The sequence below is a fragment of the Sminthopsis crassicaudata genome, chromosome 5 (genome assembly GCF_048593235.1).
Source record: "Sminthopsis crassicaudata isolate SCR6 chromosome 5, ASM4859323v1, whole genome shotgun sequence".
Lineage (NCBI taxonomy): Eukaryota > Metazoa > Chordata > Mammalia > Dasyuromorphia > Dasyuridae > Sminthopsis > Sminthopsis crassicaudata.
In genome coordinates this window covers 99,183,912-99,256,000 of record NC_133621.1, presented here as the reverse complement: position 1 = coordinate 99,256,000, position 72,089 = coordinate 99,183,912, and the positions used below count along the sequence as shown (strand labels likewise).

At 35.6% G+C, this 72,089-nt stretch overlaps 3 protein-coding genes across 3 annotated transcripts; 2 read left to right on the top strand and 1 right to left on the bottom strand.

Moving 5' to 3' along the window:
* The first annotated feature begins 8,301 nt into the window (after positions 1 to 8,301).
* LOC141542555 (olfactory receptor 6V1-like) lies at positions 8,302 to 9,243 on the top strand. The gene has a single exon (XM_074267045.1). It carries the CDS (start codon positions 8,302 to 8,304, stop codon positions 9,241 to 9,243), a length of 942 nt encoding a protein of 313 aa, XP_074123146.1.
* Positions 9,244 to 19,076: 9,833 nt separating this feature from the next.
* Positions 19,077 to 20,027, bottom strand: LOC141542495 (olfactory receptor 6V1-like). The gene has a single exon (XM_074266923.1). The coding sequence runs from the start codon at positions 20,025 to 20,027 to the stop codon at positions 19,077 to 19,079; it is 951 nt and encodes a 316-aa protein (XP_074123024.1).
* Positions 20,028 to 28,552: 8,525 nt separating this feature from the next.
* Positions 28,553 to 67,227, top strand: PIP (prolactin induced protein). Its single transcript, XM_074272270.1, has 5 exons — positions 28,553 to 28,876; positions 54,996 to 55,082; positions 57,064 to 57,169; positions 66,586 to 66,703; positions 66,972 to 67,227. The coding sequence occupies exons 2-5, from the start codon at positions 54,997 to 54,999 to the stop codon at positions 67,100 to 67,102; spliced, it is 441 nt and encodes a 146-aa protein (XP_074128371.1). The 5' UTR covers positions 28,553 to 28,876; position 54,996; the 3' UTR covers positions 67,103 to 67,227.
* Positions 67,228 to 72,089: the final 4,862 nt, after the last annotated feature.

Sequence of the window (72,089 nt, the reverse complement as noted above, 5' to 3'; positions counted from 1 at the left end):
GAAATCCAGTAAGACACTATAGAAAGAGACAGGAGGCAGCATATATTGGATAGGGTGGCTCACCATCACCACCCTGCCAACTCTCCCTTCTTAAATCTTGGAGAAAGGTAGAGCCCAGATGGTAGCGTAAATGCAGGAGGGATTCACCTGAGCTCTCCCAAATTCGATTCCAAGCAATTTTAAAGTTATGCCTCAAAATGAATTCTGGAGCAGCAAAAATAACTGTGAGTTGAAACAATTTTCTAGCAAAAGACAACTTAGAAGGTCATTAAGAAAAGTTTGTATCACTGGAGTGAGAAAAGTCTGTAAGAATAGAGCACAGATTAACTCAGGCTGTGCCCAGCAAGCCAGCAGCAGGCTTTTGGGGCAACTAAATCAGCAGCAGCAGCAGCAGCAGCAGCAGTTTCAGAGCTCTCAGCCCACGGATTGTAAGAGGGGTGGACAATTGGTGGCTTTTTGCGATCCACTTCTTTTTCTGAGTGTTCATTAGCCACTTCCTGGAATTTTCCCAGAAATCAAATTTGCCTATAATTTTCAGTCTTTATTATCTCCTTCTCCCTTAAAAAAATTCAAGACATTTAGTAGTTCTCTAATCTTGTGGTCTCTTATCAATTTTCCCTGATCTCTCAAATAACATTTGCCAGTAGTTCAGTAATCATATAATGGTGTTCTTTCAGTGCTAGAAATGCAGCTCAATAGGACCAGGTGATTTGAATTTATTGAGGGCTGCTTAATGTTCTCCTAACTTATCTTGGATATCAAAGCTCTGAATGTCATTTCCTGGTTGTCCTTTACACTATTTTTCCTTGGTCTAGAAAACAAAGGCAAAATATGTATCAATCAGATCGTTGTTCAGCATGATGTCAGATCTTTGATTCTCCTCTTCATGTCAATATTGCCAGAATTAAACATCTTTTGGTTGTCCTTGGTTTTGCTCACCAATTTATCAGTTATTTTTCTAAATGTCATCTTCTCACTCCAAATCTACAAAGTCAGTACTATTTTCTCACTTTGCTTCCTTAATATATAGTAACTTTTGCTACTGATGAACATTCTCTCCTACTGGATATACTCTCCTTTCTTTTGTGATGTACCCATTTCAGTCTTTTCTTAGTATGGGATGTGAGATGTTGGCTTTGGCTAGTTTCCCAGCAATTTTTGCCATGTGCTAAACACTTTTTCAAATATTTTATTTGATCCTCACAACAACTGTGCAATAAAGATGCTATCGACCATATTTTACAGTTAAGGAAACTGAAGGCAAACAAAAGTTTACTGATTTGCCCAGGGTTATATAGCTAATAAAGTGATACATTTGAACTTAAATCTTCCTGACTCTAAGCCTAGTATTCTGTTCACTCTATTACCATTAGGGAGAAATCTGAGAAAATTTAAAACACTTTCTTCATCATATCCTATCCTAATGAACTAACTATTTCCATCTGGAGATGAGGGAAGCCTCATTGAGAGAAGCTAAGTACTATTGTATCCTTATTCTATATCCTTGCTGCATTAGGGGAAACTATATTTCATTTTGCTAACTAGGCAGCTAAGTAGTATGGTAGATAAAACATTGAGTCTTTAGGAAGATTTGAGTTCAAATTCAGCCTCAGAAACTGCTTAGCTGTGTGACCTTGGATAAGTCAAATTCAGCCTCAGAAACTTACAAGGCTGTTGTGAGGATTAAATGAGATAATATTTATAGCTGTGTGACCTTGGATAAGTGTCACTTATTTATTGCCTACTTTTTTTTTTTTTTGCAGAAGACTTAGAGGGCCTTAAGAAGTTTGGCTTTCATCCCAAAAACTATATCAACTTCCAACTGCTATTGACTCTCTGGTTAAAAGTAAATTATACTTTATATATATTTTCTATCTACTTCTAGGTATGCTTGTTATTCCCACCCATACTCCCAATGTAAGTTTTTTGACCCCAGGGATGCATTCATTTTTATCTTTATATGTCAAAGACTTAGCACAGTGACTAGATAGCAAGGCATTTGTCGATTGATTGATTAACCATAGGGATCATTTTATAGCTGAAATATACTTGAGCAATCATCTTGCCCAATTTTTAATTTTTCATTTGAGGAAATAGGCCTGCAGGAGTTAAAAAGATTTGCCACAAATCACAAAATTAGTCAGAAGCAGAGAATGAAAGTAATTCTCCTAATGGAATACAGAGTGATTTTCACTATACAATAATGACAATTTAATTCAGTTGACCAGAACTAAGAATCAGCAACCAGCACTTCATGTCTAGGTCTAATCAAGAAGACTTTTTGCCTTGATTGTCAAAGAACTAAATTTTCCCCATTTTCTCCCCATTTAATAGTACTTTATTTTTTTTCCAATTACATGAAACAATAGTTTTCAACATTCATTTTTATAAGATTTTGAGTTCCAGCTATTTCTTCCTCCCTTTACTTTCCCTAAGATAGCAAGCAATCTAATAAAGGTTTTATATATACACACATATTTGTATATATATCATATAATCATGTTAAACATATTTCCACAATAGTCATGTTGTGAAAGAAAAATCAGAACAAAAGGAAAAAATCACAAGAAAGAAAAAAAAAGTGAAAATAGTGTGCTTTGATCTGCATTAAGACTCCATAGTTTGTTTTCTGGATGTGGACATCTTCCCATCACAAATCTTTTGGAGTCTTGGATCATTGTATTGCTGAAAAATACTAAGTCTTAAAATGTTACTGTTACCATCTGCAAAGTTCTGGTTCTGCTCACTTCACTCAGCATCAGTTCATATAAGTCCTTGAATCTGAAATCTGCCTGCTCATCATTTCTTATAGTCCAATAGTATTCCATTACATTGATATACTAAAACTTGTTTAATCATTCCCCAATTGGTGAGATCTCCTCAATTTCCAATTCTTTGTCACCACTAAAAAGCTGCCATAAATATTTTTGTACATGTGAGTCCTTTTCCCTTTTTATGATCTCTTTGTGATACAGACCTAGTAGTGGTATTGCTGAAATAAAGATCATATACAGTTATAGCCCTTTGGGCATAGTTCCAAATTGCTCTTGGAATGGTTGGATCTGTTCACAACTCTAGCAATGCATTAGTGTCCTTATTTTTCCATACCCCTGCTAGCATTTGCTTTTTTTCCTATTCTGACATATTAGCCAATCCAATAGCTATAGAGTTGTTTTGATTTGCATTTCTCTTATAGATAGTGATTTAGAGTGTTTTTATATGACTACAGATAGCGTTAATTCCTTTATCTGAGAATTATCTGTTCATATCCCTTTAACATTTATCAATTGGGAAATTATTTATATTCTTATAAATTTGACTCAGTTCTCTACATATTTTAGGGCTTTATCAGAAACACTGGCTGTAGAAATTGTTCCCCAGCTTTCTGCTTTCCTTCTAATCTTGGTTGCATTGGTTACGTTTGGATAAAGACTTTAATTTAATGTATTCACAATTTTCCATTTTGCATTTATAATGTTCTCTATTTCTTCTTCCTTTCTCCATAGATCTTACAAGTAAACTATTTCTTGCTCTTCTAATTTGCTTATGGTATATTACCTTTATGTCTAAACCATGTGCCCATTTCAACCTTATTTTTGTATCTATGTATACAGATTCAAATTGTGCATTTATTGTTCCTAACCTTTCTGCTAAGAGTAGAGCAGTATGTTTCATCATTCAGTTCTCTGGGACTAAGAGTCTTTCCTAGAATGGTCAAAAGGTCAACCACAGCTCTGCTGAGACAAAATGCAATGAGATAATAGAAATAATTGATATAGGAGAGGCAAAGGAATGCAAAAAGTTGAAGATAAGATTTCACATATCAGAGACTGAATGAATAGCAACATTATTGACATAAATAGGATAGTCAGAAGGCAGTAAAAGTTTTCAGAGAAAAACAAAAGCTTAAATTTTGGACAAACTGGGTTTGAGAGATAAACAAGTAGAAATATCTCCTCCTCATCTATTTACAATAGAATGATGGGAGAAAGACGACAGATTGCAAAAGACTGAGCAGAAAGTAGATGAAGAAAAAAAAAGAGACACATTAGTTGTAGACATTTTTTTTTCCAAAAAGTTTGGCTATGAAGAATAGGAGAAAGATAGTTTTCTTTGGTGACAGTTGTTCTCACTTCTTCTAAGTAATTAATCCCATGGGCCTGCGCCATTCAGGGAGTTATTCACAGTTACAATTCTAGAGTTCAAGATTTCCAATTCTCTTATAGGACAGAACCAGAATGAAGGAAAAGAATATCCTTTCAGAGGTATCAAATGCCAAACCTGTCAGCTTGCTGACCACGCTCCTATGTTTAGTCATATAATTTTAATTGATGCAAGATGAAAACACACACACACACACACACACACACACACACACACACACACACACACACACACACTACTCATAGAAAAGTGTAGTCCAAAGTTCCTCAAGCTACTGCATGTCCTAAAATACTGGCTTTGTTCAAAGTGAGAACTGGATCAGGCTGTTATATATTACAGCCACATGTATCACACGTATATACAGCCATTGAGACTTCAGAGAGATAGATGCACTCTATTCTCCAACTGCTACCATGGATCTCTCAAGGCCATCGGGTGCAAACACATTGCATTTCCTTACCATTTTTCCTGATTTTTGACTCAGAGAATAATTTGTATAGAACCTCACCTTGTGAGGTTACAGGAAATAATGAAATCTATCTGTCCTTCTCCCCGCCCCCCCCCCTGAATTAATCAGGAAATAATCAGAAGTTCATGAATAGGAAATCTATTTAAGGAGCTTTAAACTAAGGAGCAACTATAATCAATATCACCCTAGTGAATCTCTGTAATTCTTTCTTCCCTTCTTTTCTTGACCTTCTCATTGTTTTCTGAAGCATTTAACCCTGTAGTTAGGCTAAAAGGGGGCCAAAGAGCTTTCCCCAATCTCCTGGGAGTTCTGCCTCCTGTTCCTAAAGGAGATACTCAGGTGGCAGAAATAGTAGAGAAATTGATGCAAGAACAAAGCATCCTAAGAAAAGAGAAAGTATTGGATTGAAGCAGAAGTGGACCTTAATTTGTCTCTATGGGACACATCTCCTTCTGATTTCCTATAGGATACATGCCTTCCTATGCCTTCATGGAAGGTGACATTCTGGAGTCTGGTGTGAGGGATATTGAGCCTTTTAACAAAATCCAAAAGAACTGGAGCTATTTTCAGTTTTAATTGTATTTATTTTATTTTGTTATTGTTATTTGAGTGTTGTTGAAAAGCATCAATTCAATTATTCCTAGCTCTACTCCTTCATGTCTGTCCAGCAAAGCCAGACTTCACTTCTCCATCTTTAATCCAGTGAAGAATCTGGTTTACATCTCAGCAGAAAAGACTGTGGGACGCCAATCAGGAGAGATCAAAGGTAAGTGAATAGTAAGCCTATTTGGGCAAGGAGAAAGGGGAAGTTCTAAGCTAAAAGACAGTAGATCCAGCAAAGTCTATGAATCTGTTTAACTTAGAGTTTGGGTTTGAATTGGGAATTTACATTGAAAGTAACAGGATGAAAGGCTCAGATAGACCTTTTTAAGTTGATTTTTATCACTTAGACCTTCATCTCTATTTGGAGCTTCATTCTCTCAAACCAGTTCTGTCTTCTGTGATTGCTTCATATGGAATCAAGAAATATGGGCTTGAACCCTGCTTTTAAATATTGTTTCACTGAAGAAAGTGAAATTGTTCAATGATATTTCAGTAAATCCATAAGTCTTTATTCTAAGAATTCTAAGACCATTCCTTCACTTTCTGGGAAATGGAGACATTAGCCTGCTTCTTAATTCTGACTCTGACTCTTGCTACTTGTATATCATATATGATACCTGTGTGTCATATATGATTTACATTATATACAATATATTATATTGTATAACTATGCTAAATTACAACCCTAACCTCTATTAATAACACTAATAATGACATCTATTTATAATTTACAAAGCATTTTCATGTGCAGTCGTTCTCTTGATGATCATAGTCATTCTTGTGACATAAATGGACTATTTCTATAATATCCATTTTATAGAAAAAGCAATGGTGGCTCAGAGAGATAAAATAATATACTCACAAAAATGAAAAGTTAGAAGAAATTCTAATATGTACTGCCCCATTTTAGATTAAGAAACTGAGTCTAAGAGTTAAAAATGATGTATCCCCAGGTCACTAAAATGGTAAGTGGCAAAAAGAACTCAGATATTATGGCCCCATATCAGTTTCTCTTTCCCCTATATCATAACTGTGAACACATGTGGGTAGTAGGACTTGTTTCCTAATGGTAGCTTTTCATCATCCAAACACAACCTTCCTGATGTGATTATGCTATTATTCTATTATACAATAGAAGGGATAAAGTTTTTTTTTTTTTTTTTTTTTCCCTGAGGCTGGGGTTAAGTGACTTGCCCAGGGTCACACAGCTAGGAAGTGTTAAGTGTCTGAGACCAAATTTGAGCTGGGGTCCTCCTGAATTCAGGGCTGGTGCTCTCTCCACTGCGCCACCTAGCTGCCCCCAGGGATAAAGTTTAAATAGAAGTTTGAAAGACATCAGGGATATTGACGGCCTTCTTTCTAGCTCAATGCTCTCTTTAATACCTCAAATATACAGAAACTAAATGTTTTTAAAATGCTTCAGATTTTCTGTTTCATCCACATGCAAGATATTAAATTTCATTGTATGTTTGACCAAGAAGATACTCAGTCCTTCAAAACTTTTAAAATTCAATTTAATTCAATAAACATTTATTTTTTTACTCATTATGAGCAAGACACTCCCCAAGTCTCAGTTTTCTCTATCTGTAAAATAAACTAACATCTCTTTTAGCTCTAGCTTTTTATAAGTATAGTTACTTAAAATTTTAGATTCTGAGAAATGTACAAATTTTATTATTTTTTGATGGATATCATGAGACAAAAGTTTTAAGCTTTAATAAATAAATAATATATTATTTATTAATATTTATTTAAAAATAAAAACTTTAAACTCATAATGTTAACTGAAATATAAAAGTTGACAGTGTGGTCATCACATATTCACATTTACACAGAAATACATGAATATTTAAATAAAAGGGGAGTATTTGGTCAGAAAGATGGATTAAAGTGGAGGGCATAAAATGTTTTTTAGGAAGAAAGAATTGAATACAGCAATTATGCTGTGTAATTATTAAAATGCAATTATGAGGAACATGTTATATAACTTCCTCCAAAAAAAATTATGGACTAAGGCTATAGACTGAGACATATTTTTTCTGGACATGGTCAACAAAGGAATTTGTTTTGCATGTTTATACATATTTATTACCAGAATTTTCTTTTTCTTTTATTTTTAGGGGGTAACCAAAGGAAAGAAAAATAATAGATTTTTGTTCATTGAAAAATAAATTATTTTTAAGTGCATGGGAGAACTTGTAATTCAGGACTGCTTCCAAAAATAACAACATCAGAAACCAGCTGACTTGGGCTGAATTGTATTCTGCTCCTGTCAAATTGGACCCTGGGATATGTGACCATCAAGGTTCTTTGATCCATCAATTTATAAAAATAAGTGTTAGTGAGATCAAACCTAAAGTGATTTTGTGTATTGGTTTTCCATTCTGGTTGGTCTCAGTTCAGTAGCTCTAGTAGCTTTGACATTAAACTTTTTTTTTTTTTTTTGGCAGAAGGAATTTCTTCAATAATAAGGAAGTATCACAGATGTTTACAAGGATGCATGAGGTTGGCTACTAAATAATTTGAATAAGTATAAACAGTCCCTAAACCTAATTTAGACATGCCGTTTTCTTGAGACAATTCTGCTTTGACTATTCATTCTCTTCACTATCTTCTGCTAAATTTCATTCTATGTTTCTGTTTATTGGCTCCTTACTATTCCTCCCTTCTCCCTTTCTTATACGTTTTCTCTTTGTGTTTTTTCTGTCATTGCTTTGTTTCTATACTCCCTCCTCACTATCTCTCCTCTCTCTTTTTCTTTTTCTCTCTTCCCTACTCTCCCTCTCTCTGTTTTCTCTCTCCCTTTTCTTTTTCTCCCGATTTTCTGCTTTTCTATTTCTCATTATTTATCTGTATATCTGTGACTATTTTGTTCTGTTTCTCTAAGTATTTTGTATCTCTCCTTTTTTCTTTCTTTTATGTCCTTTTTCTGTTCATTTCTCTCCATCTTTGTTTCTCTTTCACAGTTTCTCTGCCAGTGTATTTTTTTCCCTCCCTTCCCTCCCTACAAACTCTCCCCTAACATCTCTCTATTCCTTTCAGTACAGATCACCCTGACCTGGGATATGGCAAATCTAAGCCACCCATCCGAGTTTATCCTGTTGGGTTTCTCAACCTTTGGTGAGCTGCAGGTAGTGCTCTATGGACCTTTCCTGGTACTTTATCTTTTGGCCTTTGTGGGAAATGCCATCATTATTGTTATGGTCCTAGTTGATGCCCACCTGCACACCCCCATGTACTTCTTCCTGGGAAATTTTGCCTTACTGGAGATCTTTGTCACCATGACTGCAGTGCCGAAGATGCTCTCAGACCTCCTTGTTTCCACCAAGACAATTTCCTTTACCTCCTGCATGGTCCAATTCTACTTCTATTTCTCCCTTGGTTCTACTTCCTTCCTCATTCTGGCAGACATGGCTATGGACCGCTTTGTGGCCATTTGCCACCCGCTACGCTATGGCACCTTTATGAGTTGGGAAGTATGCATCCGTCTGGCAGGGGCAGCTTGGGCAGCACCCTTCCTGGCCATGGTGCCCACTGTTCTCTCCCGGGTGCAGCTCTCCTACTGTCATGGCAACATCATTAATCACTTCTTCTGTGACAATGCCCCACTGCTACAACTGGCCTGCTCGGACACATCCCTCCTAGAGTTCTGGGACTTCATGCTTTCTCTGGCCTTTGTCCTAAGCTCTTTCCTGGTGACCCTTGTCTCCTATGGTTATATTGTGACCACTGTCTTGCGTATTCCTTCTGCTAGTGGCCGCCAAAAAGCCTTCTCCACCTGTAGTTCCCACCTCACTCTGGTCTTCATTGGCTACAGCAGCACAATCTTTGTCTATGTTCGACCCAGCAAGGATCACTCTGTAGAACTCAATAAGATGGTGGTCTTAGTCACTTCCATCCTGACCCCTGTTCTCAATCCCTTCATCCTCACTTTCCGAAATGAAACAGTGAAGACCGTTATCCGAGGACAGATTCAGAGGCTAAAGAGTCTAAAGAATTCAGCATGAGTGGAAGGGTGGGCTCCATTTATAAACATAAAATATGAGGAACTAATTATAACTAAAAGGGAAGTCTATGTCACCCTATAAAGAGAAGGACCACCAGATTTCATGATGGGATCATGGGGGAATGTCTTTGTCATCTTCCCTTTTTGGTTCCATCCATAAACTTTGCTACCACCCTACTTATTTTGAACTTTCATCTGCCCCAGAGAAAGTGCATCCCATGCTTACTTGAGCAGACTTAAAGTCTTTGAATGTACAATATGCAGAGGACAGATGGAATAATGAGCAAAAAAGAAATGCACATGCAAGTTATCCTAGAGCAAGGGGCTCTAGGATCAAGAATGAGTGTCCACTTAGGAGACTCCATTCTGGGGGGAGTGTTTATTTCTATATTTATTTATTATTTATTCATATTTATTCTATATGTACCCTTTCTGCATGCTATGGGCCATGCTTCTAAATGTGGGAGTGTACTTTTATGTTTATGTGTACATATCAGAGAGAAAAAGAGAGTATATGTTATGAATATGTTTAGGGTATTTGCTGAGAATATATGAGAGTTTGTATATCTGACTGAATATTTGTGTAACTATGAGTTTTATATATAGATATATGCATATCTATACATCTGTTTTTATATAGAATTGTATGTATACTGCTTTAGGTGTGCTGTATGTATTACAGGCATGTTGTGTGTATGTGTGATACCAATTAGGTCTATGTATCTGTTATGAGCATATAAGTGCCTTTTATAGGTGCAATGTCTATTGCAGGCATGCTAAACTTGTATGTGTGTGACATGTAGGCATGTATATCTGGCCACACAATTTACATGTGTGTTTATATAACAGTTAATGTGTATGATGCAAGTAATGTGAGAACGTGTCCTGCATGAACGTACATATTAATCAGGGATTATGCTCTGTGGAGTAAAGTTCCTATGAAAAGATTGAGGAAAGACTCAGGCATGATTTCTAGGGGGGGAGGGGGAATACTTCACAGATTTTCTTTTTTATGTTCATTTATTTATTCTTTCAAAAAACTCAGTGGGTATTGTCATAGGTTATTGAAGAAATACAAAGAAAGCAAGACACGGTTTCTGCCCTCAAAGCAGTTATAAAATATTCTGTAGGAGAACTGAAATACACATAACACACACACACACAAACTCTAACACAAATCACACTGTCACATGTGAGAAGAGTGTAAAATGTTCTAAGATCAAGGGAGAAAAATCACTTCCACTATATATATTTCAGTAAATGTTGGACTGATTGTGTAAGGAAAGCTGCAATCAATTATTCTTCATGTCCCAAAAGGTCCAAAGAAAAGCTAAAACTAAAGTAAACAGAATTTAAATTGAGCTTAAGAAAGAACTCTTTGACCTTCAGGGAAGGAAGATGTGAGTATCTACCCCCAAAAATCATCAAGAAATTAATAGAAAAACCAATCATTTTTTTCTGAAGTGCATGACCTTATCAGGTTGAAAGACAAGAAGCTAAATGATTTCTGGAGGTTTCTTTGGGGTAGAAAACCTAGCTCATTTCCTGCTTGGCCACTACTAGAGGACACTTTTTGTTAGCTCAAAGTCTCCGGATCATAGTTCTCTTATGATATGTCATGAATCTGGCAGATCAGTTAGCCTATCTGAAATCACTTTTCTCATGTGAAAAGCAACAATAATAATAGTTGTACAACTTAGCTCACAGAGTTGTTGTTCAGGATTAGGATGAGGATTTCCTGACTACAAATTAGACTCCTTCTACTATAGCCTAGGTAAAGTAGGAAAAAATTATTTTATTCTGAGTATAAGGATTTATCAGGATCCATACATTTAAGACAAAAATAGTTAATTATTTATCCCTTCCCCACAGTACAATAGGAATGGGAAAGGGGGAAATAAGCATGGACACTTCTTCAGGATACTGCATCCTTCTTAGACAGAGGTTGAGCTATTCCAAGGATGGAGATATACTTCTATATGCTAAGAGCTTCATATAGAGAAAAGGCTCTGGTGTCTTCCAATCTGTTTTAGCTCCTTTCTCTAATAGTCTTCATATGCTAAACTGTATTCCTTAATGGTAACTGTAATAATTTAAATAGTATAAATGAAACCCAATATTTATATATTGTTTCAGTATTTACAACAGACATGCACAAACATTTAACATTCTACCCATCTACTTTCTCCTTACAACAATCTCTTGAGGAGATTCATTTCTAAAGTTTTTTCCAAATCCTCTAAGAAAAGAAGAAAGATTATGATGTGCCCTTTTTAAACATGGAACTCTGACTCTGAGAAATTAACAGACTTGACCAAGATCAAAGAGTTTGTATTTGGCAGAACCAGGACTGATTCATATGATGTTGCAACTAGACCTATTAGAGTTTGGATTTGCAAGTCCTTCTGCTTTTTCTGACTTCTAGTCATTACCTCTTTTCAAAAAAATATATTTTAATTGATATTTTTTGTTACTACATTACATAATTTTCCAATGTCTTTCTTTCCCATAAAGACATCACATGTAATAAACAAAAATTTAAAGAAAAAGAGGAAGCGGGAAAAAAAATCAGCAAAACAAATCAGTTTTTAAACTTATTTTTCTTCCTAGAAATAGTCTCCAGAAAGAATTCTGAAAGTATTGCAAATTTTTATATCCACAGACTTCCAACTTCTACAAAGTAGATGAAGGAGACGCCCATTTGAAATACTGAAGTATATACCAAATAGTAGGCATATCATAGGTCAAAGAGAATGGACATCTTAGTCACTTTATTTATATAATTCCCAATTGTTTTCCCAAATAATTGTCTTAATTCACAGTTTTACCAGCAATATATTGGTGCATCCATCTTCCCACAATCATTCCAATTATCCTTGGGAATTTGATGAGTATAAGTTAATACACAGAATTGTTTTCATTTGTACTTTCCTATTATTGGTGACTTGAAGCATTCTTTCATATGGCTGTTAATACTTTGCAATTTTGGGAGGGAAAATTATTTGTTTATATCCTTTGACCATGTATTTATTAGGGAATGACTTGTGGTTATAAAAATATAAGTATACACATATCATGTATATCTAAATATAGTTATAAAAACATGTATATGCACCCAAAATTTATATTATATATTATTATATGTTAATATTATATTAAATATTGCATACACACATGTATGTGAGCATATTAGTTGTTTATATATTTTGTATGCCAAAATCTTTCTAAGAAATTTGATGCAAAAATTTTTCCCCATTTAATCACTTTCCATCTTTTCCTAGATGCATTATTTTTATTTTAAGCTTTTCTCTTCTGTCTTATTAACCCTGAAAAAATATACCAATCCTTATCAGTCCTTCACACCTTAAAATAAAATAATTTCTTCCATTGCTGCCAGATGAGATTTAAAAAATTAATTTAAAAAGAAGTATATATTAATTTTCATTTTAAAAATTAAGTTCCAAATTTTCTTCCTCCCTTCCTTCTTCCTTTATTGATAAAGCAAGCAATTTGACATCAATTATCAATGTGAAGGTATGCAAAACATACTTTCATATTAGCCATGCTGCAAGAAAAAAATGGCCAGAAAAAAAGAAAAGAAAAGAAAAAAAAAAAAAAAGAAAGCGAAAAAGTGTTCTTCAACCTGAACTCAAAGTTTTCTCTTTCTAGCATTTTTCATCATGGGTCTTTTGGACTTAGATCATTGTAATGATTGCAATAGCTAGGTTTTTAATTATTTTTACAATATTGCTAGTACTCTGCACAATGTTCTCTTGGTTCTACTCTATTTTGTACCAGTTTATAAAAGTATTCCCAGGTTTTTTTGAAAGCATTCTGTTCATCATTTCCTATAGGACAATAATATTCCATCCCAATTATATATCACAACTTGTTCACCCCATTCCCCAATTGATGGCATCCCTTCAATTTCTAATGCTTTGATATCAGAAAAAGAATTGTTACAAATATTTTATACACATATAAGCGTTTCTTTTTTCTTTAATCTCTTTGGGATACAGACCTGGTAGTGGTCTTGCTGGGTAAAAGGATAAACATAATTTTATAGCCCTTCTTATCAACAATTTATTAGGGCCCTTATTATCCAGCATCCCTGCTAGCATTTGTTATTTTCCTGTTCTGTCATATTAGACTATCTAATAGGTTAGGTGGTACTTAAGAGTTTTAATTTGCATTTCTCTAATCAGTAGTGATTTAGAGGAGAAGTTGGGAGGTACAGTGGATAGAGTACTAGCATAGGAGTCAGGAGGCTCCAAGTTCAGATCTGGCCTCTGATACTAACTATATGACCCTGTACACATTTACTTGGCCAGTCATTGTCTATAATCTTCCCTCCAAAGAAAATCTTTTTAAAAAATAATGATTTAGAGCATTTTTTCATGAGATCAGATTTGAAGGAGGGTAGATTTAATGGAACAAAAGGAAGGAATAATTATGGAACATGGAGGAAAACAGATCTAAGGGAGGGTTTGGAAGCCTTAGGTAGCAGTTTTGCAACATTAGGCAACTTTAAGAAGACAGTATAAGGAAAGAAAACAACAGAGAGATGGGAGTTTAGACCAAATATATGTATGGATAAGTGTAACATAGACTCTAAGATCTAGCAAAGATTGAAAGATCATATAATTCATTCCCCTGCTTCTAGAAACCATCATACCTTACTGTGCTTGAAACTCCTCCAGAACAGGAATTTTTAACCTGAGGTTCATGAATTTTTAAAAATTTATTTTGATAGCAATATTTCAAATATTTCAATATTTCAATATAATTTCAAAATAATTCAATATATAATTTCAATATAATCAATAATAATTTAAAATAATAGTTTCCTCTATAATTTATGGATTTCATTTTATGAATTTAAAAATATTCTCTAAATTTCTCCAGATTGACAAAAGGACCCATGATCCACAAAAAACAAAAGTTAAGACTATCTGATCCAATTCAACATTGTGGACACATATCTATGGCCTCTTTTCCTTAAAGAAGTATATGACTAATGTACTATCACATCTAAAACTCATGTAAGTTTCCAGAAAAGCATGTGACGATAAAATGGAGGAGAGAGAGACCAAATCATATCATCAAAGTTTCCCAAGAAATCAATAGAAGGCTTAGAATGAGATTCTCAATGTTTTAACTCCTAGTCCTTGCCAACACATATGTTATGAGGAAAATTATCAAAGAATGATGACTCAAAAAGTATGCCAATTATTGTTTTTATTATTCCATCTTTCAGCCCCTTGAACTAAAAATCCCTGTGTACTACCCCTCCCAGTTCCATTGTTGACTTCCTTCCATTGGTGCCTGCATTTCTGCAATTGTTAAAGCATTTAATTAGTTATGTGTGGTAGTTTCCAGCATAAAAAGTCAAGTGGTCGAGACCTTAATACCAGAAATTAATCTTTTTTTAAGTTGGAAATTCTGAGTCACAATGTCCTGCTTCCATACTTTACTTATAATTAACTTCCCCTATAGATGGTAGGTTTTCAAATGCGCATTCTTTTTTGTAAAAAATCATATCCATCCTTCAAGAGTTAATTCAGATACCAGTTGTTGAAAAAATTCTCAGTCTGAGATCCTAGAGAACTCCAGGCTACTCTTACCCATCACTGGTCCACTGAGCTACAAGTCAAATAAAGTGAATAGCTGACCTAAAATTAGTATCCTCAAGGAGAAATCCTGCTGATAGCAACCCCTATCCCCTCTTCCCTAATGGAAAGATTGATTTTATAGATCTTTTCAGGTCTGCTTAGAGTACAGAACCACAAAGTACCCTATGGTGCATAATTAAGTGTTAAGTTCCCACATTTCAAAGGATCATTACTGGAACCCACAGCATTTCCTAGATCTAATGGTCATACCGATATTCTGAAAGAGTAGGAAAGTATCAGATTGAAGACCTGGCAGTTATAAGGCAGTTATATTTCAAAAGAACAGAAAAGGCTCAGGTTACAGGCTTAGATTATTTGTAATGGGTGCAGAATCTTGTCAGTGAATCATAGCCAAAATGATTTCAGCATTGTTCTTTCTTCACCAGCCTACATGAAGCCCTTCTCTGATTCCCTGAACTAGGAGTAATCTCTGTCTCTTTGAGTCTCTCCTAGCACTTTGTGTCTTTCTTAGCTTATACAGAGCCTAATTTCTTGTACTTGACTACATATGTCTTCTATTTCCCTGAGTTTTTCATTAAATCTTTTTTTGGTTAAGAATCATATCTCACTTCTTTTTTCTGTTCCTAGCATTGAACATAGTCTACAACAATTCTTTTTTTGTTTAGATTTCATGATTTCATTAGTTTATGAATGTGGAATTATAGATTCAAGAAGGGAAGGGAACTTCAAGGCCCCTCTAGTCAAGTCTCCTTTTACTGTTGAAGAAACTGAAGTTCAAAGAGATTAAAACAATTTGCTTAAGATCACAAGGGTTAAAAAGCCCTCTTTTGAATCCTGTTTTTTTGTTTTGTTTTGTTTTGTTTTGTTTTAAACACCAGAATGCACTTTCTTCCACTACACCAGGAAGTTTGTTTTACTTTATTTTACCAATGTTCATCAGAACTATTTGTAACATATCACTGGAGTTTCCTGACAGACAATGAAAGTTTAAATTACTTGCTACGGGTTTCACAATCAGTAAGGGTCAAATGCAGAACTTGAATACCAATCAATTAAAATTTGGAGAAACAGATTAGAGGGAGGGAGAGCAGACAGAAGAAGGGGAAAATGTAGGACTGAAAGAGTTAAGAGAAGCAGAGATGATCTCAGGAGGAAGAACTAAGTAAAGTTTTTGTGTGGTCCCAGAAAGAGATAATTATTTCTCACATGTTGTTCAGTTTTTTTCCACTAAGTTTACAAAGAGGAATAATTAGCCCATTGGGAACCAAAGCAGAGAAACTTCAGAGAATGAGAAAACCATTGACTCTTTTGGCACCTTTACAATTAATACAGCAGAAGAGCTGCTTCATTCAGAGAGGATAGCAGAGAAGAAATTCCTTTTAGGAATCCCAACAAGTGGTTAATCTCTGCCTGTGCTATCTGTGACATGTAGAAAAATCCCTCAGTTTAGGACAAAATGGCAAAGTTTTAACAGAGAAACCCATGAGTTCCATGGGTTGGTTTGTAAGTTATGGATTTGTGAAACCAAATATAGAGAAATGAACAATCAGGAGAGTTCTTGTGTTTCATGCATTACTTCAAGAGAATTTGACCATAGCTTCACTTCCTAGAGAGAAGCCTTTTATATGGGAGGTGACTCCTTCCTTCCCATTTTAGGGAAGGTCTCACTCCCTAGAGGTGCTGTAACCAGTACAGGCTTTCTTGGAAAAAAAGAGATCTGTAGCACAGATAGTATTAGGAAGACTTGAGTATCCAAATTTCTATATTCCCTCTCTGCCTTAGGGCTACAAAACAAGATTAGAGTTTAAGTCAAGAGTCCTACAGACTGTTCCCACTTAGAGAAGAAAGAGGGCTGCATTCAGAGGTAGACTTGACATCTTGGCTCTATAAGAATTGGCAGGTGTCCAGTACCATCTCTACCCATTCCTCCATACTCTCAGTTTCCTCATCTGCAAAATGAGAAGGGGATTAGGAGCAGCTAGGTGGCACAGTGGATAGAGCAGCAGCCCTGAAGTCAGGAGGACCTGAGTTCAAATCTGGTCTCAGACACTTAACACTTCCTGGCTGTGTGACTCTGGCAAGTCACTTAACCCCAATTGCCTCAGGAAAAAAAAAAGCCCCCCCCCAAAATGAAAAGGCGTTTGGACTAAATGTCCCCCATATTCTCCTCCAGTTCTAAATATTACATGATTAGTGCCCTGGGAATAATTGTCTTTTAGAATGATTATGTTTGCAATGGCAGCAGTATAGGTCTACTGCCTTTGTGAGACATTCTCACTGAGATTTACCAGATTAACTGGGGTGGATGGAATTACCATGGAGAGGTCATGACATCATGATATCTATAAGCAGAGGGCTTTAGCTCTGCAAAGGGCTTTAGCTCTGCAGTGGGCAGAGAGGGGACTAGATAACCAGATTTCCATAAAGGTCAAAAATCAATCAGTCAACAACCATTTAGTAAAATGTCTACTTTGTACCAAGCACTACAGATTCAAAGAGAGAGACAGCAACAAAGACATATACAGAGAGGGTGAGACAGAGACAGATAGACAGACAGAGACCGAGATAGAGAGAAAGATAGAGACAGAGACAGACAGAGACCAAGAGACAGAGAAAGAGAAATTGAGACCATATTTTAGGAAAGAACAAGCTCAAATCATGAAGATAGAGATGAGGACTAAAAGTCCATCCTAGCTGAGAGACAGATGCCTATGTCTGGGAAGTAACTAGATTTCAAGAACAAGCTTGAGTAAAGGCTCAGAGATGCAAAGCAGTTAAAGGCAACATGGACTCAGATCTCTCTGGAGATAATGATCCTTTTAATGGTCCCAGACACTATAATATGATTCCTTCTGATTCTTAAATGGGGTCAACTTCACTAATGACCCATGGTAAGAATTGATAGTTAGTAAACCGAAATCTTGGTTTGCCTTTACCCCATTCTTGGCCTACAGAATTTTTTACATTTAAATTTTACAGAATTTTAAATTTAAATTTTACAGAATTTGCCCTACAGTATTTGTCCAATAAGAAAACCATGGATTCCTCTTAGCCCACCCTCTGTGCTTCACTCTTTCTCCCTGTATTGTGATAAACATTTTCCAGGTGCTGATCTCTATTCTGGACACAATAGGAAGATACAGGGGATGAAACACAATCTGAAAAAGATATAAAAATTCAAAGAAACATAAGTGAATGCAAATAAAGACACACAACTTAGATTGGGAGAAAAGAACTTTTATAAGGAAATGAGGTGTCATTATTTCCTCTACAATCCCAGAGAAGTATCTTCTAGCCTTTTTCTATTGATGATGTATGTTTATGCCAAATGATTCCAAATGATTAATGAATGCCCTAGTTAAAAATAATATAAGAGAAGAAAAAAGTTACAGTTAGTCTGGAAGTATAAGACTAGAATAGAGAAGGAGCAGGAAAAGCTAAAGAAATAGTAGTCCTCACCAGCACATATGCAGCGGAAGTTCCTTAAAACTTAAAACATGTTTGTGTTAAAATATTTGTGGCAGCCCTTTTTTGTAGTGGCTAGAAACTAGAAACTGAGGGGATGCCCATCAATTGGAGAATGGCTAAATAAATTATGGTATATGAATGTTATGGAATATTATTGTTCTGTAAAAAATGACCAGCAGGATGAATACAGAGAGGCTTGGAGAGACTTACATCAACTGATGCTGAGTGAAATGAGCAGAACCCGGAGATCATTTTACACTGCAACAATAAGACTATGTGATGATCAATGCTAGTGGACGTGGCTCTCTTCAGCAATGAGATGATTCAAATCAGTTCCAATTGTTCAGTGATGAAGAGAATCATCTACACTCAGAGAGAGCACTGTGGGAACTGAGGGTGGATCACAACATAGCATTTTCACGCTTTCTGTTGATGTTTGCTTGCATTTTGTTTTCCTTCTCAGGTTTTTTTCTTTCTATACCCAATTTTTCTCAGGCAGCAAGATAACTATATAAATATATTTACATATATTGGATTTAACATATATTTTAATATATTTAACACGTATTGGACTACCTGCCATCTAGGGGAGGGGATGAGGAGAAAGAGGGAAAATTTTAGAACAGAAAGTTTTGCAAGGGTCAGTGTTGAAAAATTACCCATGCATATGTTTTGTAAATAAAAAGCTTTAATGAAAAAAAAAACAGAACATGTTTTACATTCTCCATTCTTCTTATCTGAGGGCCTCTGAGTCTCTGGAGAGTATCTTTTTGACAATGTCCTCGATGACTTCCTTGACCTTCTCATTCCTAAAGGTGAAGATGAAGGGGTTGAGGAAGGGGGTCACCACAGATGTCATTAGGGCTACCACCTTGTTGAAGTCTGTGGAGTGACCCTTACTAGGTCTCACATAGATGAAGATGGAACTACCATAGCCAAGAACCACCACAGTGAGGTGGGAGGCACAGGTGGAGAAGGCCTTCTGGCGACCAGAGGAAGAGGGGATGCGCAGCACAGAAGCCACAATGAAGATGTAGGAGATCAAAATTAGCAGCATGGTGGTCAATACAAAGAGAAGAGAAAGGAAGAAGTCCATGCGCTCGATGTGGTGGGTCTCTGAACACGAGAGTTTGAGGAGTGGGGCAGAGTCACAAAAGAAATGGTCAATGACATTAGGGCCACAGAACCAGAGCTGGCTTTTTTGGATGGTGGGGGAAATGATTGAGAAGAAACCCACCACCCAGCATGCTACCACCAGCCTAACACAAACTTGGTTGCTCATGATAGTTGGGTAGTGCAAGGGGCGGCAAATAGCAGTGTAACGGTCAAAGGCCATGGCAGTGAGAATGAGGAAATCAGTAGAACCCAGGGAAAAGTAGAAGAATGATTGGGTCAGGCATTCAGCCAGAGAGATAGTTTTGTGTGTGGACAGCAGATCGGCCAGCAGCCTGGGCACAACAGTGGAGGTGACAAGCATCTCCATGAGGGAAAAGTTGCAAAGGAAGAAGTACATGGGTGAGTGGAGGCGAGAATCAAAGTAGGTGATTGTGATGATAGACAGGTTCCCCAGCATGATCAGTACATACACCAACAGGATAAATAAGAAGAGAAGGATCTGGTATTCTTGGAGATGAGAGAAACCCCAGAGCACAAAGTTCCTGACTATAGTGTGATTGTTCATCATTCAGGATATCAGCTTATTGTGCCAGCAGTGAGGTAGAACAAGTCCATTAAGAGGTCACGCTCATTGTACCAAGCATCACACATGTACATACATCTCCTGGGGTCTTTGGAACCCTGGTCTTCTGGATATGAATCCCTGAAAAACCCAAGGTGATATAATCCCATTAGAATTTCAAATGGAAGAAGGAGATTATCTAGTAGGTTATTTATTTAAGGGTGGGAGTAGAAAGATTACCTAGCAGAATATTTACTTGAAGGTGGGGGTAGAAAGAATTAACATTTGCTCTAAATTTTGCGGGATCACCTTCTCATAGGAGAAAAGTTACATCCAATTCCTTTGGCGATCTAAACATGCTAATCCCAACCACAATCAATGTTATGAGCAATATAGACAAAATAAATTAACAAAATATTAAACCTGACAATAGATTAGCACAGTGCTAGAATTTCATTCTAGAGAAAAAATAGATTCAACAGAACTTATCTGAATTCGTTAGGTGTGGAACGTAGAGAGTTTTCCATCAATTACCTCCAATAATTGCAATTCTTGGCGCCTGCCCCATGGCTCTGAATTCATTGCTTAAGTCTTTTCTTATAGTAAACAATTAATAAGTAGCCATTGAATCAATGAACCAATGAAAGAATGAATTTCTCCTTTCAAACACAATTGTTGGCCACAATTATTCCGTTTCTAGGGATGTTTGGAGTGGAAGGGGGGGAACAGAAGCCTTTTTCGCAGTTGAAATAATAGAACACCAAATTGGCATTAAGATAGCTCCAAATTGGAGGTCCACAAACCCTCACATCCCATATACGTGTTTATTCCTTAAGAACCTACAATGTACTCATTAACCAAACTAACATTCAGGCTCATTCTCTTGGCTTTGTAATTGTCCCCCTCCAGTAATCTGATTCTATGGACTTTATCCACCTTCTTTGATTACACAATAGCTAACTCTAGTAACATTACCGAGAATGTATGAATATTGGAGTTAGAGGAAGAGGACAAGGATCTTCATCCTAATTTTTTTCCATTAACTGAATGAGCTTCAATTCATTTTCCAGAGGAATCATTGCATAATAAAGAGAAAATTACATTTTAGATCAAGAAGATTGAGGTTCAAATTCTGGTTATGTAATATACTAAGATACTGAACAAGTTACTTTACCTTCCTTGTAATCTTCCTTGTAATTGTAAAATGGGGGCACTGGACTACCTGACCTTTTGAGCTCTAAATCCTGTGAGTTCCTGAAACTGTTTCCTTAGCTCTAAAATAGGCTAGTCTTCCCTAACTATCTTTCGCATAATAAATAGTAAGGCTCATATATGATTACTATTAAAAGTACATTGAAAATTAGAAAGTGAAATACCAAGATTATGCATTAATATCATCTTTGATTACTCTTCAATGCAAGCCTTTTTTTATCATCAAGGATTGTTCCATTCATAGCTTATGAAAAATATGTGCTCATTATAACCTGTGTCTATGCTCATTTCCTTTTCCTTTCTATCTAGTTTTTATCTAGACTCCAAAGTCCATTTAGTTCAAATCTAACTTTCTTTATCTATGCTTTGCTGATCATTCTAACCCATGATAAATGTCTGGGTTTTTTTCTAGTCTTAACAGGGCCTTGTATCCCATTCTAATAAAGTCTTTCTAATCTTTTATACACATTTACCACTTTTAAATATGTACATGCATAAGTACACATATACTTAACTCCTGATTGATGGGAGCATCACAGTGGAAATCTCCATTTCCTTTCCCACTCCTCTTCCCAAATATATGACCTTCTCAAATACACAGACTCATACATAAATTCTCTACATAAAACTTATTTCAATTTATTCATATGCACAAAAGCAAAGGTGGGTTCCCAGAAACTCTGCCTTTGGTTCTGATTGGCTGATAGAATCTTTAAAATTGATTGGTTGGTTATTGTCCTTTGTTATTGAAGAGATTCAACATGATATCACTGTGCTAGCTTTGGGACTGTGGCTGATAAGACCAAAACAAACTGGGAATGCTCTGCCACACATTGGACACAAATAGTCCCTATGAACATTTGGGGTGGCTTTGCAAACTTTGTAAAATTCATGGTCATTCCGAGCTAATTCAATTCTGCTTTGCTCATAGACCACAGCACTTTTTCTGATGAGGGCACGGCATGCAGGGAAATCCTGTGCCAGTGTCTCCCATGTGATGCAATTAATTCTAAAGTTCTTAAGAGAGACCTTGAGAGTGTACTTGAATCACTCTTTCTGGCCACTTTGTGGGCACTTGCCCTGTGCCTATCTCTAAAATAATCTTTTTGGTAAGCACACATTTAGCATTTGGGCTTTAAAATTAATGATACTGATCTCTCTGCTCTACTCCCACCACCCCACTTCTCTTTCAATTACTTTTATTTGCTGTGTCCAAAAAGGGAAAGTCTTAAATCTACCTATATAGTACGGGCACTATGAACTGAGCCAGTAAGAGGAGAAGCACTTTCCTTCCCCTGCTCCCTCTTCTTTTGCTTTGACTTCAAGAAATGATCATGGAAATATTCACTGTTTTGTATGTTGTTTGTCCTCAATTTCAGGTAGGGTAGGACCCAGGAATTTGAACATGGAGACCTGAAACTAAGATTGGAGATATCCATGGTACAGGCAGCAAGCCCAGCATTTTGTATTTGTTCAGTCATTTCAATCATGTCCAACACTTTGCGATCCCATTCGGAATTTTCTTGGCAAAAACACTGGAGTAGTTGCTATTTTCTTCTCTAGTTCATCATATAGATGAGAAAACTGAGGCAAACAGGGTTAAGTGACTTACCCAGGGTCATATAGCTAGGAAGTGTCTGAGATCAGATTTGAATTCAGGAATCTTTCTGATTCTAGGACTATCACTGTTCTCTACTGTGTCACCTACCTGCCCAGCATAGCTGCCCTGAAAATCCTGGATGATCGGGACCAAATTCTGAGAGTATTTTTTGGAATTTGAAACAGACACCGTGTTTTTTGGGAATTCGGTTCCTTTTAATGAAACAATCACAGTTGCTAAAGCCCAGAAAATAATTTCTTACCTAATAGACTGAAGCCTCTCAGATTTAAGGATTTAGAGCAATTGCATTCTGTGAATAGTGGTTAATTAGCTTACAAATCAGCATTCCTAAAAGAAAAACAAGTGGTAAAACTTTTTCTGGCATCCTCCAAATCAAAGTTAATAATAAAATGTGACAATGCAAGTGGCTACAACTAACTCCTCTTCCTTTCACATCCCTCTTTGGCTCTCTTCCCCTTTTAAGTCCTTTTTTCCATTTGTCTTTTTTTATGTCTCTCCCAACATCCTTCTCTTTCTGTCCTCTCCCCCATTTACTTTCACCATTTTCCTTTCTCTACCTCCCCCTTGTTCTGTTTTCATCCCTTTTTCTATATTACTCCCATATTTTTTCCTCTCAGGTTTGCTTTACTTTTTACTTTCATAATTAACCATAATATACCATTTACTAATATATTTAATTACATATTATGCTAATTGCATATGTCTTTGGAGTCTATTCTTAATTTTAGAAGTAGTAAGTCTTCTAATTGAATTAAAACCAAAATTGTTTCTTTTTGCCTATATGAAACTCAGTTAATTTTTCCTCCATGCAACTGAGTCCCTGATGCACCATAGAAAACAAAGGCAGTATAGCATCTATAAAAAATTACTTCATTTCAGTTCTTATCTTCATAGGCCTCCCTATCCCCTGAAAAATTTTTCTACTTTATACAAACAGCCATCAAGCTTTTGCTCACATTGTATCCTCTTCTTGAATGTCCTCCCTCCTCAGATTGCCTATCAAATTCCTACTACCCTTTAAAGCCTAATCAAATATTGCTTCTTCTAGGAAGCTTTCCCTGGTTCCTCCTCATTAGATCCTCTTTTGAATCCCAGAAAACATTGTTCTACTTCTTTTTAATGCCTTTTCCATATTTAATTTTATAAAATTAGTAAATTAGCTAAATTTTTCAGCTCCTCGATTCCCAAAAGTTGTTTTCTGAACACAGTAAGCACTTATAAATTTGATAAATTACAATGAATGCTATGGTAAACTTTTGCCCTATATCATAGTTAAAGATGATGGTCTCTTACATCAACTGATGCTGATGCTGAGTGAAACGAGCAGAACCAGGAGATCATTATACACTTCAACAATGATACTGTATGAGGATGTATTCTGATGGAAGTGGCTATCTTCAACATAGAGAAGAGCTAATCCAATTCCAATTGATCAATGATGGACAGAATCAGCTAGACCCAGAGAAGGAACACTGGGAAATGAGTGTAAACTGTTAACATTCTTTGTTTTTCTTCCCAGATTATTTTTACCTTACGAATCCAATTCTTCCTTTGCAACAACAACAACAAAATTCGTTTCTGCACGTATATATATTGTACCTAGGATATACTATAAGATATTTAATATGTATGGGAATGCCTGCCATCTAGGGGAGAGGGTGGAGGGAAGGAGGGGAAAAATTCGGAACAGAAGGGAGTACAAGGATAATGTTGTAAAAAAAAATTACTTATGCATATGTACTGTAAAAAAATGTTATAATTATAAAATTAATAAAATAAAAAAATTTTAAAAAAGATGAGAGTCTCAACTGCTTCATTCTATACATGAAGAAACTTAGAAAAAAATTTAAGCAATTGATCCAAGATTACATGTAGCAAAACTCATTTGAAATGCATTGAATTGACAAAGTCAGAGGAACTGGTTAGTTGTATTCATAACATTTATCACTTAAGAAGCTTCATGGCTTCATAAGCAAGTCAGCTAACCTTTCTTATCCTCAGTTTATCTATAAAATAAAAATAATTGTATTAGTAGTCCCTAAACTCCTATTGTAATAGTAAGCTCCTTGAAGACATAAACTTTGTATTTCAATTTTATTTAATACAGAGCATTTGATATAACTACTGCTGGATGCATGAATGCATATCGAATGAACAATGGCTTTCTATCCTTGTCCAAGACCTTTCATGAGTCCCGGTAACTTCAACTCTGTGCAAGTTTATGGGATGATCTCCAGCTATGCCTTCCCAACATCAAAGCTAATCTAAGAGCATAAAATTTCCGGTCACTAAAATTCCTGGGAACTGGACTAGATCATTACCTTGGCTACTTACCACTCAAGTGATCTCAGGCAAAGAATGTCACTTCTCTGAAGCTCCATTTCTAAAAATCTGTAAAATGAAGGGTATGAAATCCCAAATTCCTCTTAGGCTTATTTAAGATAAAAGATAATAAGCAAATGCCAAATAGAAAAGGATATATTTGAGCCTGGAGATAATAGAAAGGTTAAGGAGTAGGAAGGTACTCTTTATGAATGTTACCTTCTTTTGTCCTCCCAATGCCCCTGGAAAGTAAGTATATTTTAATCCCCATTTTACAGATGAAGAAATTAAGACAGAAGATAGGTGATTTGCCCAAGTTTACACAGCTAATAAGTATTAAATTCAAATTCATGTATTCTTGACTCCAGGTCCAGTGTTTTATCCATTGCAGCAATTAGCTTCCTACTATAGATAGATAGATAGATAGATAGATAGATAGATAGATAGATAGATAGATAGATATAGATAGATATATAGATATATATAGATATAGATAAAAATAATATACTTTTAAGAACTGACAGATATTTCAAGGTACTATCACATCCTACTGTATTTAAAAGTCTTGCAGAACTTGTGGCTCTTAACCTATAATCCATGAACATGGTGTTGTCTTTTTTTTTAGTAATATATTTTAATAAAAAAACAATTTTAATATAATTGGTTTCATTTTTAGTTCTTTATCTTATGCATTTTAAATTATTATTCTGAAAAAGGTTTCAAAACCTTCAGCAGCCTGTCAAAAATCCCATGACACAAAACCATGACTTATGACCCTTAAGGTTCAAGAAGTCTATGAATAGATTTCACAGGGTCTCTGAACTTGTTTGGAAAAATACTTACAGTTTTATTTTCTCTCATCTCAAGCTGAAATTCAGCATTTCCTTTAATTATTTAAATCATTATTCTGAAAAGGGGTCCATAGGTCTTATCAGACTGTCAAAGAGATCAATGGCACACACAAAAATTGGAGAATGCCCAAGCTTCTTTATGTCAATCATTCCCATGTTCCATTTCTATCAGCGGGCTCTCTGGGGAGGATGAATGGAAAGACTACTGAATCTGCTATCAGAAAGTCACATTCTGAATCCCTGTTTCCTCATTTACTGCCAATGTGACCATAGGTAACCAGGATAGGTCTTGGTTTCTTTATCTAAAAAAATAAGGACTTAGACTAAATGACTTCTGAAGCTTCTTCCACCTTTCAAAAGTATAAAAAATAACCCTAACTTCTGTCTTAGTTTCTTCATCTGTAAAATAGAGACAAAATCAAAACTCTTATACAAGTTTCCAAATTCTTCATAATCTAGATTTCCCATTCAGTTAAATCTCAGTGAATTTTTGATTAGGATAAAGTCTTTCTTTCTAGTATTGGAAGGACCTCCAGCAGTCACTGAGTCCAGCCCATACTTTAAAAAAGAAGCCCCACCAAAAAAGTGGTCATAATATGCATATTAAAGAACAGATAGTTCCACTGGGTCTTAGTCATTCAACTTCTGGAATATCATGTTCATTTTGGGCAACGTATTTTAGATGAGACATTAATAAACTAAAATGGTTCAAAGGAAGGCATCCAGGCTGAGGAAGTGCCTCAATATCATTCCAGATAGAGAATAGATAAAATACCAGTAATATTTGCTTTTCTTCAAAAAAGACATTACATCTCCCCACTTTGGCATTTTTCTGGGCTGTCTGCCATGCCTAGAATATTCTCCTTCCTCAAATCCATCTGTTCACCATCCTGTCTTGCTTCAAATCCAACCTAAAATCCTCTCTTTTACAGGAAGCCTTTCCCAACCTCCCTTCATTCTTCCTATTGAATATTTCCAGTTTCTACTGTATATAACTTATTTGCATGTTAAACTGTGCATTAAACTTTGAGTCCCTTGAGAAATGGGACTTTCTTTGTATTTCCAGTACTTAATACAGATCATGGAACACAATTAGCACTTAATATATGTTTTCTGATGGGCTGATATATATCCTAGAGGAGAAATAATGTAGGAGAGATATTGTAATTGTTTTAAGTATTTGAAGAGAGATAGAGACTCATATGGAAGAGAGATAGGACTCATTTTACTTGACCCTAGAGGGCAAAGGGGGACTCAATTGATGGGATTTTCAGTGAGACTGATTTTTGGCTAGATATAAGAGCTGGTGCTCCACATTGGGAAAAGCTGTTCTCTATTGAGGTCAGGAGGGGGAGAGCTAGGTGATACAGTGGATAGAGCATTTGACAGAGATTCAGAAAGACTCATCCTCCAAAGTTCAAATATGATCTGAGATACTAAGAGTGTGCTCTTGGGCAAGTCACTTAACCTTCAGCCTCAGTTTGCTCACTTGCAAAATGAACTGGAGAAGGAAGTCTCAAATGACTCCAGTATCTCCTCCAAAAAAATCCCAAATAGAGTCACAAAGAGTTAAACACAACTGAAAAATGACTGAACTGCAGCAAGGAATAGGGAATAAGTCCTAATAATTAGAGCAAAACAAAACTTGAATTAACTGCCATGGTAGTTTCCTTCAAACTGAATATAGGTGATTACTTGTCAGATTCCTTATTGAGAAGAATCCCTATTAAATTCAAATTAGACTACATGGCTTTTGAGACCCCTATGAACATAGATAGTTTAGGATAATGAGGATAGCTTGAGCAAGATGTAAAAATATAGATCTCACAAATAGTCAGATTTATCCTCCTTTTCTTCAAATTTACTTGCTGCTTTTCTTCAAATTTCTTCAAATTACCTCTTTTTTACCTCTATAAGGGAGGCAGGGGAACCGATTCATACAGCTATTCTACCATGGCAAGCCCAGCTTCTGCCTTCTCTGTTTGACTGAAGACTTCAGCACCTGGCAGACAGGACTTAGCTCCAAAGATCAAAGGAAGGAGGGACACTGTATCTTATAGTTTAGTAGTGCTTAGCACAGTACTTTAACACCGAGTATGAAGTTTAATAAAATTCTCCCTCTTTGTGTCGCTGTTCTCTGTTCATGTATCACTGTCTGCTCTGTCAGTTCTCAGTCTCTCTCTGTTTTCTCTCCATCACACACTCACACACACACACACACACACACACACACTCACACACACTCACTTTCTCTATTTCCACAATTTCTCCTTTCTCCTTCTCCTTTTCTGTGTCCCTTTCTCTCCCTCTCTCCCGTTCATTTCTCATTTCTACTAGAAACCCAGATTGAGCAAAGATAGAAACCTGCAGAAGATTAAGGCTATTATAGGCCATCTTTTCTTCATTGACTTTTCTATTCTGACTTGCTGATCAGGACTCTTAAAGATAGCAGCTACATGAACCACTCACCTGGGTCAGCTAGAAGCCTCCATCTCTTCTCATCTCTGACAACTGAATGACATTTCTGCCAGCAATAAAAGCATGATAGTCATTCCCAGGAAGCAGTGACCATCTGGGGACACAGTCATTCCTCAAGTACTATCCCTAACTCTGAGAAGGGGAGTTCCAGAGAAGAGCTGTGTCAGACCCTGGACCTTGAAAAGAAGCTATGAACCTTGAAAGGAAGCATCAGGAGTGCCTGCCTGCCTGTTTGCTATACTCTCTTGTCTCTCTCAAGGCAAAAATTTCCTGGAGCTGAGTCCTTTCTGGCTGCCCTAACAGCCTCTGTGCTTGGTATTCTTGGAGAGTGGAATATAGCAGCTCTGGACATAGATATTTCAGGAGTATAGGTAAGTAAGAGAAAATGACTCCATGCTTCCAACTCCCTGAGAGGAGAGGGCTGGGCAAATTAAATCAATTGTCTTATTTATATGCAATAGCAAAGAAGGATAGGGCTTTGGTCCCCACAAAGGTAAGTTCCCTAGAGGGAAAAGTGGGAAGGGGGAAATATCTCCTAGGCAAATTCACCAGAGGCTGGAAGTCAGGGAATCTGGCTTTTTTCTCACACAACTACTGACTCTTGTGACTTTACTATCTCATCTATGATATTCCCCATTCACTCAGACTACTATGGTAAATACTTAGCAATGTTATTTAGGCTTCTTCCCTCTCTCCACTCAAATATCTAAAACATTAATGGTTTTTTAATTTAAAAAAAACTACTTCTAAAATCTTTATAATTTGGATAAATGCCATGACATGATACAATTCCAGAGAAAGGAAAGTAAAGCACAGTGCCCATTTTCTACCAGAGAGGTGATGGATTAAAAATATAGAATAAGACATACATTTTTATATCTGGTCAACTTAGGATTTGTTTTGCTTTACTATGAATATTTGTTATAAAGACTTTTTAAAATTCAAATGGAAAGAGTAGGAAGGAAAGAAAATAAGATTGTTAATTGGAAAAATAAATATAATTTAAAATTTTTAAATGAGCCTTGTCAGTTCTAGCTCCAAAATACTACTAATAGCATCTTGTGGTTTTGATTTTTTTTCTTACCCTGTCTACTTTCTTGAATTATTAGAATAATCACTTAATATTAAAATAAGAATACAGTGGATGTTTTCCCCTTTATCTGCCCTTTAAACTTCTATCCAATTAATATTTTTATGTTTAAAACTGACTATATTCTCTTCTGCTCAAGAACCTTCAGTGACTCTCTCTTCCTTATAGCTCAGCTTCCTAAACTGACATTCAAGATCCCCCTCACTAATCTTCCCTTCCTACCTTTTATCATCCTGTGATCCAAGAAACTGTAGCTTGCACAACAGAAAACTCTGGTTAAAAAAAGTCTTGGCAGATAAGCTAAATTAGTTTGGAGATAAGTTAGGAGATGTATACCCCAAGCATGTGAAGACATTGCCCACCCAGCACAATGAGCAGAAGAGAATACTTTCTTCCATTAGCCCTAAAGATGGCTGAAGCAAGCACTGTGGAACACTTAGAACATGGTCAGACATAGAAGTTGGCAAGGTCACCCACTATATTCTGGCCCATCACCAATCATCCTGACTTTTGTCTTGCCACTGGAAGACTCTGGAAGAGAGAGTCAGGCTGACAACTTTGTGCAACTCTGCCTCACTTGAATCCAATTCACAAGCAAGTCAAAACATCATCCCATTATGTCATTAATCCTTTTTGAAAATAAAAGATGAATCACATCTTATATTACTTCCCCTCACATAACTTGTGCTTTAGGCAAACTGTACAAATCACCATTTTAGTACTTTTCTTTTACCTTTTTTCATTCATTTCTATGTTATTATTATATTTTTATATTGTAATGTTTAGATGGTAAGTTCTGTGGAGAGATCTTATCGTATATAAATCCTACAAATTTCCTAGTTCTTATTCCAGTATTCTATATGTTGATGGAATGTAATTAATATTTGTTGAATTTGAGAAAAGTCTCCTGAAAATATTTCAGCTTATTCATTTATAGTTAGTGAAAATAAGTCAAATTCACTTTTCCTAAGTTTCCTAATATGTGTGTGGGGAGAGAGATGGAGAAAGAATAAGCCAGTGATTTGAAAATTGAGGGCTTTATCTCCAGAAACCAGAGAATCAACAGGGCATGAGAGAAAATTGAAGGACAATTGAAGACAAATATATAAAGTTGAAATAATGATTCAATATGTTAAGTCTTAAAGGCATGTGGTAGTTATGGCTATTCTGTATTATATCTTGGAGCAAGTCAGATTTACAAGATAATGGAGAAACTGAGGACATTAACTGTTCATCTCAGAATCAGGAAAGCTTGAAAAAGAAGCAATTGGCACATTTTAACTCAATTCAATTTTATATTTAGTCAGTGTTCATCCTATGTACTTGATCATCATGCTGATGTTGGAGTTGAGGAGAGACAAAGACAGAAAGAGAGAGGTATAGATGAGAGAGAGAGAGAGAGAGAGAGAGAGAGAGAGAGAGAGAGAGAGAGAGAGAGAGAGAGAGAGAGAGAGAGAGACAAACAGACAGATGGAGAGAGACAAATAGAGAAATAGAGGAAGACAGAGAGACAGAGACAGAGACACAGAGAGAGGTCATTGGACTGAATTCTACTTAGAGCCTACAAAACAAGCACAAATCATTTCAGGATTTCGGGAACAAGAGAGTTCTCAGAGTTGGTGAGGATCACAAAAGGTTTCAAGGAGGAAAAAATACCTTATTTGTGGCTTAAAAGAAGTAGATGTGAGGAAGAAACATATTACAGGAATGGAGGAAAGTCTATAGAAGATGCAGAGTTGGGAGATAGTAAGTTGAGTTTATAGAACAGCTCATTGTTAGAAAAGGAAGGAATCAAACTATGGACGATATCAAATGCCCTCTTTTGCATCTAATCTTAGAGTTACGAGCAATCCATAAGAGATTATTGATGAAGGTAAAATTCATATCTTAGAAAGTTTAATTTGGAAGCAAAGTAAAGGGTGGATTTGAGAGGTGAGAGATTAAAAATAAAGATGTCAATTAGGAAACTATTTTAATAGACTAAACATGAGCTTATTACCTCTCATTTTGAGAAGTGATGAGAAATTGAATAAGGTTGATAGCCAATAAACTGAAAAGAAGATGAAGGATGATACTATGGCAGTAACCTAAAGAGAAAGAAATAGGGAAACTAGAATTTGAAACTTTCTCCCTAGCAATATCAACAAAAAAGTGACCAAATATGACAATGTAAATTACATTCTGTATACAGTCCCTTACCTCTACCAATAAAAGAACTGTGACATCTTTGTTTCTCTAAGATATTAATCACTGCAATTAATTTTAGTTAATTTATCTAATTTAGTTTAATTTATCATAGTCTATATGTCTTATTTCCCCTTGATTCTGCTTTCTTCATTCTGTATCAATTCATATAAATGTTCTCTTGTTTCTCTAAACTTTTCAATTGATTATTTCCTAAAGTACAGCAATATCATTTCTTGTTGTTGAGTTATTTGTCATGTCTTTCTCTTTGTAACCCCATTTGAGATTTTCTTGACAAAGATGCTGGACTGGTTTGCTATTTCTTTCTCAGCTCATTTTACAGATAAGGAAACTGAGGCAAACAAGGTTAAGTGACTTGCCAAGGATGACATAACTAGTAAAGGTCTAAAGCCAGATTTGAACTCAGAAAGATTAGTCTTCCTAACTCCAACACCTAGCTGCCCTTGCTAATATTATACTACATTTATATATCACATTTTGTTCAGTAATTCCTTAATCAATTGCATGCCCATGGCTACCATAATACTAGCCTTCTACATTTCTTAAACATATGAATATGCTCTTCTATTATGTAACTATTATGCTACAGAATCTATGTAAGTTTAAGTAAATTATATACTGTTGCTGGAGCTATAAAACGATCTATCCATTATATAATAGAATTTGAAACAATGGATGAAAAGTCACTATGTTATTGATACTACTTGGCCTAGGAATGGCACAACTAGACTACATAAAAATATTCATATTAGTACTATTTGTGACAGCAAAAAAAAAAAAATGAACTCTTGCCCAGATACTTGGTTTTTGTTTTTTAAATATTATGGTGGCAAAGAACTTTGACTAGAGGTCACAATTAGCCATAGTTAGAATTAGGTAGATCTAGCCAGAAGTCAGGTTGGATCCAAAAATAGGAAAAGATCTTAAGAGTCATCTAATTTACCTGCTATCCCCTTTTACAGATGAAACCCAAAAGCTGAATGAGTTTACCAAACTAGTACATAGGAGAGCTTGGATTTAACCCCCAGTCATCTGACTGCAAATAGAGCATCCTCATACTTTCAACTGCTCTACTAGTTTCAACTTTATCTTTCAAGAGATATAGTATATCCTCTTTTCTTAAACACATTTTATTTCAAGGAGAACAAGGAGATACAGGATAAATGGAAGGAGATACTTGCAAGTCAGATACCCCTGTCCCAATTCAGCCTGAGCCCCACAGAAACGCACAGTTAGATAATTGATATACAAGAGTGAATTCAAGATATAAGGAAGAAGCAGGAGTTGAAAAGTTGGAGATTTGGATCATCATTTTCTTAGCCTCCATGTAGTTTCTCTGTTCTGTCTCTCAAGGGCCCAATTATTCCTTTACCTTGTAAAGTTGGTAAGATACTAAAGAAATTAGTGGAAAGTAATTATATCCTTCTGAGATTTAACATAACTTTATTCAGCTCTTTCTCCTAAAATAATCACTCTTCCCCCAGTTCCATTCAAACTTTTGCCCTCTCCCTACCTGATCTATCCCCAATGGAATACAGAGCTAGCATTCTTGACTCATAGATGGGCCATGGTTCGGATTTCAGAACAGGTTCTCTGCTCAGTACCTATGACCCCTCCAAAGCAAAAGCCTGAGAATTACACTATATTTCTCACCTTAAATCCAAATTTCTTATCCTATCATTCAAGCCCCTATATCAATGGAACTTACTACCCCAATCCTTTGCATTCCAAACTTACTCTTCCCAGCCCCATATGTCTTGTCTTCATGTCCCATGTCCCATAAGCTCTTGTTAATCTTCTTATCATCCCAAAATGATTTGTTCATTCTACTTGCAAATCTTTTTTCACTCATTCCTCCTATTCTGAATATACCTCCTCATTTTCTCATTCCTCCTTTTTCAACCTTGTCATATAATTTCAGAACATGATTTAAAATTATTTGCCTAAATTTACCTGGTTCTGACTTTTTTCATTATCCAGAGACTCAGTGTTTACTACATTCAAACCATCCTTTATTCTTTTATAGATACTAGTGCAAAATTCTGCAAAGAGCCAGGAATCATGGAGTAAAATTATTCAGTTTACCAGAATCTTAGGAGTCTGGTTGGTTCTATTTCCACAAATCTCTTAATCCATCTTCTTTTCTTCCTTCTCACAGCTGCCACCACTCTAATCCAAAACCTCATCATCTCTCACTTGGTCTATTACAGTACCCGTGGTAGAGAAGAGCCCTCCTACGTGGTCTTCCAGATTCCAGTCTCTCCCTCTTTCCAAGTCATCCTCCATGCCTTTTCATAGGCTGGCCCCATGTTTAAAAATATACTCCCCTTACCTCAAATACACTTTCTAATCATCTCTGACTCTTAAGTATTCTTACCTTTCCAGTCTGGAATTGTGTTTCTGAAAGTCAAGAACAATTTTATTTTGGTTTTGTATCTCATATTCCTAGCACATAGTATGTGCTAAATAAATGCTTGTAGACTGATTTACCATCTTATTCTCCTCTCAAGTATTTTCATTAACTCTCTATGATCGGTTGGACAAAATACAAACTTCTTAGCTTGTCTTTTAAGGTTATATGTTATCAGACTCTAATCTCTCTGATAGATTTATCTCACATCATTCTCCTTCCCTTTCTCTGGGTTTCAGTCAAACTAGTTTCTTGCTTTTTATTTAACTGTTTTGGTGTCATTCTTCATTAAATTGTAATCTACTGGAATCAGGAGCTGTTTTTCATTTTTATCTTTGTTTCTCCACATTTAACACAAAGTCTTAGAACTTGCAATTAATAATTACACTTCTATTAGGAGGCATTCCCATAGTGAATAGACAATTACACTTGGAGTCAGGGGGATCTGAATTTTACTCACACTTTACTGACACATTTTAGTGGCCAACTTCCCAATACCCCCAGACATTTCAGACTGTAAGCAATAGCTAAAAAGTTGCATTGTTAGAGGGATTTTTACACTAGGAGTTCCTTATACTGGTGATGTTTCAAGTCCTAACTCAGAAAAAAGGTAAGAAAAATAAATAAATTTGAAAGCCCAACACTTTGCACAGTACCTTGCACATGATATGAGCTTAATTAATACCTGTTGAGTGAGTGTGTGTATGTATTAATATATATATATACACAATTTAATTTATTTTCTATCACTAAATATATATACAAATTAATTTTCTATCACTAAATATACATATATATTTAATATTTGATATTTAATTTAATAATTGATTAATAGATTAATAACAATTCATTTGATTTTAATATTTAATATACTGATAGAAAATTAAATTGTAATTATGATCTAAGGTCATTAGTATAAATTTTTGTTATTTAAAAGCTGGGGAGTACACTGGATAGAGTAGATACAGTGTGGAGCCAGGAAGCTTCATTTTTCTGAGTTCAAAATCTGACCTCAAATACCTACTAATTGTGTAAACCTGGACAAGTACATAATCCTTTTTTGTCTCAGTTTCCTTCTCTATAAAATGATTTGAAGAAGAAAATATCTGCAGTTATCTTTGCCAAGGAATCATAAATGGAGTCACAAAGAGTCATGACTAGAAAACAACTGAACAACAAGTTTTCACAGCTCATTTCTTTATGTTAGCTTAGGTAACAGTTTAGAACTAATTTCTAAAAGTGTTAAACATATATTATCACAATGTGTAGAGTTTTTTGTCAGTAGGATTGCTGTAGGGATTCTCAAAAAAAAGTGCTAAGCACTCAACAGAAACCTAAATGGGAACCTTTGTCTTTATATCCTGATTCTGAAGTCTATATTAACTAGTGACCCTTAAAATATGCATCTTAGATATTGGGGTCTTCCAGATTATTGATTTCTATAAATCTTGTACAATGATCAGTTGACCTGTATTCACCCATAGAAACATAGATATTAACAATAACAAGTACCAAAGGAAAGGTTTACTCTTTAATAATTATTCTCTCTTGACATATATCCCCAACCCATTCCTTCTTTCTATCATCACCCTCTTTCCCCCCCTCCAATAAAAACCCAACTAACTGGCATTTTGAGCCTCCAATAGTGGTTACTTACTTAGTTCATTCTGGAATTAACTGATCTTCCTTTCTAAGTTTTACTGGGTACTCCCCTCTGCATCATCTCCAATTAAAAGTCTACATATCCCACGTGTGGCTTGGAATTTTGGATTTAAACCATTTGACCTTTATTTGTGCCTAGAGGAAATTTAAATTTCTTATGGACCCTACATAGTAGCCCCACTTATATTCTAATTCTCTCTGGATAGATAAGTTAGACATCAAGTCTAACAACTGAAGGATCAAGCACCAGATGAAAACATTTGACCTACAATCTGGCATCTGAAGTGTTAGCTATTCTGAGAAGCTTCTGTTCCATCTAGAAGGACTGGGGAATAGGGGTAAACATGAATTTATGACCTGTCATGCTAGGTTAGCTTCAATAGACCACAACTTGTAATTAGTCATAATTCTTCCTCTATTAAAAATTATAAAGTGCTTTAAGGTTTAAAAAGTACACAGCATCCATGAAAGATGAAGTGATACCCTTTTTAGAGAGTTAGATAGATAATGTCTTATCTTTCACAATAACTGGTTTTATGACTTTGGTCAAATCATTTAACATTAAGATGCTTATCCCTAGCAATTTTACAAGACTAGAAGGGGCTGACCTGCACTGGCAGAGAATTTCTTCTTCTGGGACTTAGGGAGCCATCAGTGAAATCCGTTCCCTCCCCGTTTGCATAATATCCCCTTGAAGTTATCATTGACATTATTATCTTTTTCAGATGAGAAAACTAAGGTTTGGAGAATTTTCTATAGTCACATGGATGTCAAGGTTAAGAATGGAACATGGGTCTTTTGACAGCTTTTCTACAACGCTTCTCTATGAAAACTTCTTAAAAAGGAGTGGAAATGGGCAACTTGGTACATTAGCTACATTATTAATGTAGAAACCAGATTTTAATAAACAAACACATAGCAACTTAGCCTCAGTATGGTTGATCATAAGGCATTTACTCAGAGTTATTATCTGTCTTGGTCACCGGCCACATTCAATGTGGTGCCCAATAAAAAGAATCCTGGCTCTACTGTAGAGGGTCTGAGTTTGGATATGATCTCAAATATTTAATAACTACAAGTCTCATACTTTATCTGTGCCTTAGCAGCCACACCTGTAAAATGGAGGGGATAATATTTTCACTACCCAGCTCACAGTGTTGTTAGAAAGGTATATCTAATTCAAATTCTGTGCTATTGTCAGAAAACAGAAAAGATGATAATCTGGTCTGGGCTGATACTGCCACCTGGTGGCCATGCTGAGGAATTATCTATCAGTACATTTCTTCCCCTTTGAGTAGTAGTGTCCAGGATAGACCCTCCAATTTTTTTCCCTCTAAGTTTCACCCGCCTGTTAATGTGACTACAACATTTTTTAAACCTGCAGACACATTAATCCAGCTTCCTTCTCTTTCCCCTCTCTTCCAAGTTCTGTCCAGGTATCTTAGGAAAATGGCTTTCCCTCTTTAATTCCATTCTCTTTGTGAATCAAACTCTAATAAAGGTTGAAAAGCATAAACTAGTATTATTAATTAAAAGGAGTCACATAGGCCTAAAGAATGAAATAAATTAGATGTGATAAAAACCCCTAACGTCCTTGAAAGTGCCCAGAAGTCCATGTTTGACATTATAACACCTTAACTACTTAGCTACCCTATTACTTCTTATTAAGCTTGTAGAAAAAGATTGTATTCACTTTTTTTCCCCTGAAGGAGAGCTGCTGTATGACATTGCTTACATATTAATATTCAATATGACTTAAATATTAAAATTTCTGTCCACTAAAATGTCCATGCTTTTTTTTCAAAGGTGTAGGAGATAGGGAGAGAACTTTTTACCATCTAACAATGGTCTTGTAACTGTGAATTAATTTATTCAACAAGTGTTTTCTATGTGCCAGGCCTGTATTAGAAGGTAGACCAAGGACATCTTGATTTCTGATAATAAGAACATCATTGAGAACCATAAAGTGGTAGCAAAAACAATTTGTATTGAATGGAAAATAAGCTTACATTTGAACATCCACTTATAATAAGTAGTAAAGATTTGTTTCGTTTTTACTTTGGGGCATGAGTGCTTAAAATCATTTTAAATTATCGTTGTTGTTGCTATTGGTAGTTTGAGGAAAATTAGATTACTTTAAAATCTCTTACACCACCATCTTAAAATAAAAGCGGCTTCTGCTTTGTCAGTCTGAGTTAAGGATGGTTCTCTAAAGGAGATTTCTAACCAGCCCAGTCTGACTTTGTAAGTCTTGGTTAGACTTGCCTTCCCTGAAATAATGAAGAAAAATCCTAATTTGTGTAGGGATGTTATCACTGAAAAAAGATCCATTGTCTAAACACTTCCTCTTCTCTCTTCAAAGCCCCTAACTCAAATCTATCACTTTCAGGGAGAAAAGACGTTTCTTCTTCTAAGTTCAAGCTTTGGGTACAAGGATATTCTATCCTTCTCTCTTGGACTCTTCTGTCCAGTTTGTTTTCATTTACCAGCTTCTGACAGGTTATTAGACATTATAATTATAATTTATCATTTATACATTATAATTATCCCTCCATTCAATCCTGCCTTCCCTTTGTTAGCCTCTGACAAGGTTCTGTGGTGGAAAAGGCTAGATTTCAGAGTTCCTGGATTCTAAACCTCTTCCTGTCATTTCTTCACTGTGGGATCTCTGGCATTTCCCTTCAATTCTCTTGGATTCATTTTTTCAAATATAAAATGAAGCAGTTGGAATCCTTGATCTCTGTGGACTTTTCCAATTCTACACCTATGATTCAGTTGGACCTATTTTTCATCATTTTTCTGATCTTGGATGATTGAATCTGCCATCTTCATACAACATACTGAGCTCTTCTCGTTTTTCAAACATTTTGAAGTTTCATTCTCCCTGTGCCCTAAGCAGGCTTATCTGTTCCTTATAATATGTCTCATTATGCTTGAAAGTTATTTGTAGTGCATATTCCTATGAACACAGGAAAGAGAAAAATTTGGCATTGAGGTCCTAGGTTCAAGTCCAGATTCTGTCAATCATTGATTATGTCGCCTTGTTTAAATATATACCTTTTGTAAGCTTCAGTATAGCTACCCATAAAATGGATTAAAACTTGCCCTACCTATCTCACCGAGATGTGAGGATAAATTTCAGTGGGAAATATAGTCTCCAAAGTGTTAACTTTAAATTGCTATGAAAAAGTGAGCTGTGTTCTAGATGTCTTTACCAAGTATTTGACTTGCCCCACCAAAATGTGTGGCAGTTCTAAATCTCCCTCTTCGGGCTTCTATCTCATTCAAATACTAAAGACACCACAGTTACAGATTAAACACCAAAATTTCCAACTCTCTTCCCATCCAAAGCTATGAAGATATCCATATAAAGGCTGGGAGAAAGAATTAAGGGAACTCTTTTGCAATTACATCCTCTATAAAGGTCAGAGATAAAAGAATAAGCTAAAAAGAGTCCACTAATTTAAGAAATATGGATTCTTATGGGACTGATTGTCTTTGGATAGAAGTCCTGAGCTTTGTTTTTTCTGTCTTTCTTAAATAGGCACTAATTCCTGAGGAAAGGCCTATGATCATAAAAATAAAAGAGGGGACCAGAAAAAGGGAAAAGTGCAAGGAATGATCAAAAGCCAGCCTTCTAAAGGCATTAACCTCAGAGACAGTTCAAAGACATGTTGCCCAGGCTTCTCATTGTAACTAATCAGAAGAACAAGAAAACATAGCTTAGGGTTGAACAGAGGATAATCTCCTTGCATCCTGCTATGCAGGTCTTTTCCCCATATTCCTGGGTAATAAAATATTAATGTCACATATGACCATAGAAGAAGAGTAGGATAGATAGATAGATAGATAGATAGATAGATAGATAGATAGATAGATATAGATATAGAGAGGATATATATATATTTAGATAGATAGATTAGATAGATAGATAAATAGATATCCTCCTCTCATTCTCTCTCTTACTCTCACTTACTTTCTCACTTACTCTTGTTCTCACTCACTTTTTAAAACTTTGGTGTGCCCCCTCTCAGATTAGCTGACAGGAAAAAATAATGATAAATGTTATGTGGATGTGGGAAAACTGGGACGCTAATACAATGATGGTAGAGTTGTGAACTGATCCAACCATTCTGGAAAGAAATTTGGGATTATGCCAATCCCAAATTGGCTATCAAACTATGTATACCCTTTGATCCAGCAGTATTTCTACTGGGCTTATATCCCAAAGAGATTATAAAGGAGGAAAAGAGACCCACATGTGCAAAAATGTTTGTAGCAGTGCTTTTTGTAGTGGCCAGAAACTGGAAAATGAATGGATGTCCATCAGTTGGAGAATGGCTGAATACGTTACGGCATATGAATGTTATAGGATATTATTATTCTATAAAAAACAATCAGCAGGAGGATTTCAGTAAGACCTAGAGATAAATTACATAAACAGATGCTAAGTAAAGTGAGTAGAACCAAAAGAACATTTTACACAGCAACAAGATTATGTAATGACCAACTCTGATGGATGTGATTTTTTCAACAATGAGGTGATTCAGGTCAATTCCAATAGGCTTGTGATGGAGAAAGCCATCTATATCCAGAAAGAGAACTGACTATGGATCACAACATAGTATTTTCATCTTTTTGGTTTGCTTGATTTTTTTTCTCATTTTTGCCTCTGATTTTATTTTCTTGAGGAAATACATATAGAAGAATTGCCATGTTTAACATATTGGATTACTTGCTGTCTAGGGAATGGGTAGGACGAAGAAAGGGAGAAAAAAATTTGGAACACAAGGTTTTTCAAGAGTGAATATAGAAAACTATCTGCATATATTTTGAAAGTAAAAAGCTAATATTTTTAATAATAAATACACAAATTTTGAAAAAAAACATTCGTGTGTCTATCCTAAGATTTATGTTTGTGCTATCAGGATTCACACAGGTTCTTCGTCAACAATCAGTATTTTCCTTAGATTAAGGGCTATTATTTTTTATAAAACAGTCCCTCTCCTTTCCCTGGGACACTGATTTTTTTCTTTTTTCTTTTTTTTTATTCTTTCAGCTCTATAGAAAGACCTTGTTCCTACTGACTGTGAAGCTCTCTTTCCTTTCCAGTATACTTCTGACCCATTAGATACATGGTTAATTTTCCATACAAAAATTTTATGTCCTGACTTTTTCCCAAAACTATCTATTTAAATGGGGTTCTGTCATAAATAATTTGTTATAAATTTTCTCTGGCACTATTCCTTAGTCAGATGTGAGGCATCCAGAGTGAACATTTTCAAATATGACTGGGTAGAGGACTACATTCAAAAATACATTCTGAGCATAGGATGTATTTAGAACTTGGAACATAAGGATGCACATATCCCTATATACGCCTATAAGGAACATTGCTCAGGTAATCTGGCAGAGAGCTACAGGACTGCAATAGGACAAAAGAAACTGAAGGAATAAATACAAAGAATAAAATTATTACTATTTTAGACGATATGACTATTTACTTAAAATGTCTTAGAAATTCAGCTAAAGATTGAAACAATTGATAACTTTGATAAAGTAGTAAGATATAAAATAAAGTCACAAAATGATCATCCTCTCTGTATACTGCTAGGAAAAGACAGCAGCAAACTATAGAAAAAGAAATTTCATTCAGACACTAATATGTGAGGATGGCACAACATAGATGTATAGTATGACTAAGTGTTCATAGACAGACTATTAACAGGCCAATAGAAACAAACATATGCCCCTTCCCTTTCCAAGTCCCTCAGAATCTTGTTTAATATACCAACATCTATAAAAGGATGCATGCATAGACTTAAGAACAAAAAGCCTGAACGACTATGAAGCTGTATGAGGAAGAACTTGGGAATACACGTAAATATCTATCCTTAAGCTTTACCTTTTGCAAATTGAGTCAGAGGGGCAGCTAGGTGGTGCAGTGGATAGAGCACCAGCCTTGAATTTAGGAGGACCCGAGTTCAGATCTGGTCTCAGACACTTAACACTTCCTAGCTGTGTGACCCTGGGCAAGTCACTTAACCCCAGCCTCAAAAAGAGAAAAAAAAAAGAAAGAAACACGCAAATTGAGTCAGGCATGGAAATTTATGTCTATTTTTCTTTGTCACCGAAACATCTCTATTGTCTATTCCTATATGAGAAAAATGCTGAAACCAGATGAATTAAATCATTTCATCTTTCTTTTTTTTAATAGCATTTTATTTTTTTCAATTACATATAATTTTCAACATTCATTTTTGTAAAATTGTGAGTTCTAAATTTTCTTTCCTTCCCTCTGTTACCTCTCCCCTCCCTAAGATAGTAAGCAATCTGATATGCATTATACATGTACAGTCATTTTAAACATATTTCCATGTTAGACTTGTTGTGAAAGAAAAATTAGAACAAAGGAGAAAAACCATGAGAAAGAAAAAGCAAACAAACAAACAAAAAGAAAAGGTGAAAATAGTACCTCAATCCACATTCAGCCTCCATAGTTCTCTCTGGATGCAGATGACAGATATAGATATATCATCTAAAATGACATCTTAGATCAATGTATTACTGAGAAGAGCTAAAACTATCATAGTTGATCACCACATAATCTTGCTGTTACTGGTACAGTAAGTTTCTGCTTACTTCACTCAGCATCAGTTCATGTAAGTCTTTCAGAGCTTTTCTGAGATCAGCCTGCCCATCATTTTTTCTTTCCCTTTTTTGTGAGGCAATGTGAGTCGTAGAACCCTGAAGAAATGTACTTGAAACAAGGATTCTTACAACAAGGTGTTAATTCAATGGAATTTGTAATATTCTCTCTAAAATGTAATCTCTTGTTGGGGTTTTCTTGGGGTCTCTGGAGGCAGCCTTAGTTTCAATTCAGTAATCACCACACGTGCAACCAGGGCTTAAAGTACAAATCCTTTATTGTCTCTTTCTGAGTTTTATCTCCTTCACTTGAAACTCAGCTAGTTTCTTTAAAGGACTTCTGGAGTCATTGTCTCCTTCAAAATCTTTTCTCCTTCACTTGGGGCTCGGCTAGTTTTTCTGGAGGCCTTTGGATCTTGGCTTCAGTGGAGAAGCAAAGGACAGCCTGCCACCACTTCTCTGTCTTCCGTAGTTCTCCTTCTGGCTGAGTTTGTTCGAATTTATATCCTCTCTCATCATAGGTGTGAATCTTGTAGTATAGTAAGTACTAAGCACATGTACTAAACTAAAGAACTGTTAAGCTCATGCTAAAAAAAAACATTGTCTCTATCGATTCCACTGACTTAGCACCTTGTTTCAAGTTATGGCCCATAACAGAATTGATAAGACAATAGTTATTAGTTTAGCATGGTGATTAATATGTTCTCTAGTTCAGTATGATTGATTTAATCTTACAACAAGATATTAACTCAGTGGAATTAATGATTCTCTAGTTTACATGTACTTAGTATAGTTACTATAGTATATAGTTAGTATACTATAGTATAGTGCTTAGTATTTATACTTAGTATATATACTATATATTTAGTATACTATACTATATACTATAGAATTTAGGATAGTTTTACAAGCTAACACCTATTCTACAATTCTACAATGACACCTATGATGATGTACTTACAATAAGGTATATAATATAATATAACATAATATAATATATATATGGTATATACAATAAGGTATATAAGAGCCAATAAGGACTGAAAGAGAGACTTTCCATCTCCCACCATCCTGGTGGTTCTCCTGCCTCCTGCATTTCTCCATTGAGACCAAGACCCACCTGAAGGTCCTCCAGAAAGCTAGCCCAGCCCCAGGTGAAAGAGACAGACTGAAAGAGATAATAAAGACTTTGGACTTTATTCCTGCCTATTCTCATGGTGATTATTTTGCTGAAACCAAGGCTGGTCCCGAGACCTCCAGAAAGCTAACCAGAACATAAGTCCATGGACCCATTTTAAAATTTTTTAAAATTCATTTTAAACTTAGTACATAATGGGAAAAGAAAAAAAAAAGACATTTCCATGTGCACAAAAGAACATAAAGTGAAGATTCAATATAAAACAACAAATTACCATTTCAAACTATTTACTTTAAAAAAAAACCTATGCAATAAATATTTTACATTATTTTCAAAGCTATCCAGCCTTTCTGTGTTTTTTTCTAAATCTTCTTTTCTTTTCTGCTGTTTACTTTTTGTTTTATTTTTTCCTCTCTCCCTCTCCACCTCACCCTAGATAAACACGTATGCATACATGTACATAAACTTTTGTGTATATAGACACACATATATGTACAAATATCACCATACTACACCTATTTCTATTTGGGAGTTTTTTCTCTGAAAGTGTATAGCATCTTCCTTTACAGGTCCAAATCTTTCCATGTTTTTCTAAGATCAACCAGTCATTATTTCTTATATTACAGTAGTATTCCCTCACAATCATATATATCACAATTTGTTTAGCCACTCCCCAATTGGAGGGCATCTATCATTTTAGCCAATCTTACAGGTGTAACATGATTTCTCGTTATTTTGATTTCATTTCTCTAATCAATGAATTATGATTCAGAGCATTTTGATATAACTATAGGTTGCTTTGATTTTTTTCATCTGAAAACTACTTGGTCATATGCTTTTGAGGAATGATTCATATTCTTACAAATTTGACTCTGTTATCTATATATTTGAGAAATAAGGCCATTATCTGAGAGATTGTCTATGAAAGTTTTCCCCACATTTTCTACTTTTCTTCTAATCTTGACACACCACACAAGTTCTGTTTTTGCCCATTTAAGCACCCCAATGAAAGACTGGGACAGGTAATCTGATTACTGGAAATAGACACAGGAACAAAGAAGCCCAGCTAGGATTGTGTACAAGTAGTCTCTCAGGCAGCTCCATGATACCTGAAAGTGGGACGTTGAAAAGCAATGGTTGTTAGCATTTCAAATAGCACTGGTGTACAGACATAAAACCAATCTTTATTGTATTGTTGTATGGGAGCAAATTTCTAGGAAAATCTTTAGAAAGCAGTAACATAGCTCACTTTCAATAGTCTTTCATTCCTTTTAAGAATTTGTGTCAACAAGTCAACTGCAGGAATTACATATTCAGTCTATGCAGGACTCAGCTTTTGTTATTCAATCTGTGGAAAGAGTATCATTCAATCAAATAGAATATTTTGAAAATAAAAAAGTTGTTGGAGTTTTGGGGTTTTTTTTTTCTATAGTATTCCTTTGCTCCCATAGAAGAGTTAACTTATGGGAAAAGGGGCTGCAAAAAAACTTCAAAATCACCTGTTAGCAGGTGGATTTGTTCTGTTCCCAGTAGCTAATGCTGTCAATTCAATTTCAAGCAATTCATTTTTTTTTAAACATGAAACCTTGAAAGTTTATTTTTTGCCATTGCTTTTCTAGGTGTTTTTAAAATTAATTAATTAATTTGTTTGTTTTTTTATTGACAAAACACATGCTTGGGTAATTTTTCAACATTGACCCTTGCAAAACCTTCTGTTCTAACTTTTCCCCTGATTCCCCCCACCTCCTCCCCTAGATGGCAGGTAGTCACATACATGTTAAACATGGCTTGGAGTTTTCTAAATACATACACTGCATGTAAACTGCAGTGGAAGACCCTGGTCTTTCAAAGGTAAAAACAGAAGTCCCTACCCACAGGCACATATGTAATTAGAAATGATTGATTTTAGGAAGTACCAAGTGCTAACAATTGGAAGTTTCAGAAAAGAACAGGATCAGGACAAACAAAGATAAGCCTGGAGCTAGCCTAGACATGAAGGCTTGAGCTAGCCTAGGCATGAAGGCAGGGACTAGCCTAGGCATGAAGGCAGGGGCTAGCCTAGGCATGAAGGCAGGGGCTAGCCTAGGCATGAGGGCAGGGGCTAGCCTAGGCATGATGGCAGGAGCTAGCCTGGGCATGAAGGCAGGGGCTAGCCTAGGCATGAGGGCAAGGGCTAGCCTAGGAATGATGGCAGGAGCTAGCCTGGGCATGAAGGCAGGGGCTAGCCTAGGCATGAAAGCTGAGTGCACCAAGTGAAGTGGGAAACAGAATGGCAAATTTAGGAAATAGCTAGTAGGCCACTTAGTCTGAAACTGAAATCTGAAAAGATCTTTAAAATCCAGCCGAAGCTGCAAATTTTCTGACCAGTTAAAAAAGATCTAAATCTGATTCTATAATCCTATGACATAATGGACCGTGCTGGATGTGGAAGCAAGCAGACTCATGTTCCTGAGTTCAAATCTGAACTCAGACACTTATTAGCTATGTGAGCCTGAGTGAGTTACTTAACTCTATTTACTTCATTTTCCTCATCTGTAAAATGAGCTGGAAAAGAAAATTCCAAATGGAGTCATAAAGAATTGGTCATGACTGAAAAGACTGAACAGTAACTATTCAGTTCCAATATTTATCCTCTCATCTCTATCAAAGATAATCTTCAAAGTGGAAAAATGTAGAACTAGTAGTGTAGTCCCTGCCCTCAAAGAGTACAGATTCTCATGCAGTGAAACAAGTAATTTATTTGAATCAACAAAACCTGAATTTGGATCTTGGTTTTTCCAAGACTCTAAGTTTCAGATTCTTTTCTTTCTTTCCTTCTTTTTTAATCAAAACAGCATCTGTCCTTCATCATTGGAGGGTACCTCTGGAGTTCTGCGGTCTTTCAAATATCACTGACAGTGGCTCACAAATGACATTTAACTGTTCCTTCATAAATCTAAGAATCTAATTCATCTGGACCAGGTGAAAATGCTTGTTTGACTTCCCAACCTGATTATTATTAATGGATAAGTTTTATATCTTTATATAAAGCTTTAAAGTTAATTGTTGGTCCCTTGTTAATAACAAAAATTTTATTTGCATCTTATGAATCCCAAGTACCTATTCTTATGATTCAAGTGTTTCTTTGTTAATACTCCATTCACTATTGTAGAAGGTAGAATTCTATATATTCCTTTTAAAAGTCTAAGTTATAAAAATTAAATAAGATAATATATGTCAAATATTTTACAAATGTTAAATCTAAATTGTGAACTGTTATTATTTTGTTATTTTTATCTCTTTTTTTTTTGGTTATTAGTGAAATAATCTCAATTATTTCTCAGTTCCCCTCATCATTAGTTGTACTATTTGTGTAAAAATTTTTTAATTTTATGTGATCAAAATCAGCCATTTTAACTTTTGCAATCCTACTTATCCCTTGTTTGGTTATGAACTCTCCCTCTTTCCATAGATCTAAAAGATAAATGGTTCCTTGTTTCTCTAATTTATTTCTGATGTGACCTTTTATATTTAGATCTCACTTACATTTGAAATTTAAATGCTACAAAGAATGTGTATTTCTTTTGCTTTCTTTATTTTATTAAAAAATATATCTACTCTCTAATGACCCTTGAAAATAAAGATCCCTGCCTTTTTTAGTGAACTGTGATAGAAAAGTTTGGATTCAGCGGTCAGATTTCATAATAGGGTTGGAGATTGAAGTATCAAAGCAAAGTATAGGGAAAAATCTACTTTTTTTCCATTCTACCTTAGGAAGGTAGAAAGAAAAGGGATAGTGGAGAGGATAAAGGACAAGGAAAACTCTTGCTTGAGAGTATGACTAATAATTTTGAAAAGTGAAAAATCACAAAAGAAACTTTTCTATAATGTGGGATACTCATAGCTGGAACTAAGGGAAAAGAGCAGCATTTGTCTTGGTTTTGGCTCCTTATCGGGTACAAAGGATCACTCAGAACCCAAGGGTTCAAATGAACAAACCTTTTACTAAAAAACATATTCCCATGATTTCATGAACTCATGTAAAAGTATTTTCCAAAGCAAACCAAAAAGGTAAAAATAAATAAAAGATATAATAAGCAAGTGTTTCCCTAGGATTTAAGGAGTTCCCTGCCAAAGACCAAAATATTTTTATATTCATCTTGCCCAAAGGGCCAAAGCTAGGTTCCACAGCAATCTACCAGGAGACAAAGTGGACCCAGAGTGCCCCATAACTCATAAGAGTCCTGCCTGGTGTTACAGGATAATGGAGAGTTAACTCATTTCTTTCAAGTTCCATTAGTATCCTGGTCCACATGGGCAGTAATTCTCCTGGAGGCAAGGAAATAGGTAAATTGATTATCTTGGGTTTCATGGTCACATTTAGCTCAAAAACTCTTTTAATCTAAGAAATGAGGAAGAACAATGTCTCCAGCCTCTGTGGCTTTATCATATACACTTTTGCTGCCTTGTTTACTTTTCCTACAGAAACACAAAGCTGGGGGCAGACTTCTAAAATCAAGGAAGTGTAGAAGGTATTATTGCCAAATGAACTTCAAGGGAACATAACTATTGTCATCTTTTTCTATTCTTGTAAGAAATCCTTACTTAGTACGAGAGTATGCTGTTCCCAGCTTTCTCAGTCTCCCTAAAACCAGAAGACAGGGTTGAAGAGATACTGCCACTATCACCCAGAGATCTAAACTAATGTTAAGACTTTGTTTATCACAGGGAATTTCTCTCTATTTATGCATGTGTACATTTGTGTTTGTGAATAAATGTTCAGGTACATCCCAAATGACCCACTGACCTGGGACCAAAAAATTAGGCGAGAAGGCCGCTCTGGCTTCATTCCTCCATGACCCAAGTCACCCCCTCTTTATATATGCACTGATTTGGGTAAAACAGAAAGAGACAAAGGAAAAATTCATCTTCCACTTCAATAAGCATTTATAGATTTAACTCAAATTTCTCATCGACAGAAAAAGATGCTCTTTCATAAGAAGAGAGTGAAGGATTTTGATATAGGCCATTCTGAGCTCCTAAGATACAATAATCAGTTAACTCACAATCCCTTCTGAAACAATTATTTTGTCTTTGGATTCTCTTGCCCCAAATACTTTTCAACAAGATCAATCTTTCTAGGATTCAAGATCCTCTGGAGAAAATCAATCCAAAGTTTTAACTTCCCTATTTTTTTCCTGCCTCTCTCCCATCTCTTCATTTTTATCCTATTCACAAATTCCTCTTTATACTCATTTGCCCCTTTAATAATCAAGGAAGAGATAGCCCAAGATTTAGTTACTGCCCAAGTTTATGAATCCATAATAGAAAAGGGAGTTCTAAGGGGTAGGATGAGGACATTCTTGGAAATGGGCATGCAGTATAGCACATGAGTCCTTTGACTCGTTATGTGTATGTATGTGTGTGTGTATATACATATATATATATATATTTCATAGGGTAGACATCCTTCTCATGGCATAAGTAAAGAGACCAAGAGACAAGCTATGAATTACCAGGACAACAATCACCACAAAATTAGCATTGAAACTGGAAATCCCAAGTCCTCCTTCCCTTTCTGAAGCTCTGGCTTTTTACTGAGAAGGATCATAAACTGGAAGTCAGGGTTAAAGTTGCTTCATGAGGCAGTTGTTCAAAGACCCAGATTTGCTTCTCTGATTTCTTAGAAGAACGGAAACATTGTGGGGGGCAAGAGAGTAGGAAATCTGTAGACATTTGTCAAGAACAGAAAAATGGGTCTGAAATAATATACTATTACAGTGAATTGTTGAGAGGAAGGAGTGAAACATCCTGTCTGATTCTATGCAATAACTTGACCTGAAAGCCAAAAAAACCCTTCCTCCAGATAAACCATAGTTGATATTGGCACCAAAAATATGTAAAGGGCATTTCAAAGTGATGTGGGGAAGTTCTATGTAAACAAGGAACACTTTTTGTTCAAAACTTACTTTCAGGAATGGATAGTCCTGAAAACTATAAGAACAAAGAAATAAAAACAAGAGTTTTTGGTGGAAAACAGTCTTGTTTGAGCAGCAAATGTGTGGCTATGTTAGTCTGTCAGAAGTCCTGAGTACTGAGTGCAGTCCTTTGGGGATGTGGGATCAGAATGGTAGAGCACTAATGTGGACCTATTGCTAGAATTAATGGGTTAAGCAAAAGACATAGAGTATTTTAGACTTAGAGCTATAAGAAAATGTAGAAGTCATTTGGTCCTTCTGTTCCACATTTATTCATCGTCCTCCAAAGCCTGGAAAGACAATTTCCAGGCAAATGAACAAAATGAAAAACGAAACAGATAGATATCCTATAGCAATCTGCTACCTTAGATATAGGGCGCCCTAGAGTTGGCTAAGGAGATTGAATCCATCAGTTCATTTTTCATGGTCATTTAAAAATATGAAGGGTTCCCATCACCCTCCCAAAAGCAACATCAAAAGCACTAATTAACTTTTATATATGCTAAGCATTAGAAATACAAAGATGAAAATGAAAGAGTATCTACATTAAGGAACTTAATTATATCAGGAACCAAAGTGTATACAGAAATAATGCAAAGGATAATTGAAGAGAGAAAGCACCCCAAAAATGGAAGAGTCAGAGAAGACTCCAGGTCATCTGAGTGGAGTCTTAGTACAAAGCAAGCATTCCCAGAGGCAAAACTAGGGGAAATTATTTGGGAAACTGAATAAAGTCAAGAGAAGGAATATTGAGCTAAGTGAATGGTTTATAGACCATTTTCACTAAAAAAAAAAATAAATTTAGCCAAAGAGAGCAGCATAAGATAAGATTGGAAGGAGGAATGGGAGCCTTCTTACTGTCTTTGTTCTAACCCCATTTGGGTTTTTCTTAACAAAGATATTAGAGTGGTTTGTCATTTTTTTTCCAGATCATTTTAAATGAGGAATTAAGGCAAATAAGGTGAAATGACTTACCTAGGGTCACACAGTTAGCAAGTGTCTGAGGCTAGATTTGAATTCAGGAAGAGGAGTCTTCCTGGCTTCAGATCTAGCACTCTATCCAACTCTGCCACCTAATTGTCTTCTCTGGAGAGATTTAAATTCTAATCTAAGAAGCCTATATTTTATCCTGTAGATTATAGGGAGACACTGAAGAATTTTGAATGTGTGAATGACATGGTAAAATCTGTATTTATGAAGATAATTTGACAGCTTGGGAGGGGGATGAATTGGAGAATGGTGAGACTTGAAAGAGGAAGACTAATAAGGAGATTGTTGCATTAGTTTAGTGACAACCCTGAACTAGAATAATGGCAATATCGTAGGAGAGAAGGAGATAGAGATGAGAGACATTATGGAGATAGAATTGATAAGCCTTGATGATGATTGAATATTATTTTTATAACAAAGGAAATCCATGAAGGAATGGTCAGGCAGGAGTAAATCTAGAAATAGGCAATGTCATGCAAGGGAAAGGAGGAAAAAGTTTCAAAGAGGAAGGGTGCTCCTAAGAGTCAAAGAAGATGGGAATTAAATATTATACACACACAAACATACCAATACACACACACACACACACACACACACACACACACACACTGCATACAATATAAATTCTAATGTTAACATGACCTTAAAATAGTAGAGAATATGTTTAAATAAAGGGGGTTACCAGCATAATCTAATGTTGTACAATGATCAAAGAAGACAAAGTCTAAGAAAAAGCTATGGGATCATCAATTTAGAAAGTCAATGGTGGCTTTTGAAAAGGCAACTACAGTAGATTTATAGAAGCAAATTACAAGTAGAGAAGTGAATATACTTTATGCCCTCCAGAAGTCATTAATCAAATGATGATTAAACAAATAATAGGAAATTTGTGTAATACAATATTACTATGTCATAAGGAACTATATATATATATATATGTATATATATATATATATATATATATACATAGAGAGAGAGAGAAAAATTCAGAATAGCCTGAAAAGACATTAATTAATATAAAATAGAACTTGAGATTGCAATATATCCTTTGACTACAATAATGTTAGTAGAAAGGACCAAAAAAAAACTTAAGCTAGATGCTTTGTGATTATAATGACCAAGCTTGCCCATCGTCCAGAAAAAGATGAGAGAATTCGTGTTACTCTTTTGCAAAAGTGGGGTACTATAGGTGTGGAATAGTGAATAGGTTACTGAATTTTGAGTCAGGAAAACAGGTTGAAATCCTATTTCTAGTACTTACTAGCCTTGGAAAGTAACAACTTCTCTGTGACTCAACCATCTTCAACCATCAGATTTGGCCTTTTAAAATTATTTTTGTGAAACTGTTTTTTCCCTCTTTTGTAAGGGATAGAATAGAGGAAAAATCTATTTGGAAGTAAAGATGATATAAAAAAAGAACAACAATAATTATTAAATAAGATAAAAATTAAAAAATAAAGTTTGGACTTTTTAAAGAAGTAAGGTGGATGGATGTACTGAATCCCTTGAATGTTATCTAAAAAGACTTACTTGCATGAATTTCAGTTTGGACTAAGGCTATAAATAAGGGGCACAAAGAAGAAACATAAATTCCCTTCCTATTGGAGAATATGACAAATTTGAGTTCTATGTTACTAAGTGAAATATCACCCCAGCCAAAAACCTGTCTTTTTGAACTAATTCCCATGTTTTGAATCATTGCTTCATGCCATCCTTACAGCTGGTCCACTATGTAATCATCAGTCAGTCTACTACAAGGAATAGAAACATTTAGAACAAAAACTCAATTGCCCAATTTATCCAGTTTATGAATGAAAACACTTATTCAATGAATCTGTGAGCTCATCAACATAGATTATAATCCATTCATGACTTCTCTGTGATTTTTGTCCATGTTCTTTAGGTCTTCCATAGAAGCTTCAACTTCCTTTTGGACTTTTTACATTTTCTGGGTACCAATGAAGATGTTATCTGACTCTTTTTAATCATTCTTGCCATATGACTAGCCTCCTTCCTTTTCCTATCACATTGTTCTCTATGACACATAACTCACAATCCTTCCTTAGTGTTGTTTGCCCTTCAGTTTTTAAGAAAATCAATGGCATCATAGGGTGATATCTTGACTTGCGAGTGAATTGGGTTTAAGTGAAGTAATGTTGTACAAGCTCTCAGTTTCATTCTCTTCCAGAGTTATTGAAATTCAGTCACAATGCAAAATCCATGATGACTGACAATGGCTCAGGATGCAGTGGATGATGTTGGTTTCTTCGGTCTCAAAGCACTCATATTCCCTGCTTCATGGCCATTGGAAACAATATTGTTCTCATCTGCCCATTGCATCAGGGAAGTCTTCACATGCTTGTCTTTGCTCATAGGTCAACATTAGATATATTCTGTAGTCTTCTTGGGCCTGCCATATGTCTCTATATGACTTTTGGGGTCCCCTGAAATTTTGATTCCTTGAATGTTGAAGTAAAATTGCAAATTTTGTGCTTCCATTTTTGGAGGGGATAATAAATGAGAATGTACCTAGAAAAATTTGAGGGAGATACAATGATATCTTTGAGCTTCCTGTCCAAGAATAAGTAAACAATTTATCAAAAGATTTCATATCTTTGACAAAGGGTTGCATTCATCTTTGATTGTGGCAATTCCTTCTAACTTTATCTATTATAAAACTTCTGTTAAGGAGACAATATTGAATAGTACATAGGGCACAGGATTTAAAACCAAGAAAATTTGGGTTCAAATCCCACCTTGTACAATTATTATGAATTTAGATAGAATATCACTCAGTTCATATATTCAATGATGATATTGTTTCCTTATCTATATTTTTAATAGAACAATAATTTTTTGACATTTTGGACATTTATTTTATTTATTTTTGCTTCTCTGGAGTCATGACTGAAACTCCAGCTTTTTACAAATCTCATATATATATATATGTCCCACTCTTGGTGCAACTAAATAGCTGGAATATCAGCCCTGGAGTTAGGAATACCTGAGTCCAAATCTGGTTTCAATCACTTAACTCTGTTTGCTTCAGGAGAAGGAAAGAGCAAACCACTCCAGCATCTTTGCTAAGAAATTTTTAAAACATGGATCACAAAGAGTTGGACATTACCGAAAATGACTATACATCATGGCCATCCTATTTTTATTTTGTGTAGCTTTATTTTTAAAATATACTTCTTATCTACAAAAAAAAGAATATTGGGATTTTATTTCTTACTTTTCTTCCTAAAATTTCCTTCTTTTTAGTGGAGACTTTCACATTTAAGGTTAAAACTATTTAACTTTTACTTTTCCATTCAATTCTTCTGTTTTATTTCTCCCCATCTCTTCTCTTTAAAAAATAACACTTGATTCCTTTGATTAGCTGTACTCATACTAATCCACTATAATTCTTCTCCCCTAGGTACTTTCCATGAAAGAAAACATGAAATCCCTGTCATAAAGTGGGGAATCCCTACTGTTTTTTGTTTGTTTATTTCTTTGTTTTTTATAAAACTAAGGAAACAGAAGATTTTGGTGATGTACATGGGATACAGGACAGAAAGGAAATTTCTTCTCTAAAGCCCTAAACTAAGGAGGAGGAGGAGCCCAAGAAAGTTTCCACTGTTATGATAGGGTGCTAATTGTCAACAGCAGGAATTCTACTTCACTTTGTTCAGGCTCTGGGGTGGATGTTGAGCCAAGGACTTCTTGGGGTGCTGGTTAGACATGGGGCTGGAAGGATGACTCACTTCCTCTCAGATAGAGAATTTTCAGAGGCATTCTCCAGGCTATAATCAGCATGAAATTGGTTGAATGGCTCTGTGGGCTCTGCACCATAAGTGGGATGTAACAGTAAATCTATTTTTAGAGAATCTATGCCTGATAAGCCTAAGCCAAGATGTGAGATGGTAGAATAATACAGTGAAAAGAGCCCTAACTCTGGAGCCAAAGGACTTGGCTTTAAAGTCTCACCTCTGATGCTTCCAATCTATGTGACCTTAGCCTGAAGTTTACTCATCTGCAAATGGGGAGGAAAAGGAGAAAGGGTTGGCCTAGAAAGCCTTTGAAATCCTGCCACCTCTTGTCCTAATGTGATGAGAGTTGAAAGGATTATGATGAAATATCCTGTTCTTTAAGATCACTTTTAGATTGAACACTCTCCAATACTGCAAAATAAAGAAAAACTGCTCAACTCCTCCCCTCCAGAACATTGCCAATTCAACAGTTCTGAATGCTGGAATGTTTTTATAGAAGCATAAACCTAGCAGAGACAAGCATGGATCAGTAGGAGCCAGAGTACAAGGCTGCCCAACAGTTGCCCTACCTTCCTAATAGAGGGTCCTAGATTAGTATCCTAATTTTTTAAAATATTATTTTCTGGTTCCTTTAGGATGTACTATCTGCAGATCCTGAGTTCTTGCATCACTGCCATCTTTCTGGGAATCTACCTCCAACTACTGACCACTGAAGCGAACATGTAAGCCACCCCTTTTCTAGGCACTGTCCCTCTAGTCTACCAGAAAGGGTTTATCTTGCAACCCAGAGACCTCACTTCCCTCTCAAAATATTATACCACCCAGTATTTCCATCCTCTAATAACAATATGTCATATTTTCTACCTAGAAATCTCTTTTTCCCTTTGATAGAAGATTTATCCCTTCCCTAACCATTTCTCTCAATTCCTGGTGATCAGAATAAGATATTTAGAGAGGGAAAAAAATCTAGAGTTGGCTCCTGACTCTGCCATGAATCCTCTTCTTTTTCTGTGCTTTGATTTTCCTCTTTGTAGAAAGAGGAGAAAATATCAAAACTGTGGGTCAAAAAGATGACTCTGGGTAGACCATGGTAAGAAAGGTATTTAAGACGCTAGTGGGATAGTGTCCTAATTTTTCCAAGAATATACTGACATAAGTCCTGAAATTGGGAGGAGACAATCTACTTTTGACCAACCTATATTTCTTTCATGAGCACTAAGCCAAGTAGTCCAATTTAGAGCTCTGATCTGGAGCAAATGAGTGAAAAGTAGAAATAAGTACAAAATGACCTTGTTTCCTATCTCCTTATTTTCATCCTAGCCTTCTCTTGGGGAGATAGATAAATAGATGGATGGAGGGAGGGAGGGAGGGAGGGAGGGAGGGAGGGAGGGAGGGAGGGAGGGATAGATGGATAGATAATTTTTAGTAAGTGAACCCACCCTAGGACTTTAGTCTTCATGAAATGGTGCTGAGAAATAGATAGAAATATAGAATCCAGGAGTTCTGTTCCTATATAGAATGATTAGCCCTTATCTAGTCTCATATAGGGGTGGGGAACTGGGAAACATGAAAGTTTGGATTCTTGGAAAGAATAGAACCTTTGTACTGAAATATCTCAAAAATGAGACAAGCTCTGGTTTCTAAGAAGAAGACAATTCATGTAAGGGAAAGAGTGGGAAGATAGCGTGTTAGAGATTAGAGGGGACACCTATGGAAGTGCAGGTGAGAATTACTTAAAGGAAGAGGAAAAAATAGAGGAAAGATTTAAGAAGAAATCTACTAGTGTCCAATACTATAAGGTAGGAGCTAAGAAAACAGGACTTCTAAGTTGTATTTTTGGTTCTGATTTCTGAAAAGGAATCAAATATGTAATGTTGGTGAGATACTCTTAGTCTTTAGGAAACCACAATCAATGGACTTATGTTTTAGAAAATCCTAGACAGCTGACTCTGTCTTAGATTGCAAAGCACTAGTTTTACAAATAACCATACTTACATTCAATTTGAGAGTAATTGTTCAAAAAATATTCAATTCTTTTTGAAATTTGAGTCTGTGGACCCTTTCCCTGAAAACACACACACACACACACACACACACACACACACACACACACACACACACCTCTTCCATCACAGTGTTTCTAAGGTATAATGCTTTGTGTCAGAAAAATGGGCATGTAAAGGAATTTCAAAACTAAAGAGGTCTCTTGGACCCATAGGTCATGGCATCTAATTATACCCTCATTTTCTGTTATATAAAATAATGAGGTTTGACTAAACAGTTCCTAAAACCCCCTCCAGGTCTAAAATCTAGATTATTTCATTCATTTGAGTCTTTTTCTTACCAGTCTAGTTGCTTTGACTTGGAGCTATAAAGAATAAAAAGAAGCCAATCCTTAACCTGTTCCCTTAATATATAATCAGAAATATGAACACTTTATTCTGACAGCACCTCATGTCTTGCTCTCTGGGTTTCAGGTATCTTTCCTTTCTGGGAGAGAAGTGGGGCTTAAAAATAGAAAGTCCTTGGAAATGAAATATATGGAGGAAATGATTGTCTAGACCACATGATCACATTTCTCCTAGAAGCCTCATTCCTATTCCTCTTTGGTTCACCCCTACTCTCAACCCCCAACCTATTTGTTTCTTGATCTATTTGTATGAGGGATAGGGGAATTCTTTCTTTCTCTCTTTTTCTAACCAGACAAAAGCTGCTTGAAGTTAACGTGATCCCAATGGAGCCTGCAAAACCAGGGGAGAAAATCGAATTGGCATGTCATGTTCAATCATATTGGACAGATTGCGCTCCAGTGAGTGAGACAGAGACTTTATTGAGAGGGAAGAGAGTAAAGAAAATACGGAGGTGAAAGAAAGAAAGGAGAAGCAAGTATAAATGGTCATTGGGGCAATTAGCTCATTAATTTGATTGGGAACCTCCTTTAGAAGAGGGAAAAGAAGAGGGGAAATAATGAGGAGAAAGGAAGCAGGGAAGTGACAAAAGACGAAGGAGAATGGGAATTAGATGATCTATTCCATCATTCATCTCCTTTCTACCCATGCCCATTGTATGGTCATTACTAAGACTAGAGAAGGACAGGATATAAAGAAAGTAGACAAACCATTTTCACAGATTAGTCAGTAGAAGTAGATGAGTGAAAAAGTATGCAAACTGGGAGGAAGAAAGGATTCAAACTTTCATTATTCTTCATGGGTAAATAATGTGTCCTCTTGGAAGAGTATATCCTCCATTTTATATCATTAAGTCTCTTTCCTAGAGTTAGTTGGCCCACCAACAGCTAACAAACACATTGCCATCCAGGGCAAAGCCTAAAGGGGAGGAAAGTTAAAATTGATCAAGTTTGTAACTTCTAACCATCCTCTTTTATCAAATTTTTCCTTTCAACTACAATGCATTTCATCCATTATGAAAAGTAAGTCATCTCTATAAGCCTGTCCTCACTGATTTGGGGCTTATTTGCCATTTTTACAGCTCTTCAGGTTTCCAATAGAATAATCAGCCTACAGTTGTTAATGCCTAGAAACCTCAATGCCAATCTCTCTTCTCCCAGAGTTTATTACTGCCACCCACTCACTACCCTTTTACTTTCTATTACCCACCCAGTATTCCATTCTCTCATGAATTTTTTTCCTTGTATTTTCAAATTTAGCATCTGGAACAGTGCCTTTTCCATGTGGGCAGCATGAAAAACTATCCAAAATAAAGTAAATCAAAACCAAAACTCATGAACCCCAAAAAGAGTGCTTATTTTTACCAGCTGTTCAAGAAGAAACTTTAGTTTAAACAAAAAGCATTTAATCAGGCAATATAGGAAGTAAAGTTACAAGAAAGAAGAATGTATGTTCCTTGAACAAGAAGATTTCTTAACAGAACTCCTTTCCTTTGTGGGAGATCTAATATCTAGTAGTCATGAAGTCATTTGTTTCAATTAGTTAAAATAATGGAGAGTTCAATACTTGAAGTCAAGAGGATCTTAATTTGAATCCTATGAACCAGGGCAAGTTATTTACCTCTCTCTTGCTTCAATTTCCTCATCTGTAAAATAGGAATTATAATATAATCTACCTCAGAGAATTATTGTAAAGTTAAAATGGATTAACATATACATGTGTATATGTTAAAATATGTTAGCAAAATGCTTTGAAAAGCTGAAAATGTTATATAAATATTAGTGAGGACGAGGATGAGGATGAGGATGATGTCAACTTTTCTGAGATGAAGCCACAGCTAGAAAGATCTCTTTTAGATGATTTATCAGCAAAGAGATATGTTAGCTGCTTTTTTTTCTTTTCCTTTTTTCTTTATTTTTTTGTGTCTTCATCTTTTTAGTCTCCAGAGAACAAGTTAGTGGGGAATACCTCTCTCCCAAACATTAACAAATATGAGTTGAAATCAGAAGCATCTTTTCTTAAAACATAGATGCATACAGTAAAAATGCTACATGTTGACTCCATTGAGCCTTCTATTTTTTCATTCTTTTGAATTTGTTTTATTGATTCTTGATGTTTCATAGAGTCATTAGCTTCCATTTACCCAATCCTCATTTAAGGAGTTGTTTTTTTCCCCTTATTTAGTTTTTGTGTTTCCTTCTCTATTTGACTAATTACACTTGTAAAGGAATTATTTTCTTTAGTGGATTTTTGTATCTCCTTTTCTATTTGGCTAATTCTACTCTTTAAGCAGTTGTTTTCTTTTTCCAGGATATTGGCTCTATTTTTTATAACTTTTGTACCACTCATTTATTTTCCCATTTTTTTTCCTCTTCTCTTATATGATTTTTAAGATCCTTTTTGAGTTGTTCCATTATTTCTTTCTCGACTTGCTATGCCTTCCCATTTTTCTTTAGAGTTTTGCCCATAGGTTTTTGGGTTGTTTTTTTTTTTTTTGACATTGTTTTTCTCTTCTTAAATAGTGCCTTAATCTTCCTTGTCATCATAATAACATTCTATGGCCTAATTCTTTTTTTTTATTTTAATTTTGCTCATCTTTTTTGGTTTTTTTGCCTTTCTTTTAAATTTGAACTTTGCTTCCAGAGTGGAAGGAACATTGTCTCAGGCTTTTTGTGTCAGGGTCTGCAGACCCTGATTCTTGACCTGCTTCTATATTGATGTTGCCCTGAGGCCTGTGAGGAGGGGGCTCATTATCTGGTACTACAGGGATAGTGTGGAAGTGGTTGATGCTGCTGACAGATGAAGGAGTCTGACAGTTTATCTGGTGGTGACCTCTGGTCATAGTACTAAGGCCAGTGGGGTGTTTCTACATTGAAGCATGTGGAAGTCTGGCCTTTGGAGGTTTCCTGTTTGCTTTGGACTATGCTGAAGCACTTGAAAGTCTCTCCATTGAGCCTTTTGCTGAGATTAGGGCTGCAATATGATCAAGAGTTTATGACTGAAACACTCAAGTTAAGAGCAGTATTGTGGTGATAGTCTAAGAGCCTTGATTCCTGCCTGGGCCAGAACATACTTAAGCAGTTACTTTCAAACTCTCTATTTGGTCAGAATAGATCTTGGTAGAAAAGTCATATTCAGAGAAATATTTTTCCCACAACATCTTACAGACAGTAAAAATTTTCTTATTACTGACTGGATATGTTTATGTATGTCAGATAGAATATTCCATCACCACTAGGAGGTCATTTTGTCATTTTAATCCAAAGATACTGTTTATATGCATAAACTTCAAAAGTTTTCTACTATCTATAGTCTCTAAATATGCATCTTATATAGTAGCACTTTCTTTTGAATACATTGAGCCCAAGTCTCACTTAGGGTAAGTATAAAATGTATCCTACTAATTTAAATGTTCTCTTTTGACCCAAATATCCACTTTACTTACAATCTACTTTACATTCCATAGGAGGAAAAGTCTTCTTAGTACCTGCGGGCAATCAGTTATTATCTCTCACAGAATTCCAATATGTAACTCCCACTCAAGGAACAAAATTTCTGTCCCAAAGATCCATTCTTTTATATCTTGACTTCTATCACTTTTCATGGTTCTTCATCCCAACATTCTTTTCTATTCCAATAATGCAACGTATATACAAGTCAAAAAGAATTGGTTCAATGCAATCACCTTTATTACTGCTCTTCAGTGTCAGTCACATGACCCACAGAAGTAGCATCTAATATTATATTAGTTTCCTATAGCTAATAGCACACACTGAACTTGTAATCAATTCATGACCCTACTCATCTCTTTCAAGTAGTATCCAACTTAGTGATGGTAAAAATGTCAGTAGATTGTTATTAGCCTATAGTTTCAAGTATACATACACATGCTTTCACAACTTTTCAGTACTAGTCCCCTTTAACATCAAGAGTTCCAACTTGTATGTGGGATAGTTAGTCTCACTGCCAGTAAGAACTATACTGAAAAAATACAATAATTAACTGTGATTCATATTCTATAAGACCAGTGCCAAGCCTATGTATGATGTTTGCCCAGCAGAAAGTGTTGCCTTGGTCTGCATAAATCAACACTGATACCTGTTTGAGACAAATGGCCGTGTTTTTTTTTAATATACTGTCATAATTCTCAATACATGATCTCCAAAAAGTGTTTAGCAATCAATCAATCAGTAAACATTTATTAAGAGTCTGTGCTAAACACTGCTAAGTGCTGAGGATACACAGAAAGGCAAAAAGACAATTTCTGCTCTCAAAGAGACTGGGGAAAAAACACCCTAAAAACAGCTATGTACAAATAAGATATATAGAGGTTAAATTGGATGTAATCAATAAAGAGGAGTAAGGAAGACCAGAAAAGATTACTTATAGAATTTGAGATTGCAGTTGGTCTTGAAAAAAGTTAGGAAACCCAGGAGGGGAAGATGAAAGGAACAGAGTATTCCAGGTACGGGAGAGTCAGAACAGACTAGCTTTAGTGTCTTGCTCCTATTTTTTTCTCAATTACATCCTCATGAATGAGATTACTCCTAGCAATGTTAATGTTAATTCCTCACATATTTTTTATAGTAGTCACCAAATGTTATTCTGTCTTCTTTTTTTCAGATACTTAACTATATGACTCACTGAATAAACTGTTAGGCTAGCTGGAAGATACTAATCTGAAGTTGTCTACTTATAAAGGCTTGAAAAACACATATCAATGGGTATTTTCAAACTAGCACATTCCAAACAACTTAATAATTAAATTAGTCTTTTCTGGTGTTTTCATAATGTATTTCTAAAGACAATGAGATCACCAAGATAACTATACTTCCATATAGCCTTCTCCTTAAGTCATTGAAAAGTAGTAAGAACCCTCTTGGGTTGGTTATAGACTTGAGTCCATATTCTCATAATATTTCTGGAAAGATGAAGGCTGTCTCCTTTTGTCTTTGCCTAACACAATACACAATAATATTTATTGTGCAATTCTAATACTGAAAACACTGGTTACCTAGCAGGGCATCTTAAAGTTATGACCTTTGTATTATTCTAATTTAAACCTCTTTTAAGCTCTAGTTTGTCTCTTCTTAGTTTTGATCTTGAGTTAAGGAGATGTCTCTCCCAAGCATGTGAAGGCTTCCCCCAGTGGAATGGACAAATGAAAACAATTTGTTCCAATGGCCACGAAGGAGGATGAAACAGGTACTGTGGACACTTAGAGCTTGGTCAAACATTAAAGAGCTAAGGTCAACTATGTCATCCTGGGCCATTATCAGTCATCTTGACTTTTGTTGTCCTACTGGACTTTGATGATTCTAGAAGGGAACTTAAAGCTGATTACTGTGCAACTCCACCTCATGCAAATCCAATTCACATGCAAACCAAGACATCACTGAGTGATGTTATTGATTCTCTTTGAAAATGAAGAACAATAACCTCTAATATTGTCATTACATATGAGCTGCTAAACAATTTGATGATGCCATTGACAAATACTTCTTTCAAAGAATTTCTGAGCTCTTCTACATCAGACAAGGCAACCTTCTCTTGAAATGGCCAGTAATCATTAAGGCAGATTATGTGCACTGCCCATAAAAATATCCCACTTTCTATTCATTTAGTGGGGAAAAACATTATTTTTACTGCATTTCTTTCCTCAATTGATTCTTCCATGCTATAGACTTCATGACTGTGAATGAGAATTCTCTGGCTCCATTCTCAAAGTGAAAGATTCAGTGTTTTCTTTGATGCCTTCTGCTCTTCTATCCTCCTGAAAGCTTCTTCATATTATATACAAATTGCCAAAGGATTCAGCTAGCGAGTCTTAGTTCAGTGTCTATGATATTCTGCCTATATCTTGTACAGGCTTGAATTGGTGTCAAAAAATAGTAACATCAGAAAGCTGTTCCCCAGGTGTAGACATGCCAGTAGGTGCTCACTTTCTCACATACACCCACTACTTCCTTACGTAAAAGTCACATTAATGCTGTTCACATATGTATTGTCATTCTTACCAGCATATCTCTTGTAGAGATTTCCCACCATCCACCATCCCACCATCATTTCCCATCAAAGTATCTAATACCTAAATAGACATGAAAATTAGTGTAATATTATAGGTAGATAAAATATCCGGGCTTTTAGTCAGAAAGACTCATATTCAGATCTTTACTCAGATACTTAGTTAAGTGACCTTGAACAAATCATTTAATTTCTATGTACCTTAGTCTTTTTGTTCATTGAAATAAGACATAATAGAATCTATTATTCCTTCAAACTAAATACGTGATCCTATAAATATACTATTGGCTTAAACAGTTTACTTAACACAATAGTGCTTTGTTTGGTCCATTCTATCCTATGGAAAGTATGCCATCTTGCTGAAATTGTCCCATAGCCACATAGCTAGCACTCTCAATATCCTTGTCCCACTATTTATGGGGTTATAACTGTTATAAATAGTTCCCTATAATGAATCCAAATCCATCATTTCCCATCAATATTTTAGTGCCTGGACAGAAATGGTGTGAATCTGAAGTCATGCACAGCAATACAACTCTGAATTTTTAACTACACAATCACATACAAATATTGTAAAGTAACTGGACGGGTCTATAAAATCCATAATGATTATTTCGCTTTTTATCATAGTCCAGAAAAGTATATATATATGTGTGTGTGTGTGTGTGTGTGTGTGTGTATACACATATGTTTGCATATTTATACATATACCTACATGTATAAATATGTATAAGTTCACATATACATATACAGATGACCACTCAAAATCAATGCCGACACACTAAAGTGATTCATTCACCAGGTCCTATACCAGAGTCACAGTATATATCTTCATGCTGACAACCAATATCTCTTCAGGGAAATTCAAATTCACATTGATGTTACTTCAGTGGATGATCTTTCTCATTTGTCCCACAGAAGTCTATTCCATGCATTTAACCTCTCTGCCAAGATGGTTTGTGGGGTTCTGTCCACTGTGCATGCTTTAACTTTTTAGAACTACAGGTGAAAGGTGAGGGAAGGTAGACACCAAAGATGGATGAGCAGCCCTAAAAAGAGCTTGGCAAGCCCCTCACTCTAGAGCTGCTAGTCCTCCCTGAATACCCCATATACCTTAGTAAACCAAGCATGAGAAGATTAAAATGGGCAGATGAGAACAATTTGTTCCTATGGCCATGAAAGCAGCTAAAGAAGGCACTTTAAAAGTAGAGCACTTTAAAAGTAGAGCACTTAGGGCTTATCAGGCACAGAAGGCAACAAGGTCATCCATTGCATTCTGGGTCACCACCAGCCATCCTGACTTTTGTCTTGCCACTGGACTTTGATGGCTCTGAAAGAGAGAGTGAGGCTGACAATCGTACAATTCTGCCCCATTTAAATCCAATTCAAGCACAAGTCAAGAAATCATCCATGATGTCATTGTTCCTCTTTGAAAATGAACAAAGAACAACATTCCACACATAGCCTGAGGAGGTATATTTTGCAAATGTCTTTCATAAAATAACTGGAATACAACTGTCAACTTAACTCCATTATTTAGTTGCACAGTTTCTAGCAATTTTGTGAGTTAACACCCACTGGAAACTATAGCTAGTGATCCCCAAGTAGCATATTGACATTTACAAGCCAGCCAGAGGACTCTACTTAAAACAAATGCACTAAATAAAGCAATACAGTAAATAAAATAATAGGAAAGTTCTCCCACACACACACTATGGAAAATCCTTTAAGTTACCACACTGCATGACCAGGCATATATACATGCCCACTGGAATTCATACCTACAACCTTGTATGGCTTTTTAGGTCCTGTGATGATGCTAATACTCCCTCTTGATCTTACTGTGTGAGTTAAACTCACAGTCACTGAGCTTCTCTCTGATACTATCTTCTGGGTTTCAGTTCTTCAGAGCCATCTCCTAGACTCTTTCACTAAGAGGCAATGATTAGAAAATCTCTTCAGGACAATTGACTAAATTCAATTTTATAGTCAAGGATATAAGCCACTTCACCTAGCTAGGAAGAGCTGATAAAAGTTAACTAGGTTTTTAAAGTTATGATTATACCTATTTTTCTAATTTCCTGTGTCTAGTATTGATTTGAAATCTGTGCTGACAGACAACTATTTTATTTAGAGTTAGAAAATTCTTTCTAATGTATGTACATTTAATCCATGAAGGAGATCCTTTGACTTCAAAACTTATTTCAAGGATGTCGAGGGGAAAAAAATCAAACAGAAGTGCATTGGTCTACATATGTATTTGAAGGGTAAACAATACAAATATAGAAGAAAAAATTTTGCATTCTACTCTCTTGGCTCATATTCCTGACTTGATTACAATAACAAAACTCTGATTTTTGTGCTATACTCTAGTCAGTTCAAAACTTTACTGTCTCCTATGAAAATAGTAACTAACCAAAAAAGCAAATTTGTAAAAATAAGAAAAGGCTAAATGGCCACTTAAAAAAAAAAAAAAACTTCAGAACCCTTCTTACAATAACCTGTTTCTGTTGTATATTTCTGTTGTAATGTCACCAACAACACCAAACATTTATTAAACACTTACTAATGCATGAAGTAATAGATGGAGAACTGACCTTGAAGCTTAGAAAGACTTTGGTTCCAGTCCCACCTCTAATCCCTACAGATTGTGTGATCATAGACAGGTTACTTCAATGCAAAAGGCAACCCTCTAAAACCATAAGTTACAAAGAAGATGCTAATATATCCTGGACAGAGAAAGTTTGTTCCTTTCAAATTTCCATATACCAATGATATTATAGGACTAATGTTCCCTACAACAATTCCGGGAGATAGATGCTATTATGATCCCTTTTTACAGATACAAAAACTGAGGCAGACAAGACTTGCCAACGGTCACACAGCTAGTAAAGGTTTGGGGTAAATTGGAACTCAGATCTTTCTGATTGTAGGTCCAGAAATTGTACTAGATGTTGAGGATACAAGGAGAAAAATGCAAAAGTCCTCTATCTCAAAGATTTTATTTTATTTTGAAAGATGTATGTGCAGAAAATAAATATACAAGGAAAATAAAAACTTTACTAAGAGCTGAGAGAATCAGAGAAGGCTTCATAAGAGTTGTAACTTGAATTAGATTTCAAAGGAAGACTGTTTTTGAGAGTTGGAGTTGAGGAGAAAGGTCCTTGTATAAGTATGGGAATGGCTTGTGAGATATATAGTTATACGTGAAAAAGTCAAGATTAAAGATAAAAGATATGGGTTCAAATTTTTAATCTGTTGTTTACTATTTCAGGAAAACTTTCTACTCTTTAAACTTCATTTTCCTCATCTAAGTGAATTAATTTGTGTCTCAGATCCCTTCTAATTCTAAATTCTATTAATTTTTCAAATAAGTAAAAACAAAAAAAAAGGAAAATCACTTTCATGATCAGGTAAACCAGAATGAGAAATGTGTATGTTTATTTTTAATAGCTACTCAAGTCATGCCATATCTGTATATCCATTAGCATAATATTTAGTACATAGTAAAGACTCAATAAATGTTTTTTTCTTCATTCATTCCCTTACTCATAGATATATATAAACAAAAATATGTTTGTGTGTGTATGCTAATATAATTATTCTAGTATATGGGCCACTTCATTGATTGACGTCTTCTCAATCTCTAATCTTACATTATTTCCTCTACTATTTACCAGGCTGTGATTTTTTTCATTGTTTCTCTACTTCTTCTTCTTCTCTCCTCTCACATTTCCCCACAAAAGCATTAAATGAGCATCCTAGTGCATTATTACCAACTCCTTCTTCCTAGGTAAAAATCTACACCCTGAGCAACCTATCCACTGACTTCCCCTTCAGAAATCTGACTTATTCTTTTTGTGCGTGTCCTGGAGAAACTAAGACCTTCTACTGGATCATCCAAAGCAGCAGTAAGTGAGAGGCCAACAGGGCTAGGTAAGGAAGGGATATAGAGAAGGCATCTACAGCAAGAGGGCTGAAGGAAAATGGGAAATTCAAAGGCAAGAGATGACCAAAAGGAAAGAGAAATTAGGCAAGGTAAGAGGTGGGCTAAGATAAATTAAGGGAAAAGCAATGTGCTGGGGCTGAATCTGAAGAACAGTGTTGCAGACTGAGTTGGAAGAGTGTGTCCACAAGGCTGAGAGGTATTGAACGACATTGAATTATTCTTTTTCCCAGGGACTGTGAATGTAGGATGTAGAGCTGCTTTCCATCTGGATGATGTTTGCCCTGAGGACCAGAATTCAATTCCTCCCCAGAGCAAAAGAAGATATGGTGTTAATATGAAGACCTTGAAAATAATCAACTGACCTTTAAATCCGAGGCGCTCCCCTTGCCCCCCACCATCATTTAGTCAACCTACCTATTAGATCCAAAAGCTAACTCTGAACACCTGAGACTAGTTTCAAATGTAAAATAAATATATTACATTTTTCTGCCTGCCTATGTCCCATTTTTAATTTTTTTCTCTAACAACACACCTTTCAAGGCCCCATGATACTATGGCTTTCTAAACTATTTTTCCTTCAAAGCATTTTTACACAAGAGATCCTGTGAGGAAATTATAGTAAAGATCATTCCTACATTTGTCAAATGAAGAAATGAAGGCAAAAAAAAAAAGAGAGATTAAATTAATTAACCAAAATCACTTAGCAAGTTAGTAGAACCAAGATGAGAACCTTATGTTTTAACTCTTCACTATAATTCCCCTAAAATGAATCCCTATCCATAAAACCAGACAAGCACAGGTTCTTCCAGAGAATTAATGATGAAATGTATATCATTCCTCTCTTTACAGATGTGGGGAACTATGGGTATGAAAAAGGGAATACATTGTTGGAGATACTCAATATGTCAAATTGTTTTACTCGACTTTCCTTTTTGTTACAGTTCTATTGACAAGGAAGGAAGATTGTTATAAAGTAATAATAATGGGGGAGTTTAATTCCCCCAAAGTAGAATAACAACAGTTACAATATAGCTGGCATTTATATAGCACTTTAAGGTTGATAAAACATTTTACAAATATTTCATTTGCCCATCACAGCAATGCTGGTAGATAAGTATTATTATTATTATTATCCTGACTTTACAGATGAGAAAACTGAGGCAGACAGAAGCTAGATGATTTTCCCAGTCACATCTCAGCAGAAGGAATCTTCTCAGAATTGCTCCCAGAAAGACTGTTCTCACAAGATCTGTTTTCCTAAAGTCTTTCCCACTGTATTGTACTCCAAGGTCTATAGTAAAACTACTGCTTTCTGCTGATCTCTGGATGACACAGTGGATAGAGCACTCCACCTGGAGTCAAGAACACTTGAATTCAAATATGACCTCAGACATTTACTAGCTGTTCAACACTGAGAAAATCATTTTATTTCTGTCTCAAGTTCTTCATCCATAAAATTGGAGTAATCATAAATGAAATATTTGTAAAACTGTTTGCAAATCTTAAAATGCTATATACATTTTTGCTGTTGTTGTTTTTTATTTATTATTATTTTCTTCTTTTTCTTTTGCCCTATGCTCAGATGACTTCTTCTCTGTCCAAATACCCAAGACACTGGGAGGTGGGGGGGAAGCCTAAACTTTCTCCTACTAATTCAACCAAAAATTACAACTTTCTTCCTAGATTTTGTCTTGAGGATTAAGATTGCAGAATTTTTTCCTTTTGTAGGATTTTCTTTTAAATAGGTTTCTCTCTTTTGGCTTGGATTTAATTGCCACTACACAGCTACAAGAAAACTTACCAAATAGAAAGGCTTTAGCAACAAACACATCTTTCACTGACACTCAAGCCAAATTGCTTCTTCACCCTTTTTCCTCTTCCACAGGAAATCCAAGGAACAGTAATCTCCTTCACAGATAGACTAATTAATATCCTCTAAGGATAATCTTAATTCTCAATTAAATTTCAACATTCCTCCCAGAAAATACCCCCAACTTGAACATAATTTGGGTGTGAGATGGAATTATTCAATTTTAAATAAGTATTGATTAAATACCTACTAATGCAAGCCACTGGGCTAAATTTTGGGAGATAACAAAAAGCAAAAACAAAATAGTTTTGCTCCCTAAGAAGGTTACATTTTCCTGATACTCACTCTCCAAAGTACAAAGATTGGTATCATTGTCTATAAAAAGAGTCTAGCATATAGAAAGAGATATGAATATTCTGAGAGCCATAAATTGCTTTTTTTCTATCCCAGAGTGCCCTCCATTGTTCGGTGGAGGACATGACTTCTGAGGTCAAATGACTGACAGCATTTGGCCCTTAATTAGTCACTAGGATCTTAGTCAATGGTAACCTAGTGGTTAAAAGAAAAATGTATTTGGTTGGACCCTGACTTCTTTATTTCCTCTCCTTTCATTCTCACTGCTGCTTTCTACTTTGACTTCCAATCTAAAACAGATTATTCCTCAAGTTCTCATTTTTTCAGAGAATCTTTTTTCTACTAAGTATAGGAAACTTTCCTTTTGATATCAAAAACCATTGACACCAATGAACTATCAACTGATGCACTCATACAGAAAAAACTTCTAGGGATATAATAGTTGTCACAAAATATTTGGAAGTGTTATTATATATGGAAGAGGTGAATAAAATATATTTTATGTGGCTCCAGAGGGCAACAATTGGGGAAAATTTGGAGGTGTATAAATTTTGATTCAATATAAGAAAGAGCTACTTAATACCAAAAGTGGATCAAAAATGGAATGTTGTCTCTTTAGATAGTATTGTTGGAATTGTGCTAGTTATAGCTGGATAAGTATTCTCAGGAATACTTTTTTTTCCTTTCTATTGTTCTTATATCAGAGTCTTTTGTTATCTGTTACAGTTTGTCAACTGGTAGAGGGGATGAAATACTGGACCAAGATTTAATAATAGGGAGGCTAGATTTTCTGTGACATTTTTGATTGCCACTAGAGGGTGGTAAAGACACATATATCACTAATTCTTTTTTTTCTCCACTATTAAAAGAGACTGGGACAGCTAAGTGATACAATGGTAGAGCTCTGGGTCTGGAGTCAGGAAAATTTGTATTCCTGAGTTCAAATCTTGTCTCAGATATATAACTGTATGGCCCTAAGCAAATTACTTTACTCTATTTGCCTCAGATTTTTCATTTGTAAAATGAGTTGGAGAAGAAAATAGCAAAAGAGACTAATATCATTGTCAAGAAAAACTCACATGGCTTCACAGAGAGTTGGACACAACTAAATAATAACACATTGATTAGATTTGCTCATTTCTCAGTTCTCTCCAGACTTCACTCTATCCTCCCTCCCCTCAGCTGCCAAAGTGATTTTCCTAAGACTCAGTTAAGACTATGATTCAAGTTTGATTCCCTCTCTAAACTTATATGGCTCCCTATTACTTTTTGGATCAAATATAAATTCTTTTGTTTAGCTTTTAAAATTTCTTACATTGAAGCACCCTCCTGTCTTTCTAGTCTTTTAATACAACACTCCCTTCCATACACAGGAGTCAATATAGTCATATTCAGCTACTTATTATTCCTCCTACACACCATTTCAGCCAGTCTCTATACCTTTGCACTGGTTCTCCCTTATACTTCGAGTTCTCCCTCTTCATCTCCATCTCTCTGAATCCCAGATTTTCTTTTTGACCCAGCTCCAGTGCCCTGTAGAAGTCAATTCCTAATTCCAGCAGTTGCTAGTTTCTTCCCTTTAAGGAAACTTTCCATCGACTCTTTATTTAGTTGTATGATTTTGTTTTCTTTGGTCCCCTACACTAGAATGCAAGCTTCCTGAAGATAAGAACTATTTTTGCTTTTTCTTTATCTCTCTAGCGGTAAGCACAGTACCTGGCACATAGCAAGGGTTTTAGCTATCTCCAGTTACCCTCAGAATTATATACAAAATACTGTTTTCCATTTAAATCCCTTTATTATGTGGATCCTTTCTACTTTTTTTTTTAGTTTAACCTTTCTTTTTTATTTTATTTTTTATTAATTTTTATAATTATAACATTTTCTTTGACAGTACATATTCATAGGTAATTTTTTTTTGCAACTTTATCCGTTGTACTCCCTTCTGTTCCAAATTTTTCCCCTCCTCCTTTCTACTTTTTAGTCTTCTTACACCTTAATCCTCACCATGTCCTTTTGTTTTGATCCACTGACACTAGCCTCCTTCCTGCTACTAAAACAGAAAGAGTAAGATAATTTCTCTATTTTTGAAATTAAAATTTCCTGTCTCATTTCCACATTTCCCATGCTCAAATGGTATGCAATGGACAATATCTTTACCTTTTTATCTGTTAACTATCCCTCCCCTACCTAATTTCTGAACCAACTTGAAAATTATCTTTCTTCTTTTTTTCTAGGCTATGTAATTTGACTTCATCCAGAAACCAGAAGATACATCTCAGGGATACACCAAAGAAAGGATTCACTTTGTTATTGAATTGTTTCAATTGTGTCTAATTCACCATGACCCCACTTGGGGTTTTCTTAACAAAGATACTGGAGTGTTTTTCCATTTTCTTTTCTAGTTTATTTTACAGATGAGAAAGCTGAGCTAAAACAGAGTTATGACTTGTCTAAAGTCACACAGCTAGTGAATATCTGAATTTGGATTTGAATTCAGGTTATCCTGACTCTGGGGACAAAGCCATATCCATTGTGCCAACTAGCTGCTCCAAAAGAAAAGTTTTCCAATAGGACTCTGGGTTGCTTTCATTATAACTATGACATGCACAGCCATACACAAACTACTTCTGAATTAAGTATGTCATTGAGAGAAGAAATCAAATTAGTCGTTTGATACTTCCATTTTGTAGTTGTTGTTGCTTTGTTGATATTCTTAGGCAGCTAAGCAGTGTGGTGAATAGAATGCTAGGTCTGGAGTCAGGAAGACTCCTCTTCCTAAGTTTAAATCTGGCCTCAGACAATTACTAGCTATGTGACTCTGGGGAAATCATTTCACCTTCTTTACCTCAGTTTCCTCACCTGTAAAATTAGCTGGAGAAGGAAATGACAAGCCATTCTAGTATTGCTATCAAGAAAATTTCAAATAGAATCACAGAGTCAGTTATGATTGAAAACACCTGAACAACAATTTATGACTTTTGTTTTTTTGTGACACACATTTGTCCCTAGTACATAGATACACACACACACACATATGCATACATACATACACACAGGTCTCCCTTGTTTCAAAGAAACACACACAAATAAAACTAATAACTTATCTGGCAGAATGATGCAATATCAATACCTATCATCTCTCAAATGAGAGAAGTATGGTTAAAAATTGTCCTTTTTTATT

Coding starts and splice junctions, on each gene's coding strand:
- PIP (XM_074272270.1), top strand. CDS start 54,997: ATGTACTATCTGCAGATCCTGAGTTCTTGCATCACTGCCATCTTTCTG. Junction 55,083..57,063: donor CTGACCACTGAAGCGAACAT/GTAAGCCACCCC, acceptor TTTTCTAACCAG/ACAAAAGCTGCTTGAAGTTA. Junction 66,704..66,971: donor CTGGATCATCCAAAGCAGCA/GTAAGTGAGAGG, acceptor TCTTTTTCCCAG/GGACTGTGAATGTAGGATGT.
- LOC141542555 (XM_074267045.1), top strand. CDS start 8,302: ATGGCAAATCTAAGCCACCCATCCGAGTTTATCCTGTTGGGTTTCTCA.
- LOC141542495 (XM_074266923.1), bottom strand. CDS start 20,027: ATGATGAACAATCACACTATAGTCAGGAACTTTGTGCTCTGGGGTTTC.